Here is a 58117-nt window from a genome sequence, read left to right on the forward strand (position 1 = left end):
TGGTGGCTCACGCCTGTAATCCCAGCACTTTGGGAGGCCGAGGCAGGTGGATCACGAGGTCAGGAGATCGAGACCATCCTGGCTAACACAGTGAAACCCCGTCTCTACGAAAAATACAAAAAAGTAGCCAGGCATGGTAGCGGGCACCTGTAGTCCCAGCTACTCGGGAGGCTGAGGCAGGAGAATGGCGTGAACCCAGGAGGCGGAGCTTGCAGTGAGCCTAGATCCTGCCACTGCACTCCAGCCTGGGCAACACAGCGAGTCTCTGTCTCAAAAAAAAAAAAAAAAAAGAAATAGAGAATTTCTCGAGACCAGCCTGGCCAACATGGTGAAACCCCATCACTACAAAAAACACAAAAATTCGTTGGGCGTCGTGGCAGGCACCTGTAATCCCAGCTACTCAGGAGGCTGAGGCAGGAGAATTGCTTGAACCTTGGAGGTGAAGGTTGCAGTCAGCCAAGACCACGCCATTGCACTCCAGCCTGGACAACAAGAATGAAACTCCGTCTTAAAAAAAAAAAAAAAAAAAAAAAAAAAAAAAAGAAATAGAAAATTCCCAGGCCTTCTGTGGTGGCTAGGGGAATTGGGAGGGAGCATGTCGCTAAGGAAACTGAATATTTAACAAATTCCTCATGTGACTCTGAGATACCTTCAAGTTCATAAACCTCTGAAAATGCTCACTGTAAGTGGTTCTCTACTCTCACTCTACATAAGAACTAGATGAAGCATCAAAAAAAAAAAAAATCCTGGGCCCAATCCCAGTATTCAGTTAATTTGGATGGTGCCAGGCAATTGTATAATTTTGGAAAATGGCTCAAATGGTTCTAATGTGTAGTCAGAGTTAGAAACCCATGGCCATTGTGAACCGTGGTACCAAATGCTATACCTGAAAGGGCAGCCGCCCTGTAATTCCACCCTAGCCTTCTGGCCATGTCCTAGCTTGCAGGCTCTGAGGAAATAGGGCAGGACTCTGAAGAATAGAGAATGAATGAGGAACAAGGTTGCATCCTTTGAGAACTCTAGAGCTTTGATCAGTTACCTCACCCAAAATCAATTCCCCATCCGGGAACCACCTGTGCCCTGACGTTCTCCCTTGACTTATTCCCAAGTCTCTCACACTGTGTTCCCTCTTTTAGGCACTTCAGAACAACATCTCTTTGCTGTGCTGGTATCAAGCAAAGCCTATGAGATGTTTCCAATTTGTGAACATAGTGCATCTTGTAATTGATTTGTTCTTCTCTTTGCTCTATCTACTAGGAAGCTCAGAGCCAAATTTGAGGTGCACCTTTAGCAATCATACAGCACCTTATGGCATACACTTTGCTATACCTTATTTTCCTGTCATAGCTTTTCTTTGATTTGTTTCTGTTTACCTACTTTTTACAGACAAATATCCTTTTTTTAAATTTATTCTCACATACTATAAATGAATTAATTACACTATTTAAAGACTTTTCATCAATACATTTCTCTTTCTCTTGGGTCAGACAGAGAAAAAGAAAAGAGCACGCAAGAAAGATGGAGAGAAGGAGCACATGCACACAGATAATATACAGAAGTGGGAGGAGGTAAGGGAGGGTTCGTGATCATATCAGCTTTACACAGGGTGGTGCTCTCCAAGGGGCAAGAGTCAACCTGCTTATTATAACCATTTCACAAGGATCTTAAAGGAACTTCCTTCTATGGTCAAACCCTTTTGTTCTTACTCAGAATCAGTCTAGCTGTTAAGTCTGTGGTAGCTGGAGCTACAAAACCAAGGCCTGAAAGTTGCAATACTAGGTACTGTGACTGTGAGTCACCTTTCCCCTTCACACACATATACCCCACAAAATTGATTTTAGCACACACAAAAATTGAGAAAACACTATAATACTAAATCTAAGATGATTTGCAAAGGAATATTACTTATCGAATGGCTTGAAGTAGTTTTTTAAAAACTTGGAGAGATTTTGATTTCATAATGAGTCAACAAGTCATTTTTTCTGCCATTAAAAAATCTAATTTCTTAATAAAACACTTAGTTTTCATGACCTTATAAACAAAAGCTCCCATTTCAAAGTAAAATGAAATCTAAGATTATACAGATTTTATGGCATTACTTTTATCTAAGCAACATACATACATGCTCAAGTAAAGTAAAAGGTTAAGTAAATTTCTGCAACAAATAGGCTGTTTTTGAAATGCAAAGAACATTATAAAGAATGCAGAATCTTAAGGGTAATCAAGTAGTCATTACGTTTTTCTTAAGTCTTCACTTTAGATGTTGTTATTTCTGGCACAGGTAAGCAGCGGAGTGTTTTTTTGTTTTGTTTTTGTTTTTGTTTTTGTTTTTTTCAGACAGGGTCTCATTCTGTCATCCAGGCTGGAGTGAAATGGAATGATCAAGGCTCACTGTAGCCTTGACCTCCCCAGGCTCAGGTGATCTTCCTCCTCAGCCTCCCTCATAGCTGGGACTACAGGCGTATGCCACCAGCTAATTTTTGTATTTTTTGTAGAGAAGGTCTTTTTGCCGTGTTGCCCAAGCTGGTCTTCAACTCCTGGGCTCAAGTAATACAGCTGCCTCAGCCTTTGAAAGTGCTGGGATTGCAGGTGTGAACCACTGTACCCCGCCATAGCAGCAGCATTTTTTATGTGCTCAAATACTGGAATCTTTGGTTACTGCCATATCAGCAAAGAAGCCGATCGTTTTAAGAATGTTTTAAGTGAACACCTTGCAAATCCTAAGGATATCTACCTATTTTTTTAACCTTGTTTGTATTTTAATAAGCTGCCTCAAACATGCCTTTTGAAATCAGGAAAGATATAGAAAAATTAATAACAGCAACTGATAGGATTCAATTCACCACACTGAAACATGTTTTTGTAAATGAGATAAAAATCCTTTCCTGACTACAGGGTTATCTCACCTGTTAGTTCTTTTCGCTGCAGGGGAGAAAACAAACAAACAAGCAAAACCCTTTTCCTCTACCCTCTTAGGTTCAGTGTCTGGGGCCTGAGAATTAAACTGGCAAAGGACAGATTAACAGGGGAAAAGGCATCTATTTTATGGATGTTAACATTTTTGCATACATGGGAGCTTCACAGAAAAGAAGAGAAAACCTAAAGAAGCAGTTAGACTTGGGAGCTTATAGATCATTTTAACAAAGGGGGATAAATTGTGGCCAGGTGACTGGACAAAGGAAACGGGTTTGAGCTTCTAAGGGTGAAAAATTATAGGAAAGTGACTAGGAAGTATATAGGGAAAGTAATGGAAAGCAAGAGTTGCTTTAGTAAGGTGTCTTTATGCCAACTCGTCTCAGTGCCAGCTTTCTGTCTCTAGTGATAAGTCACTTTCTTCATTCTGGTACAGGAGAGGGGTGGAAATTTTTGCCACCTTCACAAAGGGAAATTTATGTCCTGCTTCTAGGCAGAAAAGGAAAGGGCAGAGAGCTCTTCTTACAACTGCTATTTCTCCATTGCTTTCAGCCCAAAATAATCATATGCCAAGGTGGCATACTTTGGGGTGGTATAACCTGATCCCCTTCACCATGTCACTTCTCTCTTGCCCTGTGGCTGTGCTCAGAGATGCCCTGGGGTTTCAGTGTTGATCTCCCAGAACAGCCATATGTGTCCTGTTAGGAACTATGATCTGTGGGTTAAGAAACAGCCACCTAGATAAAGTTCAAAGAATTCTGCACTCCAGATTGTGTGTGTTCCTAAATGTGGTTTGGCTTGGAGAAACAAGGACCAGGAAATCATGGAAAGCCAGGCAGATGGGAGTTAGAGAGCCTGGCAAGAGTCCTAAGCAAGTGCTCCGTGCCCACCCTCCCACTTCCCCCTGCCCATCTCTCCAGGAAGTGGTACTCAAACTCGAGCATGTGTGAGAATCACACAGAAGGCTTATGAAAACAGATACCAGGTCTTTGCCCACAGGATTTCAGATTTAGTAGATCTAGAATGCCCAGTCATTTGCAATTCTAACAAGCTTTCTAGATGTAGCCTTGCTTCTGGTCAGGGACACCCTAAGTAGCACTGCCCTAGGGTGGTGAGACTATCTGTCTTCCAGTCAGACTTTGAACTGACAAAATACAGATGAACAGAGGACAAGGCATCCATTTTATGGATGTTAATATTTTTACATAAATGGGGGCTTCACAGAAAAGAAGTGAAGAGCCAAAGAAGCAGTTAGACGTGGAGCTTACATATCATTTTAACAAAGGGGCCAAATTGTGGCCAGGTGATTAGATGAAAGAAAGGGGTTTGGGCTCCCCACTCTTTCTCCAGTGGGGAGAAAGAAGCTGCTGTGGGTGAAGTTTTACTGGGGATCTGGAGGAGGAGAAGGGGCCATGCTCATATCTGAAACTAGGTGCTAGAAAGAGAACAGCTGAGATTTTCTATAAACTGTCAGTACTAGTCAGGATGAATCAGAGTGAATCTTTGGAATAGAAAAAATAAAAAGTAAAGATTTTGCTTTCTCATCATCATAAAGCTCTTCTGTTCACTCTAGGCATAGCTAATGCAACCTTTTGCTCCACCCAACCAGCTTCATTCCCTTTGCCAATTATTTATCATATGCTTGGGTCACTCACGGGAGGAAAACACTGTCAGCATCAAGAGGTAGCAGCATTTTCTTTTTTTTTTTTTGTTTTTTTTTTTTTGAGATGGAGTCTTGCTGTCACCAGTCTTGGAGTGCAGTGGCCGGATTCTCAGCTCACTGCAACTCGCCTCCCAGGTCACGCCATCTCCTGCCTCCGCCTCCCGAGTAGCTGGAGACTACAGGCACCCGCCACCATGCCCCGGCTAGTTTTTTGTATTTTTAGTATTAGACGGGGTTCACCAGTTACCAGGATGTCTTGATCTCCTGACCTCGTGATCCACCCGTCCCAGCCTCCCAACAGTGCTGGGATTACAGCCACCGCGCCCGGCTAGCATTTTCAAAATACATTTTGCTGTCTTGAACAAAAAGCTTAACTATTTATTAGTCAGTAGTTCCATATGGTCTTATACTTTTTGTTGAGTCACAGTCTCACTCTGTCACCCAGGCTGGAGTGCAGTGGTGTGATCTCTGCTCACTGTAACCTTCACCTCCTGGTTTAAGTAATTCTTGTGACTCAGCCTGTAGCTGGGACTACAGGCGTGCATCACCATGCCCAGCTAATCTTTCATATTTTTGGTAGATATGGGGTTTTGCCGTGTTGCCCAGGCTGGTCTATAACTCCTGACCTCAGGTGATCCACCCTCCTCAGCCTCCCAAAGTGCTAAGATTACAGGTGTGAGCCACCGTACCTGGCCTGGTCTTATTACTTCTATACATAAGATAGGATCTTTCAACATTTATGTAGGTGAATATTTCCCATGTTTTTTGAGGATTCCTAAAAGACTTTGGGGGTTGTCAAAAAACGTTTAGGGGTTGAATCTTTTCACAGTAACACAAAAGGGAAGCATCAATCCGTGAGAGTTCAGACCAGCAGTTTAATAACACCCTCAGTTCCCAGTACATGAAGGGATTCAAGGCAATCTTCTTGCTCTCAGTTCTTAGAAAGAAAAATTTGAGAGAGATAAAAGCAGTAATTATCTGTATTATTTAATAAATGTAAAACCTAAGAAAAGCAGATGTTAAAATATATAGTCAAAAAAAAAAAAAAAAAATAGAAGCCAAATCCTTTCCTCCTAGGATGTCTGAAAAAGATAGATTCTATGGAATGTGGATGAAGAAAAAAAGGAGTGATTCCTACTATGAAAGATGAACTGTGGACATAGTCACTTGAAACCACTGAGAGCAATTAGCCAATTTCATTGTCACCAGGAGGGCACATACCAGAGAATCTGGGAGAAAGCCTGGGCTAGAGCCCTTAGCATTCTCAGGCCTACTGGTGCTGTGATTCAACAAGCTTTCAGGGGATGAGGAGAACCAGAGACCACCACCATCACTTGTGAAAAAGGATACTATAGAAACAACACAATTGTCAAAAATCAGCTAGAGCTTAGACTGTATGCTGCTGAAATCTAGCCTGAGTCGCTTTCTTGTGGAGGGATTGAGACATGTGCAGAGATACCTTAAATATGTGCAGGTGGCCCTTCTTTTTAAAGGACATTTCATGAGCTCTTTCTACTCATTAGTTTTCCTAAGAGTTCACTGTTTAAGCTAGAAAGATGCTGCAAGCTATCTCAGCTAGCTTCTCATTGGGACATAGCACCAATACTACATACACAATTGAACAAGTGACCATATCTTCCTGATTCTTCTTTGGACTGAATAGATGTGATCTTGTTAAGAAAAATGTGTAGACATAGGGCCAGATTTTATCAGTCTCCATCCCAGAAAAATGGTGGAGCATGCCTGGGTTCTTGCATAATTAAATGACTGGCTTTGCCACAACCTTGTACTGTCTTATCCTGGCAGCAACGGCTTTGAGTTTATCATCCTCCTACTGGACTAACAGTTCCCCAGAGATGTCATCAATCTCATGTACACCAGGTGGATTGAAGCCCAGGTTACATACCCTAGTGCAAGAAGAGTGAATCCAACGTCGACTGAGACAATCTTTAAGTGTTTCGAATGGAATCTTCAAACTGATCACTAAATCTACTTCATAGATTTTGTCTTCAAATGAGGGCTTTGGTTTGTCCTAACGTCCTCAGAAAACCATCTGGGAGCCAGTGCTGGGCATACCTGTTCTCCAACTCTGACACGATTAGGCATGTGATCACATGGTCTGGAACCGAAAGACCGTTCTCCGTGTATTGTTTTGCCATGTCACTAACTTCGGTGTTGGCCTTGGTGTTCTCCCGCAAGAAATGGCCACTGGAGAGATGCTGGAGGCCAAACTTCTGGGCCAAGAGTAGCGGCCAGAGGATGACCATGTGCAGGAGTTTGGAAGCCATTGCCTTTGGGAGGAGTGGCGTGGCCAAAGGTGCAGCCAAGATGACCGGAGGGAGCACCGAGAATTTTGTTTCTTGGCCCCGACCTCTGGCACCCTCTGCTGGCTCTGGTATTGTGGTTACTCTCCTACTCAGGGAAGGAGAGACTTTTAAGACAACCCCTACCCTCAGCCCTGTGCAGGGATGAACTCAGCCCTGTGCCAGTAGTTACATTTCATAACGTCACTGCAAACACTGAGTTAGCAAAGACTGAACCATTGCTCCTAAAGGAAATACAAGGTTAGGTCTGGCGAGTCTCTGGTCACATTTTCACCAATCAATACATAAACTTGCTCTGTCACCCAAGCTGGAGTGCAGTGGCACAATTATAGCTCACTGCAGCCTTGATTTCCCTGGGCTGAAGTCATCCTCCCATCTCAGACTCCCAAGTAGCCAGGACTACAGACCTGTGCAATCACGCCTGGCTAATTTTTGTATTTTTTGTAGAGATGGGGTTTTGCTGTGTTGCCCAGGCTGGTCTCGAACTCCTAAGCTGAAGGGATCCTCCTGCCTTGGCCTCCCTAAGTGCTGGGATTACAGGCATGAGCCACTGTGCCTGGCCAAAATTTTTGTCAATATGAGAGCTGAAACAAGAAGGCAGAGTCTATGTCACCTTGTTTGCCTCAGCTGGGGACGTGCACATCCAGCGACTCAAAATTTTTAGTGTGTCTGAATGACCAGGAAAGTGCCATGAAAATTGATTTGGGGATTACAAATAGATTATAGTAAGTAGGCAAATTTGCAAATACAGAATCTGCAAATGACGAGGATCTACTATACCTAGACTTCACTCTTCTCCCTACTTATAATCTATTGGTACATCCCATTGACTGAACCCAAGCAGAGGTCAAAATAACCTGTCAATACCATCTTATAAAGGTCAACTTCCTGAGTACCAAACAGGGTAAGCAAGGGTGGACAATGGATCTGCAGGGGATCTAGAAAATATTGAGCACATCGTGCCACGTTATCTGTAGCCTTGACTGGGATCCCTAGGGATCTGCCCATTTTATAAGACATGAATTCACTCATTCTTTTGTTCATCAAGCATTTACTAAGCACCTAGCAATAAGCTATGTTCTGTGAGGTGTCTAGTAGAGGCTTGAAAATATTAGAAGATGTTGACCCCATTCTCTAAGGGCTCACCATCCAGAAAGAAGAGCTGATAGTCAACTGACACATATTTGAGCACCTCCTATATTCCAGACGTTTTTAGGTGCTCAGGATATGGCAGGTCCCAAGACAAATCTTTGCCCTGGCATAACTTACAGACCAGAGCAGAAGAAAGGCAAGTGGTTGAAAGATCTCACTGAAGGAGGGTTAGTGCCCTCATAGGAGCATTCACTCATCAGGGGAACAAGTAGGGCAGTGAGGGTGGCCACAGAATAGTAGGCAAGAGCTTTCTGGAGGCAAGAAAGAGTATGGATTGAAGGGCTCTGAATCAATGCCTGGAACCCAGATTGGGGAAGTATAAATGATGAGAGATGAAAGCATGTCTTTGCAAAAATATGATTATATTATTAGTCCCAGTGCTAAGAAGTGCCAAAGAGAGGGATAGGTTAAAGCACTTGATGTTGAACTGGGAGAGCGTGTGCATTGTTATTGAACATTTCCCTGACCTCAGAACCACCATGAGGGAAATATTCCAGAACTCCTGGCTCACTGTAATAACTTCCTCAAAGACAGGGGTTCCTATCATCCCTCCCCAGCCTCTGTGCTGCACACGGTGCCCACTTGGTGGCATGCATTCTTCTAGTCCATAGCTGCCCTTAATTGCCCAGGGAGGCCCACCTCCTCCTCCGGAACACAAGAGTCAGAGTGGTAAAGAGAAGTTCTCCAAAGAGAGACTCAAAAGCTTAAAGAAGGTAAAATTGTGGGGCAAGTAGGATCCTGGGGTACTGCTCAAATCACATCATGCATGGCTCTCTTTTCCCTCATGGTGGTTCTGAGGTCAGGGAAATGTTCAATAACAATGCACACGCTCTCCCAGTTCAACATCAAGTAGTCATGCTCCATAGAAGTTGGAAGGATGGATGGATGATGGATGGATGGGAACATAGCAAAACCTAATTCTCCATACTGTGTGGGACCAGGCAGGCTTCAAGCAGTGGTTCCTTTCCCTCACTGAAGCTGGGAGTTCACCAAGTCCCTATATGCCTGGCTCTGCACTAGTCCCTCTCGCAGACGTGAACTCATTTTATACTTCCAATAACCTTGAGAGGTGACCATTGTACACTCCATGTTATGCATGGTAGCTTAGTAACCTATTCCAAACATCATGGCTAGCAAGAGGTGAATTTAGACTTGACTCTAATGCCTCTGACTGCAAGTCATGTCCTCTCTGTGTGTTCGTTTTCCATTTGCTTCCTCGTTTCTTTTCGTTTTTCTAATTATTTAGCAGGAAGTCTTTTTGAAATGGGATCTTCTCTGTTCTAAACAGAACTTAATGGAATTCTCTCCTTGGCAAAGACACTTTCATTTCTGTGAATTATGGGAGCTCTTGCTACTCTCTCGAGAGTGTCTTGTTCTTTTAACCTTTCAAAGCACTTCCCCACCCCTCATAACATTTAAACCTCCCAAGAACCATATAGGATAATTAGGTGAAGTTATGATCCGTAGTTTCAGATGAGTAAACACAGGCTCTGAGGAATTTAATAACTAATCTGAAAGTCATGCAGTCTTACCTTGAGACAAAACAAGAAAGACTCTCCAGACTTCCAGTCTCTTCCTCCTGGCCTAGAAATGGCAAGTGGGCAACATCTTTTGCTGAGAGAAGTTCCGAGGTGAAGTTCAGGGAATGAGAAAGACCTGTGATCTGTTGACAATACCTGTCATGGGTGAGAAAAAGGAAAATGGAGGCACATGTGCTTGGTATTTGCTATCCCAACTTACCCATAACTATTTCAAAGCCCTAAGTTGTTTTTCACCTTAATGAGGAATTATGTTAATTCCCTTACAAGTAAGGCCTGGCACATAGTTGATGCTTACTACAGAGACGTACTATAATTTACTGAGTGACTGCTATTCATCAGGCACTGTGCCAGGTTACATAGCTACATTCAAGTTTATCATTACTAAGTATTCAGATTTACTAAATTTAAACACAGCCTTAGATATACTTTGAAAAAACCACACCCCTGTATTACACAGGTCTTAGTACCAGAATTTTTAATATCTTAATAAAGAATTCTTACATGCTAAATAAGCCCAACTTAAGTTTATTAAGGAAAGCATTGGTCAGGGCACAGTGGCTCATGTCTATAACCTTAGCACTTCGAGAGGCTAAGACTGGAAGATTTCTTGAGTCCAGTTTGAGACCAGCCTGGGCAATATAGTGAGACTTGTCTCTACAAAAAAAAAAAAAAATTTTATTTAACCAGGTATGGTAGTGCATGCCCATAGTCCCAGCTACTTGGGAGGCTGAGTCAGGAGGATTGCTGAGTCAGGAGGATTGCTTGAGCCCAGGAAGCAGAGGTTGCAATAAGCTGTAATTATTGTGCCACTGTCTACAGCCAGAGTCTGTCTCCAGAAAAAAAAAAAAGAAGGAAGGAAGCATTTATATTTATATCTGGGATAAATGCACTGTCAGTATTTTAGGGATGAAGTTTACTGCCAGCAGGCACAGTGAGGGCAGGAGCTCTGCTCCATTCATCTTTATGTCTCCAGTGTCTGGCCAGATGTACATTAATATAAAAATGGATGGATAAGTGAATAAATGAATGAAGCTTAGAGCCATTTGCTGATAATGCAACCAGTGACATACTATATGTCCTCTCTCTAGTGGTCATGAAAGTTGCAAGGACAATTTTATCAACTTCGGTCCACAATTTTTTTGTAGAGATGGGGGGGTCTCACTCTCTTGCCCAGGCTGGTCTCGAACTCCTGGCCTCAAGTAATCCTCCTGCCTCAATATCCCAAAGTGCTGGGATTACAGGCATAAGTAACCGTATCTGGCCTCATTAAAAAAAAATTGTAGAGACAGGGTCTCCCTATGTTGCCCAGGCTGGTCTCAAACTCCTGGTCTCAAGTGATCTTCCTGCCTCAGGCTCCTAATAATCATGATAATGGATTATTATGGTGGTGGGTTCCCTATAAAAGGGTCAGTTCACTGCTCCACCTCCACCCTCTCTCACTCTCTCTCCTTCTGTTATGTGATGATGTAGCAAGAAGGCCCTCACCAGATACCAGCATCTTGATATTGGAGTTCCAGCCTCCAGTACTATGAGCCCATAAATTTCTGTTCATTGTAATTTCCCAGTCTGTGGTATTCTGTTATAGCCACACAAAATGGACTGAGACAGGGACCTAGTAAGAAGCTATGCTCTCTGTCAAAATGTTTCTGCATTTCTGAGAGGCAGTGAACCCACAACGGCTTAGCGTGTGTGTGTGTGTGTGTGTGTGTGTGTGTGTGTGTAAAAGCTAAGAAAAAGTAAAGTACTGGAGAGGGAAAAAAAAGTCAGTTAATAACTCAAAGTATTATCCCAGGATGTCATCATTGGCATTAGGCTGTGCTGAATTAGAGTTTAAAAAAAGTAATATTTAGTGAAATATATTCTACACTCTTTCTACTCAAGGTACAGGGTTGAGTTTTCAAAATCATACTTGCTGGGTTTTTTTTTTTTTTTTTTTTTTTTTTTTTTTACTATTTTATTGAGGTATTTAGTACCACATTTAACAAGGAGAAAGCAGGAGCCATGTGTGTCAATCTTCATTAAAGACCTATTTGTCTTCTTTTAGAGATGGCACTAACAGCAGATTCCTTTCTCATTAAGAAGTGGACAGTTAACTGGAGACTCAGATCCACAAGACAGGGCCTCTGGAGACCTGGCAAGAGAAGGAGATGGAAAGTACTAAGCCAATGAGGGACCCTAGGGCTACACTCTCTTCCCAGTGCAGGCAGAGCTCTAGTGTTGACCCCAGAGAAGAGAGGAAGGGTTTTTTTTTTTTTTTTTGGTCTGCCCAGAAGAAGAATAGTCCAAGGTCAAAGGATCTCAGCAAGTGCAACAATAACATCAGGGGAGGGGGACTGCTCATTCTGTTTCTCCAGGCCACCTGGGGAGATGGCTCCAGGCCCCTCTCTTTTCATGAGACCAGTTGAGTGTAGTCCTTCCTGTTACCAAAAGTGGTCAGATAATCAGGGGTTGTCCCTCTAGACACAATCCAGCCACTAGTCCTTTAAAAGTTAGAGTTTTTTAAAAATCACATTTTTTTTTAAAAGTATGTATGTATGTATGTATGTATGTATGTATGTATTTGTTGAGACAGGGTCTCCTTCTATCACCCCAGCTGAAGTACAGTGGCACAATCATGGCTCACTGTAGCCTCTACCTCCTGGGCCCAAGTGATCCTCCCACCTCAGCCTCCCAAGTAGCTGGGACCACAGGTGTGTGCCACCATGCTTGGTTAATTTTTAAATTATTTCTGTAGAGATGGGATCCTCCTATGTTGTCCAGGCTGATCTTGAACTCCTGGCCTCAGGGGATCCTCCTGCCTTAGCCTCTCAAAGTGCTGGGATTACAGACATGAGCCACCATGCCTGGCCTACTTATTTATTTATTTTAGAGATAGGGTCTCACTCTGTTATCCACACTGGAGTGCAGTGGTGCAATCATAGCTTATTGCAGCCTCAAACTCCCGGATTCAAGAGATCCTCTCGTCTCAGCCTCCCAAGTAGCTAGGACTACAAGTGTGTGCCACCATGCCCAGATAATTTTTAAATTTTTTGTACTTTTTATTTTTTGTAGAGATGGAGTCTCTGTGTTGCCATGGCTGGTCTTAAAGCCCTGGCCTCAGGCTATTCTTTTGCCTAAGCCTCTTAACATGCTGGGATTACAGGCATGAGCCACTGTGTCAGGCTGAAAACCACATTTCTTCATTTTATACATAACATTCGGTGCCTAAACCAAAACTCTTCTATTATCATCAAGGGTCATCCTTGATTATCCGGCTTAATCCTTAAGGCCCACAACTGATCACCAAGGTGGGTTTTCATTCCAAAGTAGTGTCTACTTGTTGGGGCCATGGGTTGGTTCTCAGGTCCTATAAATGGACTTGTCCCAGGGGCCCCAACCAAGACTGTGTGACAATCCAATAAAATACAATAAGAAAGCCAGAATCGGTTGGGCGTGGTGGCTCATAAATATTTACCTCATAAATATTTATTATATGGTGTCAACAAATATTTACCTATATCATTTTTAGTGACTGAATAATAGTTCAGTAGAATAGATCTACTGTACTTTATTTGAAATATTTTATTAGGTATTTAGATCATTTCCAATTTTTTACTTCTATAAACATCACCATAGTGGACATCCTTGTAAAATACATTTGTGTTGTCTATGCCCATTTTAAATAAGCTTTTGATAGATATTGCCAAACTGCCCTCCAGAATTGTACATTTTCACTAGTCATGAAGCAGCATGTCAATTTGACTGTTGGAAATTGGTAGCTGAATGTGGTTTTAATTTATGTTTCATTGATCAATGAAGTTGAACATTTTCCTCATAGACTTGTTGCTTGAGGCCATTTTCAAAAGGAAATAGGATCGCTGGGTGAGCAGTGTTCTGTTCCTCTAGTCTCCCTATCAGTGCAAGCCACTGTTTACTCAGTAAGGGAAAGGGTCAACCTAGAGAAACATCATAAAGCAGGCAAGACTCCTCACTAAGAACCCATCCTCCCAGATGAGATTCCAGTATCCCCCCTCACCCTGCAAAACCCACTGTCAAGGAAGAACTGAAAGCTCATTTATACTAGACTAGAAGTAATTAATAGCACTTTTGCTGAGCTATCCTTCCCGGGGTGTGGGGAGGGCGGGCGGGTATTTAACCCTTCTAAAAGCCTCAAGTGAAGGGAACAAAGCTGTCAAAATTACAGGCTTTCCTCAGGGGGTGGTAGAGATGTTTGGGGCAGGTGGAAGAAGCCAGTTTTTCCAGATCCATAAGAATTCTAGCACCCTCCTCACCAGGATGTAGGCAGGCCTCCGAGAAGAAGAGGTTGATCACTGGACAAAAGGCGTATGTTTCAGCATTAACTCCTGTACTCCCTGAGGCTCCATTCTGAACTTTAGTTAGGAGGTGCCTTGCAGAGTTCTTTGCAACTATTGGTGCCTAATGTGTGTGGATGGTGAGTTCCAGTGTGGTGGCATGATATTAAAATATATGAACTAACACCTTTTTCTGCAAGATATCAGGCTGCTTCAGATGTAACATGAGATCCTAACTTGTGACTCAATATTTCTTTGGAGAGTTGTTTCATGGAAAAAGAAATTACTGAAGGAAAAAACCCTGTATTTATGAAGATGTTTGTTGCAACACAAATGGGGTAGTAAATTATAGTACAATTGCTAGATTAAAATTACACAATCATTAAAATAATCATCAGGACATAGGAAAATGTTCCTTTAAATAAAAGTAAATGAAAAAATTACATCTATACATATGTATAAGAAATTATGCCCAATCATACTTTAAAATTTATATGTAGGCCGGGCGCAGATCACGAGGTCAGGAGATCGAGACCATCCTGGCTAACATGGTGAAACCCCGTCTCTACTAAAAATACAAAAAAATTCGCCAGGCGTGGTGGTGGGCACCTATAGTCCCAGCTACTTGGGAGGCTGAGGCAGGGGAATGGTGCTTGCAGTGAGCCGAGATCATGCCACTGTGCTCCCGGCCCGCCTGGACAACAGAGGAAGACTCCGTCTCAAAAAAAATAAAAAATAAAAAATAAATTTACATGCAGGCCGGTGCAGTGGCTCACGCCTGTAATCCCAACATTTTGGGAGGCCAAGGCAAGCGGATCACCTGAGGTCAGGAGTTTGAGACCAGCCTGACCAACATGGTAAAACCTGGTCTCTACTAAAATACAAAAATTAGCTGGGCGTGGTGGCACACGCCTGTAATACCAGCTACTCGGGAGGCTGAGGCATGAGAATCGCTTGAACCTGGGAGGAGGAGGTTGCAGTGAGCCGAGATCGTGCCACTACACTCCAGCCTGGGTGACAGAGTAAGGCTGTGTCTCAAAAAAAAAAAAAAAAGATAATATAAATAAACAAACAAATAAAAAAATAAAAATACATAAAATGAGTTCAGAAGAAAATACAGCTAAAAGCAGGATTTATATCTGGGTTCTGACATTAACAGTAATTAAAATTTTCTTCCTCATTCTTTTGCATTTTCCAAGTTTTGGCAGTATGTGTTACTTTTAAAAATATTTTTTTAATCAAATAATTGTGAACACTTATCATTATGTGATTGTTGTATGGTAGAATATAAATGAATAAAAGCAGATTTTAAACACGTAGGTATGCTATTACACATATTACACTTCTGTTTTGGGGGGGTAAATTGCAGATGAGCCTCTCTCTTATACCAGTTTCCATTGGTGTTGGGATTATATTGTTTATAGAACTGTTACTAGTTACCTCTGTGATTTCTAGATCGAACAGGATATATTGTTTGGATAATATTTCTTCTGTTTTGGGGATCAGAACCAATATTAGCCAAACAATATATCCAAACAATAGGATCCAACAATAGTGGGGAGAGGATAAGTAGGCAGAGGATTGTTGGATCCTATTGTTTGGATATATATAAACAGAGCTGCTCCTCCAAGCAGCCTGGGGGCTGTGTGAGAATGCTATTAATACACAGATTATGACAAACAGCCCAGAATTGGTAGCTCACTTGATGCTTTTGAAATCACTTGTACACAGATTATCTCACCTCTCTCTCAACCATTCCAAAAGACTGATTTAGGTCAAGGACACATGAACTTGTAATTTCACAGAAGTGGAGACATAGGAAACTAAGGTAACCTGTAATCAAAATTGAATAGAAGGTCTTCAAACCCAAAGTACTTGATTTGAATTAATAGTGTTATAAAAGCTTTTTCAAAAATCTGAGTGGCGATGAGAGGGTCAGATGATGACTCAGCTGTGGGAAGAGAGGGTGGGGATGGGCCGAGAGCAAGGTGTATATATTAGTGCTGTGCTTCCTGTTCCTTTTCTAGTTGTGAGCCCTCAGGCAAGTTACACGAGCTCCCTGAGCCTCATTGGCCTCATCTGTAAAATGGGACTGGTAATAGGAATGGGTTGTTTGAGGCCAGGTGCAGTGGCTCATGCTTATAATCCCAGCACTTTGGGAGACTGAGGCAAGAGGATTGCTTGAACCCAGGAGTTTGAGCAACATGGTGAGACCCCATCCCTCACCATGAAAATCTAAAATTTAAAAATTACAAGAAAATTTAAAAATTACCTGAGCCATGGTGGTGCACACCTATAGTCTCAGCTACTTGGCAGGCCGACGCAGGAGGACCACTTGAGCCCAGGAGGTCAAGGCTGCTGTGGGCCATGATTACACACCACTGCACTCCAGCCTGGGCAACAGAGCAAGACCCTGTCTTGGAAAAATGGGGGTAGGGGGGTGTTGTTTGAAAACCAAATGAGTTAATTTGTATGTATAACATGTGCAGAGCATGCCCATTAAGTGATAAGTATTGTATTTCTTATTTTCTGAAAAAACCAGGAAAACAGTACTTACTTCTTTGTCAGAAGATGGGGCCAAGAGGGTGGGGAAGCCCACAGCCATTGTCTTGTCTTAGTAGGTCTAGGAGGCAGTGGGAGGGCCTCTGCCATCCTTGCATGCTTGGGAAGATGGAGAATTATACAGCAGTGACCCCAAAGGTCAACCTTGAGCAGCTGGAGGATAGGGGAGGTAGGCATCACTCACTTTGCAGTTTTGCCAGTGTGTCACTGTGGCTGACTGACCACCTCTGGCCAAGTTTGAAATAAAGACGGGTGAGCTGAAATTCACATCACTGAGAGGCAGTGGAGCAGAGAGGTTCATGGTCTAGATTTAAGAGCCAGTTCAGCTAGATTGGAATCCCTGTCTCTCCACATCCCGGCTGTGTGCACCTGGCCATGTTACTGAGTCCCCCTTTGCCTCAGTTTCCTCATCTGATGAAAAAGGAATGATGATGATGATGATGATGACAGTACCTACCTCTCAGTGTTGTTTTGAAGATTAAAGGAGTCCATCTGTATAAAGTGTTTAGAACTGCATCTGGCATGTGGCAGGAGTTTGCTCTTATTATTAGGCACACTCTATGGAATGAATAGGAGAGACAATTTAGGTCAGAAGAGGTGTCTGAGATTTTGTTTACCTGGATCACAGTTTATACTGGTAGACAGGTGACAGAGAGCTTCAGAAAGGCTTGTTCAAGTTCAGATAGTCAGACGGCAGGAGGGAGGCCGAGAACCTTGGCTCCTCAACCCTTGGTCTCTATGCTCCCTGTGTAGCCACACTTGTGAATCCAGGCAAAGGGGTGTCATGAATATGAGACATCATCAGCTCTCTCATTGCTATGTCACCTCTGTGGGACCCCAGGAATCTATAGGCTCCCCACCTTAGCTGGAATAAAAGCTGGAATAAAGCAGATAACAGGGTCAGCAGAGTGACCCAAGTCGTTTGGGACTGCAGACAAGTTCATGGGAAAGGAAAGTTACTTGTTTGGTACCAAAAGCCACCAGCCAGCTAAAGAAACAACCCTGCCCTGGGGGTTGGAATGGCAGCTCCCACTGAGCCAACTGGCCCAGTATTCCAGGGATTCAGACAACCGAGAGCATGTACTCTGGAGGGAATATCGTGGCAGAAAACAGGTCCTCATGGTTACTGCTGGTCACGTGACCCTCTGGTAAAGGCTGAGCACAAACAGCAGAGAAGGAAATCTGAATTTTCCATAGGAAGATGTGTTCTAATAAGGTTCTGATCTTTTCAATATCATTCATTACTTAATATAAAATATTATGCCAAAACATAATACCAAATAAATACCAAAGTAAACCATGCTAATCATAAACAATTAGAAAATACAGAAAACATAATGAAGAAAGTAGAATTATCATTTTGTGTGGTTCTTTTGGCTGTTTATGTATATATAACTTGATATAATTTAGGTTATAAAGTACATTAAATTGCATATTCTGAATTTGGTATATTATTTCTTTTATTTATTATTTATTTATTCTTGAGACAGGGTCTCACTCTGACACCAAGGCTGGAGTGCAGCGGTACGATCATGGCTCACTGCCTTGACCTCCTGGGCTTAAGCAATCCTCCCACCTCAGCCTCCTGAGTCACAGAGATAACAGGTGTGTGCCATCATTCTTGGCTAATTTTTGAAATTTTTTGTAGAGCTAGGATCTCATTATCTTGTCCAGGCTGATCTTGAACTCCTGGGGGCAAGCACTCCTCCTGCCTTGGCTTCCCAAAGTGCTGGAATTACAAGGGTGAGCCACTGTTCCTGGCTTGCTTTTGGTATGTTATATCATAAGCATTTTTCATGTCATTAAATATTCCTTAAAATATCATTTTAATAGCTGCAAAGCATTCTGTTAGATGGATGGACCATAATTCTTTGAACTACTGTTAGGTTATTTTCAATTGTTTTTACATCTACAGGAATGCAGCCCTAGATCACTGTACTTTAATATGTGTGCACACCTCTGATTATGTCCTGAGGTTAAATTCCTGACATAGACTGGCTACTGAGGTTTTGCTTCTGCCCTTTGGAAGGACTCAAAGCTCCCCTTTCAGGGCCCCTTGGGAATGAGGAGGAGAAGGGGTGAAGACAGTGGAACAGATGCAAAATCATTCTCAGGACATGGTGGTAAAAGGTGAGGGTGTCAGTGATGGTAGGTTGGAAATGCTAGTGTCCACATGGGGGCCTCTCTCTCTAGCTTCCCACTTTCAGGGATCTGTTCTCTAGCCTCCTGACTTGCCATCTTAGAAACCTGTCTCAAATGACTTTAGCAAAAGGGAGAGTCAATTGCAAGAATCCTGAAATATTTTCTGTAATCAAAAGAAGAGCATTTGACCAAACCATGGGAAGGGCAGGGATACAGCTGGCCCTGGACCAACCAAATAACCCCCTAGGAGGGCAGGTTCTCGAAGAATATGAAACTTCCACTTTGACCTCAAGGAGTTGGGGCAGGACAGTGCTCTCAGGAAAAGGAGATACTAGTTCCTGGAGAAAGGGAAGGCTCATGGCCTTTTGGGCGTTGTTTTCTAAGAAGCTGAGGTGGCAAGATGGACCTGGGGCTGCTGCCTCCTTCTAGGGGCACTACCTGCCCATGCGTTGGAAAAGTCTAGGTGTGGGAGCCTTCGTTCTGGTTTTGCTCAAGGCCTTAGGGAGGAACATTCTTTTCTTTTAGGTTGTCTCACTGTTTGTTCCTGCTTTCAGGTTGGTGAGTCCTCTAGGACAAAGAGATTCAAGTATGGATCTTGGGGACAAGAGTGAAGGCAGCCAGTAGAGGGTCTAAGTCTCCACTCAAAGGTATACAATTAGCACTGTGGGCTTCCATAAAGTGCAGCCCAGCTCAACAACCTGAAGGTTTCACACAGAGATGTGGGGCCAAAATGAGTCAATAACAAATGCTGTGCTTTTGCCTAGAGTGTCCCCAGTGCGTATCTTCCTCCTGTACCTGTGGTAGAAGAAGGCTGGGAGTCCTAGCCAAATATCTATCCAACTCTTCATCACTATCCAGAAGGGAAGAACATGTTTAGGGCTTTTGAGACACATTGCCAAATTGCTCTGTTAAAAATGGAATATTTTGGTATCAAGCGAGAAGTCCAAACCAGGGGGCCCCTGCCAGTCCTGGGCACGTCGTCCTCTCAATTAGCTCTAATTAGCATGCCAGCATTCTGCACAGGATAGAGTTCTCCTTAGAATCAGTTGATCAGACATGACAGTCACAATCATACCAATGTTATTTGACAAAATATCGTATTGTTTTCTTCAATATAATGTTCTTATATCATTTTAAAAAACAGGTCCTGCTTTTTGTTAAGTAAAAAAAGTTGCTAGGGGAATGGAGTACTTTCAAATGGTGTCGAATTCAGAAGAGCTTCATTGGGACACTGTTTTGCTGTGCTTTTCGATGCCACTGAAGTTTCCTTCTTGAGCATAGGCATTAGCATTCTGGTTGTAGGCTTTCTGTTTTCTCAGGGGTTGGTATTTTTTTGAAGACTGGCCAAACATGGATGAACACCTCATTGCAAGGACTGCCTACCATGACCTCTCTAAGCAACAACATGCTGTGATTGGCAGTGAACCAGGAGGGCATGTGACAGGCTCACACCAGTAGCCACAGACTGGTATTAGCTGAAACATCAAACCCTGTGTGGATGTTGTATAGTTGCATGATTGAATCAAAGAACGTTAGAGCTGGAAGGACCCTTGGAGACCATAGACTTCAACCCTTTCCAGCAGATCTACCCACCTTACAAATAAAGGAACTAGACCCAGGGAGAGGAAAAGGCTTGTCCATGGTTACACAAGCAGAATAACCAGAATCAAGAATAAGGTGAGGCCAGGCGTGTTGGCTCACGCCTGTAATCCCAGCACTTTGGGAGGCTGAGGCAAGTGGATCATCTGAGGTCAGGAGTTTGAGATCAGCTGATCAACATGGTGAAACCCCATCTCTACTAAAAATACAAAAATCAGCTGGGCATGTTGGCGGGTACCTGTAATCCCAGCTACTCGGGAGACTGAGGCAGGAGAATCACTTGAACCCAGGAGGCAGAGGTTGCAGTGAGCCGAGATAGTGCCATTGCACTCCAGCCTGGGCAACAGAGTGAAACTATGTCTAAAAAAAAAAAAGAATAGGCCAGGTGTGGTGGCTTACACCTGTAATCCCAGCACTTTGGGAGGCCAAGGCAGGTGGATCACCTGAGGTCCGGTGTTCGAGACCAGCCTGGCCAACATAGCAAAACCCCGTCTCTACTAAAAGTACAAAAATTAGCTGGGCATGGTGGCAGCAGCCTATAATCCCAGCTACTCAGGAGGCTGAGGCAGGAGAATTGCTTGAACCCGGGAGGCAGAGGTTGCAGTGAGCTGAGATTGTGCCACTGCACTCCAACCTGGGTGACAAGAGCGAGACTCCGTCTCAAAAAAAAAAAGAATAAGGTGAAATTTTTACAGTGTTAAAAAACAAGAACCATCAGCCTAGGATCCTGTACCGAGTGAAATTATCCTTCTAAAGAGAAGGAGAGGCTTTCAGTTTTCACTCTGGCATGTAAGGGGCATGGAAGTCATCACTTCATCCTGGCAACAAGTAAAAAGCTAAACAAACTGAAAAACTAACTCATCCTCGATCTGTCAAGGAAGTGAGGTCACAGGACAAACTACTGCCCCCAAATTAGAGACAGACAGGCAGATAATGAGAATCCAAACTTACTGGAGCAGAAACCCACAAGCAGAAACCTCTGAGAGCCAGTGTCACTGCAGGAAAAACCTGCTCTATGATTAACGAACGAATGGCTGGAGGCTTGGTAATGACAAGTCTGACAGTTAAGAGCCCCAGGATGTGGAGAAATAGGAACACTTTTACACTGTTGGTGGGGATTGCTAAACCTAGTTCAACCATTATGGAAAACAGTATGGCTCAATTCCTCAAGGATCTAGAACTAGATGCCTACCATATGACCCAGCCATCCCCACTACTGGGTATATACCAAAGATTATAAAGTATCTACTACAAAGACACATGCACACGTATGTTTTATTGCAGCACTATTCACAATAGCAAAGACTTGCGAATCAACCCAAATGTCCCATCTGCCGACAGGACTGGAATTAAGAAAGATGTGGCACATATACCCATGGGAATACTATGCAGCCATAAAAAAGGCATGAGTTTGTGGTCCTTTGGTAGCGACATGGATGCAGACTGGAAACCATTCATTCTTGCAAACTATCACAAGAAGAGAGAACCAAACACCCGCATGCTTCTCACTCATACGGTGGGGAACCTGAAACAATGAGATCACTTGAACACAGGAAGGGTAACATCCACACACCGGGGCCTATCATGGGGATGGGGGGAGGGGGGAGGGATTGCATTGGGGAGTTAATACCATGCATATAAATGATGAATTGATGTGGTTGCTGTCGAGTTGATGGCTGCAGCACACCAACGTGCCCACAAATATCACATATGTAACAAACCTGCCGTTATGCCCAATGTACCCTAGAACTTTAAAGTATGAATAATAATAATAAAAAAAAAAAAAAAAGAGGCCCCAGGGGACCCAGTAAAACACTTTTGTGAGTTTACCTTCTGGAACTCTACCAGGTTCTCAGAGTGAAGATTGAGGGAAAATCCCTTTATGTTCCTGGAGGAGGAAGGGAAAAGGAATCATTTTGAAATATACCAGAGCATTCTGGTCCCACTTAACAAGGCCTACCCCAAGAGAAACTATTTTACCAGGATCTACCCTATTGGGGTTTAATTAGAGCTGACCCAGGGAAGGGAAATACCCAACTCCAGCCTCTTTTCCCATTCTGTCTCATGTCAAGGGGTGGAGGGGAAACGAGGAGCCCTTATAAAGTTCTCAGCCCTGATGCACAGGCTCCCTAAAAGACTGTGACCCAATCATAGGACTATAGAATGCTACCCCCACACCTCACACCACACCACTAAAGGTCTGTCTACCTATTGCATCATGCCTGCCTTTCAATAAAAAATTACAAGGCATAAATTACAAGGCAAAAGTACAAGGCAAAAAGTTACAAGGCAAAAAACACTGTTCAAAGGGACAGGGCAAGCATCAAAACCAGACTCAGATATGGCAAAAATGTTGAAATTATCAGACAACATTATTCCACCAGGAACATTATCAGGCCAGGAATTTAGAACATTGTGAGGTCAGGAATTTAAAACAACTATGACGAATATGCTAAGAGCTCGAATGGAATAAGTAAACAACATGCAAGAGCAGATGGGTGCTGTAAGAAGAGAGATGGAAAATCTAAGAAAGAATAAAAAAATCAATGCTAAAGCTCAAAAACACTGCAACAGAAATGAAGAATGCCTTTGATAGGCTGGGCATGGCTGAAGAAAGAATCTCTGAGCTTGAGGATTATGTCCATAGAAGCACCTAAAACTGAAAAGCAAAGAGAAGAAGGAAGAAAGAAACAAAACAAAAACAAAAACCCTGGACAGAACCGTGGGACAACTGCAAAACATATATTTAATGGGAATACCAGAAGAAAAGGAAAGGAAGAAAGGAATAGAAGAAATATTTAAAACAATAATAACTGAGGCCAGGCATGGTGGCTCACACCTGTAATCCCAGTGCTTTCGGAGGCTGAGGTGGGTAGATCACTTGAGGTCAGGAGTTCAAGACCAGCCTGGCCAGCATGGCGTTTCCCCACTCAGTCTATTCCTGTGAGATCCTACCCTTTTGGTCCAATCACATATCTACATGGTGGCCAATCATGCCTTTCCGAGCTCTACTAAACATACAAAAACAATTAACTGGGCATGGTGACATACGTCTGTAATCCCAGCCACTTGGGTGGCTGAGGCACGAGAGAGAATTGCTTGAACTCAGGAGGCGGAGGTTGTAGTGAGTCGAGATCATGCCATTGCACTCCAGCCTGGGCAACAGAGAAAACCCTGTCTCGAAAACAAAACAAAACAAAACAAACAAACAAAAGATAATAACTGATAATTTCCCTCAAATTAATATCAGACACCAAACCACAGATCCAGGAAGCTCAGAGAACATCCAGCAAGATAAACGCCAAGAAACTCCTGCATTTAGCATATAATATTCAAACTGTAGAAAATAAAATATAAAGAAAAAATCTTGAAAGAAGCCAGAGGAGTAAACAACTTAGTACATGGAGGAGCAAAGATAAGAATTACATCTGACTTCTCTTTAGACACCATGCAATCGGCCAGGTGTGGTGGCTCATGCCTGTATTCCCAGCACTTTGGGAGGCCGAGATGGGAGGATCACTTGAGCCAAGGAGTTTGAGACCAGCCTAGCCAACACAGTGAGATCCCGTCTCTACAAAAAATTTAAAAATTAGCTGGGCTTGGTGGTGCATACCTGTAGACCCAGCTACTCTGGAAGCTGAGGTGGGAGGATTGCTTAAGCCCAAGAGTTCAAGGATGCAGTGAACTATGATGGTTCCCCTGCACTCCAACTTGGGGATGGAGTAAGACCTTGTCTCTAAAAAAGTTAGGAGAAAAAAAAGAAAAGAAACCATGCAGTTAAGAAGAGAATGGCTTGAAACAGTATTGAGTTGAGGGGAGGAAAAAAAAACCCAACACAAACCTAGAAGTCTATAACCTGTGAAATTATCCTTCGAAAGTAAAATGACTTTTCAGACAAACAAAATTCAGGGAATTTGTCACTAGCAGACCTGCCTTGCAAGAAATGTTAAAAGAAGTTCTTCTGAGACAGGAAATGACATGGGTAAATGTGATCATATGATAGATACATATTGGTCTTCGTCCACAGTTCCTGGTGCCTAACTCCCATAGCCCTTGTTACAGTCTTTTGTTATAATATTGGGACACTTTAGGTCTCTGAAGTAGGCCTCAGGAAACAGAATCTCTCTCTCTGACCTTTTCCTGCCCTCCCTTCATCTGCCAGAGAGGGTCCTGTCACCTACCCTGGAGGAAGGAATGCTACACAGATAGACCAAAAAGAATCTGGACAGGCCTTGCTGAGTTTCCCCACTCAGCCTATTTCTATGAGATCCTACTCTTTTGGTCCAATCACATTTCTACATGGTGGTCAATCATGCCTTTCCAGTGACGTCTCCCTAAAAGGCCCAAGATAAGTTGTGTGCTTGGCATGCACCTGTAATCCCAACTACTTGGGAGCTTGGGTGACTGAGGCAGTTGTTCAAGGCCAGCCTGGGTAACATAGCAAGACCCCCTCTCTAAAAAAAAGCAAAACCAAAACCAAAACAAAATGCCCAAGAGGACAAGGTTTGGGGAGCTTCCTGGTAGCTGAAGACCTGGAGATTCCTGGAGGGCAGTGGGTCCAGGGAGGGCATGGAGGGTCCATGCTCCTTTTTCCATACCTCACCCTATACATCTCTTCATCTGTAATATCCTTTATAATCAGCTGGTATCTGGCAGTGCTGGGGGCCAGCCTTGGGGACAGAGCCCTCAACCTGTGGGATCTGATGCTAGATAGTATTGGAGTTGATAGTGTTGGAGTTGAATCGGAGGCCACTCAGTGAGTGTCCACTGCAGACTTGATTGCTTGCTTGGTGGAGAGAAACACTTCTCATATGTGGTCACAGAAGTGTTCTGTGTTACTGACTGCTGTTTTGAGTGAGACAACAGGAAAAGCATGTTGAGGGTTAAACACACACACTCGCTCTCTCTCTCTCTCTCTCTCTCTCTCTCTCTCTCTCTCTCTCTGTCTCTCTCTCTTTCTCTCTCTCTCACACACAGAGTAAGGTATGCAGATCCACATGAAGAAAAGAAGAGCATTAAATGAAAAATTTCCCATCTCTGCGGTAAAATACCCAAACAAAACAAATAAATTCCCAAAACGTCTGCTTCTGGACTGAGTGTATGTAGTTGGAAGAGGGAAAGGAAAGATGACCCAGAGTCTTTGGGGGAAAGATGTTGCCCTGAAGGAAAAGGGAAGGAAGGAGTCCCCAAGGCTAAAGGAAGGGGCTCAGTGACCTGGTCGAGCCTGGACTGGCAGGAGTTACTTCTGCTTGAGAGTGGGGCCTGGAACACCCTACCCCGGGTGGGGAGAGGAGTTAGAGGAGGGCAAAACCTGCTTGGGGAGGTCTGTGATGAGAAAAATCCCATGAAATGGCATCTCATCTAGCCACAAGCCAAGTATGGATCTCAGGGAAGGGCTGGGCATGTGGCTCATGCCTGTGATCCCAACACTTTGAGAGACCAAGACAAGAGGGTTGCTTGAGCCAAAGGAGTTTAAGCCCAGCCTGGACAACATAGGGAGATCCCCTCTCTGTAAAATTTTTAAAAAACAATGGGCCCAGCGTGGTGGTGCATACCTGTAGTCACAGAGACTCAGCAGGCTGAGGCCAGAGGACTGCTTGAGCCCACAAGTTTGAGGTTGCAGTGAGCTATGATCACACCACTGCACTCCAGCCTGGGTGACAGAGTGAGACCGTTTTTCTGGGTGACAGAGTGAGACCTTATCTCTAAAAATTTTTAAATTAAAAAACAGATCTCAGGGAGGGAGTCTCACTCTCAACTGGAGGAAAGGAAAAAGCAAGAGAAGCCATGAGCAAGGGAGCAGTGAGTCTGTGGCAGTGAGCAGTGGCTGCTCAGAGGGACCATGGGGCTGGGGGAGCAGAAGCCCTGGGCGTGGGATCTTTCTCATGGCTTCGCTGGGAAGCTGTGGGTGGGCTCCCTAGTTGGGATTCACTCTTCAGGGACTCCTCTCTATCAGCTTGTACTTCTGTCCAGGTCAGAGACCGCATGGTTTTCAATCTTTAGCTTGTGTTGGAATCACCTGCAGAGCTTGTGAAAATACTGGTGGTTGAGTTTTTGATTCAGTAGGTCCAGGGTGGGGCCTGAGGGTGTGTTTTTCTAACCAGTCCCTAGGGGCCTTAAATGCTTCCCAGCCTTTGAGTGTTAAGGGTTCATGCAGTTCTTTGAGGAGTTATCCTTCTCACCCTTAACCACTAACTCAGTATCCCCCTCCCTAAGCAATCAATATGATTTTTACCGTAGAGGAATTCATATAGGAAAGGGATTGATGCCTAAGGCTGTCCATGTATTATCTGAAGAAGGCCTGCCTTCGAAAACATGTAATCACGTGATGTAGAATATTAGAGGTTCAGAAAGGGAAACAGCAACTCAGTAAGCTTTGGTGACTACTGAATCCAGTCCTTGCATATCATAGGTGCTCAAGAAATTTCATGGACTAGTTGATAGGATCTGGGCAATGCCTCTGTTAGGAATTGTTTATCACCAGGACCAGTTATAAATCGGTGTCTTCATTTATTTACTTATTTTTATTCATTCAGGAAATATCTATTGAGTCCCTACTATGTGCCAGCAACTGATAATGCAAAGGTGAGTGAGTCAGTCCCTACCCCTGAGAACATTAAGGAATAATCAACACGGAGGGTCCCTGGAACCAATGTTGCTAAATAAATAACCGACCCCGGGAAAGAGTAACCACACTTAAAAAGTGCCTTATGCTGGACTGTGTTTAGTTCCTGGGAAGTGTCCCCCTCAGGGAGGCACCATGTGTAAGAATGGGAGGTGTGCCATTTGCCAGTTACTACTTATATAATCCTAAGTTATCTAAACTCATGAGCCTCATTCTCTGTAAAAGCGGCGTAATAATCACACATACCTCACAGCGCTGCTGTGATAATTTGAGAAGAAAATTAAATAATCCATGTTATTAATCACTTTGCTCAGTTTCTGGCACTCAGTAAGAATACAAACATTTAGTAGATATTTATGGGCTGAATTCCTTGTGGAAAAGGATTACATTTTAGTCTCTTTGTTAAATACTTCAAGGAATAGGCCAATAAATCACCCAAGAGGTGGGATCTAAAATGACTCTTTGTAATGATGTGGCCCAAAGAGTGTTTCTTGGAGCACCAAAGCCAACAAGCTCTTTCTTCATAATAAAATAGTTTGAGAAACTCTGCTGGCAATGCAATTGCCTTCTCTTGAAGATTCATAATGTATATCAGTAGATTAAGGATGTTAGAATAGTTTGTAATGAAGAAACCTGTTCAGCTTTATTTAGTTCAGTGTTTTCTAATCTTATTGGACCAATAATATACCCTGGAAAAATCCAAACTCCTGAAGCTTCAACTTGAAAGGAGATTCTGGGCAGAGAGAGATGGTTGATGCCAGAGCTCCTGCCTCTCCTGAGGGTTTCTCCTTCCCCATGGAGTTCTCACTTTACTCTCTGCTGTTGCCATCTATTGACTTCGAGGGTTGTTCAGACGCCTCATTAAAACTCACAGTAGAGCTGATGCTGGCTGAAATACTACAAAGACTTTGCTAAACATCAGAGGGAGTTTAGAAAAGAAACATCAAGAAACACATCAGGCTGGGCGCAATGGCTCACGCCTGTAATCCCAGCACTTTAGGAGGCCAAGGTGGGCAGATCACTTTAGGTCAGGAGTTCAAGACCAGCCTGGCCAACATGGTGAAACCCCATCTCTACTAAAAATACAAAAATTAGCTGGTGTGATGGTGCGCTCCACCCTGGGAAGGGCAACAGAGCAAGACTCTGTCTCAAAAAAAAAAAAAAAAAAAAAAAAAAAAAAAAAGAAAGAAAGAAAAAGAAAAAAGAAAGAAAGAAAAAAGAAAAAAGACAAAAAGAAACACATGAAAGCCTGATGGGAGTTGTGGCCCCTACACAGCCAGCTGCTGGTAGGCATTGTCCCCTTGAGACCCTGCCTCCTTTCCATCCCTAACAGGCTGGTTGACCTGTGATCAACCCAATCCCAATCCCCAATGCCAGCTGCCCCAAAGGAACCCGTCCCTTCGTGACTGCCCACACTGGTCTGGGGGCCACCACTGGCTCTTTAAGATATCACGCTTGGGCCTATGAAGCTTCTCTTAATTAACTGACAAGCAGACACTGGGCTGGACCAATTAAATGAGTTCAGGGATGACTCACTGGAAGGAAATGCAGAGATAAGGAACCAGATAATCTGATTCACGTGGTCAGCCTCTCTAGGTTCTAGCTTATTTACCTGCAGAATGTCAGAGATGATGGATTTATCCAACCTCTGACTATAATTCTAAAATATCCTATAGCTTGGATCGCCCTGTCAGATAATAAGTCAGTTCTACTGGATTATTTTTTAATGTAACAAGATAAAAATTCTATGTAGAACTTACTTCTTTTTGAGACGGAATCTCGCTCTGTCTCCCAAGCTGGAGTGCAGTGGCATGATCTCAGCTCACTGCAACCTCCGCCTCCCGGGTTCCAGGGATTCTCCAACTTCAGCCTCCCAAGTATCTGGGATTACAGGCGCACAACACCATGCCCAGCTAACTTTTTTTATTTTTAGTAGAGACGGGTTTCACCATGTTGGCCAGGCTGGTCTTGCTCCTGACCTCAAGATATCTGTCCACCTTGGCCTCCCAAAGTGCTGGGATTACAGGTGTGAGCCATCACGCCCCACCAGAACTTTCTTTAAAAACAAAACAAAACAAAACAAAAAAACAAGCCTGTAATCCCGGCACTTTGGGAGGATGAGGTAGCATCACAGGGTGAGGAGTTTGCGACCAGCCTGACTAACATGCTGAAACCCCATCTCTATTAAAAACGCAAAAATTAGCCGGGCGTCATGGCATGTGCCGGTAATCCCAGCTACTCAGGAGGCTGAGGCAGGAGATAATTGCTTCAACCTGGGGGAGACGGAGATTGCAGTGAGCCAAGATCCTGCCACTACACTCCAGCCTGGGTAACAGAGCGAGACTGTCTCAAACAAACAAACAAAAAAACACTGGAGTTCTTTAGCTCTTAAAAAGTCTGAATTAGTTTTCCCCACACAGACGTGGTCAGGAAGAAATGAGAAAACATGACTCTGACCTCAGGCAATTTCAGTTTCTACCTGATCCCTTTCCCCTTCCCTTTCCTCCAACATTACTCTTTTTTTTTTTTTCCCCCTGAGATGAAGTCTCGCTCTGTCGCCCAGGCTGGAGTGCAGTGGTGCGATCTCAGCTCACTGCAACCTCCGCTTCCCAGGTTCAAGCAATTCTCCTGCCTAAGCCTCCTGAGTAGCTAGGATGACAGGTGTGCACCACCACGCCCAGCTAATTTTTGTATTTTTAGTAGAGATGGGGTTTCACCATGTTGACCAGGCTGGTCTTGAACCCTTGACCTCATGATCCACTTGCCTCGGCCTCCCAAAGTGCTGGGATTACAGATGTGAATCACCATGCTTGGCCCATTACTCTTAAAATTATAAGATCTCACCCAAGGTGGAGGAAATCACTTAACTCATCCAGGGATAAGAACTCTTGTTAAAGGGTTGGTTTATTCCTTCACACACTTTGCATATACACAATCCTTCCCACCCCCATTCCCCCGCCTTTTCAACTGTTTACGGTCTGGGGCTACTTCCAGGTATTTTTGGGTACCAGCAGGGAGACAGAAATGAGCAGGATGTATGGGAGAGTCAAATGCCCCTCTCCAAACAATTAAAGGCCTTCCTTATAAATGGCCTCTCTCTGTAAATATAAAAACTAACTATAAGAATCTCAAACTATCAGCCCTAAGAAACCAGGTCTTGTAGGATTGTAGAGTTGGCTGCTATGAAGGGAAGACTGGAAAAAGTGCCTCCAGAGACACAGGGGAGGTCCACAGCCTAATAGTTAAAATGCTCATCATTTTCAAGAACTTTCCTAACCCCTTTAGTTCTTTGATGTTAAGCAGGGAAGAGGGAGGCTTGGAGACCAGGGATGTCCTCCCAGGTTGTGGTGGGACCTGGGTAACCCTCAGGGCTGCCCTCAGGAGCCCTCTGCCCCTCAAACACTGTGCTTGGTAGGAGTTATTGAAGGGCTGTGTATACTGAGTAAGCCCTTTCCTATCAATAAACTTCCATCAAGTCTTCAGAGCGATACCTGTCAAGAAGGATATGATACTTAGGGTGATGGTGACTGGGTAGGGAAAGGCTGATTTCTTTCAAATTCAGAAACAGAAAAATATACTGAAATAGACAATTGTTCTTAGTGTTGAAGTATCATCCTGATTTCTCTGATAGTGCTACTTCCTAGGAAGTCACTAGACATGAGATCTGAGTGACGGTTTAGTTCACTGAGGCTCTACCATGTGGCAGCCTCTGTGCCAGGCAGTGGAAATACAGAAAGATGTAATCCCCACCCTCACAGAGCCTAGGAACCAGTGGATGTGTCAGACATGAACAGGTGATGTCACAGTCATGCAGTAAGTGGTAGGATGAGAATATGAACGGAGAGCTCCTGGCAGCCTTCCATAGTCTCCTGCAGGATTTTTAGATGTGCAACCCCATTCCTCCCACAGTGCTTGTTAGGAGACAGCAAAGACTAGGAAGACTTCTCAGGGACAAATCCTAGCTCAATGAACCCAGTATTGTGTAACTGTGACGGTCACCATTTGCCAAATGTTGTAGAGGGCATCTCTGTCTTTGTCTCTGTGGGATCCTTACTTCTTAATTTGGTGACAGCAATCTATATTCTTTCTGAAGAATTACTCCTTCCCTGTTGCCTTAGCCTCGATGGGGTGTTAAATACTACCCCTTACACCCCACCTCCAGCCAGTTTATGCCTGAGCAAGGATTTCTCATGAGACCCAAGCTAGCCAAACAAGTGTGAAAGTAGTCAGAATCAAAATGGAGTCACTAATGTCAAGAAAACCCTGAAAAATTGAACCCTGACAAATGAAAGAGGCTTCTCATGCTTGTATGCCTGATAACAAAAGACTGCAAAACCACAGCCTTGCACAAAGGCCATCACAACCTTACACAAAAAATACTGCAAGGACAACAGCCTAATTACTGCCTGTCCAGTATCACACTGAAGTCACCCTTGTTATTGATCTTTGTAGTCCAAAATAATTATTTCAAGACAAGTATGTAATCCTCTTCACTGTTCCTGTAAAAACCCTCGTCTTCCTTTACTTTCCCACATATGTACATAGTTTGCTATGGCACATTACCATTGCAATGCTTTATTCCTAAATAAACATCTTTTGTTTTAGAGAACCTCTCTGTGTATTATTTAGTTTGATGCAAGATTCTCCAAGGAAACTGAACTTGTACACAGACAAAGATGACCATGAACAAAGCTGATTTCATTCTGATGGCAGCAACCTGGAAGGTCATCCATTAATTCTTGCTACCTGTATCCCACAAAACAACTTTGTCCTATTCCTTCTTCTTCTTTTTGTTGAGACAGGGTCTTGCTCTGTCACACAGGCTGGAGTGTAGTGCTGCAGTCATAGCTCAGTACAACCTCATTCTTGTGGGCTCACGTGATCCTCTCACCTCAGCCTCCTGAGTACCTGTGACCACAGGCATGCACCAACGTGCCCGGCTAGTTTTATTTTCTTGTACAGACAGGTTCTCACTATCTCTCTATGCAGCCCAGGCTGGTCTCGAACTCCTGGACTCAAGCAATCCTCTCACCTCGGCCTCCCAAAGTGCTGGGATTACAGGCATGAGCCATTGCACCCACCCCCTATTCCTTCTTAAGGACAGGCTTGCTCATATTTTTCTGTAGTTTTGGGGACACCTGCATAACCTCCTATTAATTTTCTTAAGTAGCCAGAGTTTCTGTTGCTCACAAGTAAAGAACCTGGACTGACACAAGAGTTTGCTCCAGGCCAGACACACTAGGCCTCACGCTCCCTGAGAGAAAGAATTATTAGGTTTCCATTTTGCAGATAAAGAGACTGATGCTGACAGTCTTACACACCAAAAACACACAGCCAGTCAATGCTGGAGCAAGCATTTAAATCAAAATCAGAACCCAGAATGCAGGCTCTCTCCTTTTTGTCCCTTCATATCACCAATCCAGAGCCCTGCCATTCAGGTATAAGCTGCTGCTTCTAGAACTCACATTGGTATGACTTACAGTTTACACAATATTTTCACACACAATAACACAGGTAATCCTCATGGCCACCTGGGATATCTTCATGACACAGGAAAATAGATATGCTGCAAGTATGGTCAACCCACTTTTTTCCCTGCTTAAAACCCTTCTGTGACCCAACAGACCCTGCAAAATCAGTCCAAAGGCTCAGCGTGGTATTCCAGGTCCTGTGGCACCCAGGACTGGGGCCTCAGGCCTGCCACTCCCTTTCTTGCACTTGGAGCTCCAGCCATATGGAACGACTCACAGTTCCCCAAAGCTCACCAGACCGTTCTGGGGCCCTGAGCCCTAACCCACTGGGATGTCACCTTCCCATCCTCACCCCAAGTTACTGTTGGTGAATGCCTACTTAACCTCCACCAAAATGACCTTCATCTCATGCCTATGAAGGTGACCCCTACTTACCTTCCAGACACAAACACAGCCCATCTTCCTCTCAAGGCTCTTCTGCTCCCAAGTAGAACCAATACCCCCGTTGTACCCTAGACAAGAATCTGGGGTGGCTCTAGCATTACTGGATATTGTAATGAGCCCTGGTGTTGACTCTTCAATATCTTTCCACCCCAAAGGTCATTTTAATCCATTCCTGTAATCTCAAACTTCCTGACTGTGACTAGTCACAAATGGCCATGAGATATACCGTGTTTCTGATTTATTGCTGCTCTTCTCTGCTCACCTGCGTAGCCTTGGGCCATGTTCTCAAGACTTCAGCCAGCTCTGTGCCCCTGTTCACCTGGAACCCTTTCCTAATAGAGCCGGGGAACTGATGGAGCCTCCTCTGCTGCTTCCTGAGAGGGAGCCACACTCAAGGCCAGCCCGAGGCCACCAGGCCACAGCTCTTGCTCTCGGGTGTCTGAGGGAGGAGGGAGCCCCTGTGGTCCTCTAGTTCCCCCACCCTCCTGGCTGCTGGGGTTTCCCTTTTGGCCCCTGCCTAGCCATGCCTCGATTCTGTTCCCTTCTCTACCTCACCACTATCGCCCCACCACCAGAATCTCTCTGTCCTGGGTCTCTTTACGTCACAGACAGTCACTTGTTGGCTAATTAACACTTAGCCATGGCCGTGAGCTCATAGGCTCACCCCAAGGACTGGGCACCCCTCCGCACTATTTGTACATTCACAGGGAATTCCCAGAAGCACTAGCCTTTATCAGTGAACAACTTGTCAGGCACTGTGCTAGATGAGTTGACATATGTTATCCTTTTTTTTTTTTTTTTTTTTCCAGTTTCACTCTGGTTGCCTAGACTAGAGTGCAATGGTGTGATCTCGGCTCATTGCAACCTCCACTTCCCAGGTTCAAGCGATTCTCCTGCCTCAGCCTCCTGAGTAGCTGGGATTACAGGCATGTGCCACCATGCCTGGCTAATTTTTTGTATTTTTAGTAGAGACAGGGTTTCTCCATGTTGGTCAGGCTGGTCTTGAACTCCTGACTTCAGGTGATCTGCCCACCTCGGCCTCCCAAAGTGCTGAGATTACAGGTATGAGCCACCATGCCCAGCCCATATGTTATCTCATTTAATTCTCACAGCAATTCTGTAATTATTCTCTATTCCCATGTTGTAGATGAGGATGGTATTGCTCAGAAAGGTTAAGTAACTTGCTCAGGGTCTCACAGATAATAACCAGAGCTGGGATTCAAGGCACCCATGAAGCATAGGGAGGGAGGACTCGGTAGTAACTGGGACGTGGCCTTGCCTTCTCTGCCTTCTGAAGAGCCAGTTCTGCTTGTTCAGCTCCTCCTATGAAAGGGCAACAGGACTTTCTGGGATTTTCAGGCATAACCCTGAAGTTCAGGTAGAAGATGCTTTCCCCAAATCTATTGAGCCAGGGGCTTGTAGCCTTCCCAAAGGGGAACATAGTGGACGCATGGCTAGCGGGGACCGAAAAGGGAAGCCCAAACAGCCGGATATCAACCCCCATTTATAGCAATACCTCTGTGGGGTATGTGAGAGAGCAAAAGCTCACAATATTATGGGGAGCACTGAAGAGGGCCTAAGCCCCAAGCAGGATGAGTCAAGAGGATTCTGGCTCCTGAGCACTATAAGCAGATGCCAAAGAGGCATCTCTGGCCCCTTCATGAGGTGGGCCTGCGGTGCCAGGAGGCCAAGCCCACTAGGTGGCAGCAGAGAACTAGTCAGTGGCTAGCGAAGTCTAACAGGTACAAATCTTAATCCTGGGGCTGGTGTGGGGGCCGGGGTAGGGGCTGTGTCATCTGAGCTGCCTCACAGTAACAGTTCACACTATTGTTGCTAGGCATATTCTGTGCTGGGTGCTATACCAAGCACTTCCAACAGGATCTCGTTTAACTCTGACCATGAACCTATGAAGCAGATGCTGCTATTACCCCTTTCATTTCAGATGCATGCACTGGGGCTTTCAGAGGTTTGCGAGTTGCCCAAGGTCACACACACTGAAGAGATGAAGTGCAGGTGGTTTGGACTCTAGAGCTCCTGCTGTTAATTTGGGACTATATTGCCAGGGGACAAAAGGAAGCCACTTGAAGTGTTGAAAGTGAAGGCAGGTAGGGCCTGACTTGGGCTGGCTCTGGTGTGGACTCTGAGGCCCGAGGCCAGCTCATGAACAGACACTAAAAGCCTAGTTAAAGGGACCTTCTAGGGGGCTTCCAGGAAACAGGATGTGGTAGGATTTTCAAGTTGAGGTGCCCAGGGAACCCCTATTTGAAGAAGTGATAGCCAGGTTATCCTGTTCACATAACCCTCAAAGGGCTGGGCACCGCAGAACCTGCAAACCACTCAAAGACCCAAAGGGATACCTGTGAAAGAGCTGGTCAGGTCTCCCTCGTTGAGCTCATAAAGCAAACAAGGGCCAGGTGTGGTGGCTCACGCCTGTAATCCCAGCACTTTGGGAGGCAGAGGTGGGCAGACCACTTGAAGTCAGGAGTCTGAGACCAGCCATCCAACATAGCAAAATCCTGTCTCTACTAAAAATACAAAAACTAGCTGGGTGTGGTGGTGCGTACCTGTGGTCCCAGCTAGTTAGGAGGCTGAGGCAGGAGAATCGCTTGAACCCAGGAGGTGGAGATTGCAGTGAGCCGAGATCACACCACTGCACTCCTGCCTGGGCAACAGAAGAGACTGTCCCCCAACCCACCCACCAAAAAACAAACAAAAACCTCAAAGAAGCTCGAGAGCGTGTTCCCAGACTGGTCATTGTGTGCCCAACGTACTGAGTCTGGTCCTGTAGCATCCTCTGGGGGAGGGGATGATGCCAGCTGCCTGTCATCTCCACCCTGGAAGAATGCCAGGGCACACTCAATCCCCGAGTCAGCTCACATCACCAGAGAACTTGAATGAGACCTGGGAACGTCACCTTGCCCTGAGATCCAAGTCAGTACTACCTCCTCTGTGGTCTTGCCACCAGTCATCCATGGGCCAGGCTATTGTAGAACCTAGTGAGTGCAATGGACTTTTCAGCTCAGAACTTCATCCCTCTTTGTAGACTAGTACTCACCACTAGGACTTTCTGGGATTTTTCAGGCATAAATTCCGGTTGAACGTGCTCTCCCCAAATCTATTGACACCAGGGGCTTATATCCTTCCCAATTTTTGTGCAAAATTCCCTGAGACAGCCTCCGCTCTGGGAACCCAGTCTGAGTCATGCTCTATTGTTCTGCCTCAAGATCTCCAACTGGTTGTTCTTTCTTTCTGAAATGCTCTCTCTCCATCTTTTCATGGCTGACTCCTTCTCACCATTTAGGTCTCAGTTTAAATTGTCCCTCCTTTACAGACAGGCTCTCCCTGCCTTGCCTAATAAAGATCAACCCTTCTGTGTTTTCTTTCTCCCTTACCATTTTCAGTGGTGACTATCCAGTATCCAATGGGTTGGTACTGCCCTTACACAGGATATCCTTTGTTCATAGCTCACAATGGAAAACAGAAAAATCATAGGATCTGAAAGGAATGGGTCCTCAGGCATTATGGGGAAGGGGACCTTAGTGGTCATTTAATCTAAGTCTTGAGCTGCTACGACTGTCATATTCAGGTGTTTTTTTTTTTTTCTTCTTTGTTTTGTTTGTTCACAATGGCTGTGGAGAGCCGGTGAGCAAAGGTGGCTGTTGTGTCCCGCTGAAATGCTTCTGGGCTATCCAAGGTAGATCATGATGTTAAGTAGAATCAGCTATGGGATCAACTATTAGGTGAGTGCAAAAGTAACTGTGGTTTTTGCACTGTCGGACTTTGCTATTTGATATTAAATACATTCTCAAATGTGGTTATGTTATATATCATTTTAATGGGAATTTCCTGCTTTATGTATTTTTGCTAATGACTTATTACTTGCTCTTTGTTGTATGTTTATTTTAGGCTACGGAAATGATGTTAGACAAAAAGCAAATTCGAGTGATTTTCTTATTCGAGTTCAAAATGAGTCGGAAAGCAGCAGAGACAACTTGCAACATCGACAACGCATTTGGCCCCGGAACTGCTAACGAATATACAGTGCAGTGGTGGTTCAAGAAGTTTTGGAAAGGAGACGAGAGCCTAGAAGATGAGGAGCATAGTGGCTGGCCATTGGAAGTTGACAACGACCAGCTGAGACCAAGCATCGAAGCTGATCCTCTTTCAACTATACGAGATGTTGCTGAAGAACTCAACGTCAATCATTCTCAGTTGTTCAGCATTTGAAGCAAATTGGAAAGGTGAAAAAGCTCATTTAGTGGGTGCTTCATGAGATGAGGGAAAATTTAAAAAATGGTCTTTTTGAAATGTTGTCTTCTCTTATTCTACAAAACAACAAGGAATATTTTCTCAATCGAATTGTGATGCACAATGAAAAGTGGATTTTATATAACTGGCAATGACCAGCTCAGTGGCTAGTCCGAGAAGAAGCTCCAAAGCACTTCCCAAAGCCAAACTTGCACCGAAAAAAGGTCATGGTCACTGTTTGGTGGTCTACTGCTGGTCTGATCTGCTACAGATTTCTGAATCCTGGTGAAACCATTACATCTGAGAAGTATGCTCCACAAATCAATGAGTTGCACCGAAAAGTGCAACACCTGCAGCCGACTTTCATCAACAGAAAAAGCCCAATTCTCCATGACAACACCTGACTACATGTCACACAGCCAATGCTTCAAAAGTTGAACAAATTGGACTATGAACTTTTGTCTCATCTGCCATATTCACCGGACCTCTCATCAACCGACTACCACTTCTTCAAGCATCTTAACAACTTTTTGCAGTGAAAATGCTTCCACCATCAGGGTGTAGAAAATGTTTTCTAAGAGTTCATCAAATCCTGAAGCATGAATGTGTATGCTACAGGAATAAACAAATTTATTTCTCATTGGCAAAAATGTCTTCATTGTAATGGTTCCATTTTGATTAATAAAGATGTATTTGAGGCTGGGTGCGGTGGCTCACACCTCTAATCCCAGCACTTTGGGAGGCTGCGGCAGGTGGATCATGAGGTCAGGAGATCAAGACCATCCTGCCCAACATGGTGAAACCCCATCTCTACTAAAAATACAAAAACTTGCCAGGCGTGGTAGCATACATCTGTGGTCCCAACTACTCAGGAGGCTGAGGCAGGAGAATTGCTTGAACCTGGGAGGCGGAGGTTGCAGTGAGCCGAGATCCCACCACTGCACTCCAGCCTGGGTGACAGAGCGAGACTCGATCTCAAAAAATAAATAAATAAATAAATAAATAAATAAATAAATGTGTTTGAGCCTAGTTATAATGATTTAAAATTCATGGTCCAAAACCACAATTACTTTTGCACCAACCTAATAGATGTCTAAGTAGGTCATATTCCACCTGCAAAGAGAAAATTCCATCTATCCCTTGCAGATGCATGGAAACCCACTGTCTCCAGTGGACAGTTAACTCTAAGGGCATCACAGAGAACTCATGGAGCTCAGCTGAGGAGGTTTCAGGGATTTTTCCATTTCCTTTTCTTCATCATGAGAGTCTGGTACTAGATGCTCTCTAGACCTGAGCCTAAAGACTCTTCAATCCTTTGAGATGGAGATGAGGGAGGGAATAGGAAACCCAGTTTAGTTTGGATTTCAGATTCTTTTGTGGTTCATACGTGTGATGATTGCGTTTCCATGTTCATGTGTGAGATGTGCCTCCCTCAAACCGTGTTACAATGACATGGGTGCCTTACCTATCTGACATGAAAAAAACAAATGTGGATTTCAGACAAACAAAAAATAATGATTTTAGTTTATGTCCCATAGAATATGTGGACATATTTATCCTAAAAATATTGTATGGGACATAGTTGTATTAAGAAACTGTTCATTGTTTATCTGAAGTTCAAATTTAGCTGGGCATCCTATATTTTATGTGATGTGGCAGTCTTATGGAGGAGGGACCAACATTTAAAATAAATGCCTTCTCTAGGATAGAGCACTGGGACTGGGGAAAACAGAGGCCACAGTCAGCCGTGACTTTTTGAAGGAAGGAATGAAGTTGGTTTCTTTCATGCCAATTAAGCAATTACAGACGACCCTGTCAGAAATCTAAACCCGTGACTATCATGGGACTCAAGACCAGGAAAAAAAATAAGTAAAAAAGATTAAGAGCCAGAGGAGCAGTCTTCACACACGCGGCCAGCCAGCGGACGGAATACTCTCTCATTCAAGAAGGTAAGAGCATTGCCCTCTTGCTATAATCATACAGGATTTGGGAAATTCTGGTGAAGTTCTCTGCCTACCCTCATTGCCCCGCTGATGTGTGACATCAACAGAATTTCTCTGCAACGTTTGTCAGTCTCCAACTTCAGAGGGCTCAAAAAGTCTCCTCGTGAATCCTCTCTCAGTCCTCTAAGACTACCAAGAAGAAAAGCAATTATTCAGGATGGCAGCTTGCTGGGGAGAAGCAGCTTTCCTGAGGTAGATGTGTTCTCCTATCACTTAAAGAACCACTTCCTCTGGTCTGAGTAGTAAGTGGTGCGTTTGCTGTTGCTGCACCATTTGCCAAGGCTCTGAGCTTGAGGTATGGGATGTATGAAAACAATTTAATGAATAATTAAGTTTCCATTCTGTCATTTTGAACACAGGGTTCACCCCTATATTATTCACTTGAGAGGATCGGTGAGTTTGACTTTAATTTCTTTTTTACAACTGGGAAGGGTAAATTACACATAAAATGAGCCAGTGGAAAGGGGTCATGTGGTGAAATCACCACTCTTCTCTCCCACCCCTCCCTGTTGTTTTAAACTGGAGCTCATTAATATAATTCTATGGGGATCAGACCTTTGAAATTCCTGAGAACAGTAAGCGAGCAGAAAAATACACAATAACAAGGAAAGGAGCTTCCATTATTGGTTTTTAATGAGCATACTTGAATTACGGCCACTGCAGTTTATGGATGGTTTTTATTGTTGTTCATTTGTATATGTTATAGTTAAAAAAAAAAATGCTAGCCAAGGGACTTGAATCAGAGAGAAGCAGAAATTGACTTAAGTAGGAAGGGAAACACATTGTTAGATAAAGTCAGGTCCTGGGCTTCCTCAGCTTGTTTTGGGTGGAGTGCCTGGGGACAAGCTGAAGCCCCTGTGTGGGGTGGTTTCCTTTGCTGAAAAGCTGGGCTGGAAGATGCTGTGCTCAGCGCTCAACGTCATGCACCCTCGCAAGGCACAGGCAACAGGTGCTCTGGGAAACACACATTATGTATCATAGCCTCTGTCTGTCTGTGGACTGATATCCAATAATAACTTTGGAGAAAAATAACTCCTCTTATTAGCCATAGCCCTGGGCCAGGGAAGGTGGAGAATCAGTAAAAACGCATTTTGTTTGTTTCTCTAGAAGTTTATGGTGCAGAGTCAAACTGAAGGCACATGAGGAACATTTTTTCACCAAATAATTTGAGTCTTTTTGCTTTCGTTTGTAGTTTCTTCTTTGAACTTTAATTAGTAGGAGGGGTTAGAAACCTGAGCTATTGTCAAAGCCCTTGATATCAATGAAAGAAGCAGGTGCAAATCTCCTCACAGAGAGAAATCAAAGGGTCCTGACTGTGGATATTGGTCATCTAGTGAGGATGCTGTTGTGGGTCTTTATGAGACAATGAACAGGGTGGCTTTGGATGCATTAACGATGCCCACATGCTTCTTCTGTTAGGTGTCCTGTGCCCTGACCCTACAAGATGCCAAGAGAAGATGCTCACTTCATCTATGGTTACCCCAAGAAGGGGCACGGCCACTCTTACATCACAGCTGAAGAGTAAGTTCAAAACCAGACCCAGCAGGGCTTCCAGTTTGCCATTTGCTGACACAGCCCGCTGACTTCCACCAGCACATGCCTGCTCGTAAATCTCCCTAGTGTTTATCTCCCCAGACAGTAACATCCCTGGCAACAAGGGGAGGAGATTCTGTGCTTCTACAAGGGGCTCAGTCAAGCTTCTCTGAGGCCAAACAGGCAGGAAGATGGGAATGGTATAAAGTTGGATCTTGCCATTTTTGGGTGCACTTTGACTATTGGGCCTTATCTGTAGGTTCCCAAATGGAAAAACATCTGTTCAGAATCACAATGCCTCTTTCCTCAATCCTTGTTCTGCCTCCTCCACTCAAGCTCCTGAAGGTGGTGTGCAGACAAAATAAAAGTGAGTTGCCAAGGAGCCAGTGAGGATGATGGGCAGGTGTATGTGACTCAGCCCACAGCCAGACTCGAGACGAAGACTGAAGTCACAGCCTTTGCAGCATAACTTTATCCTAAGGAAAGGCGTTGGGTATTATGAGTGAATTAAAAAAAAGTATTTATATGATTAAACATTTCTAAATGCTAAGCATTGTATACTGGCCTGAGATACTGTTTTTATCTTTGAAAACACTCACAACCTAGTGGGAGAGTTAGGCATGAGATTAATTTCAGCAAATGTAAGTGTGGTGATGAAAACCCAGAGACTGCAGGGACATACTCTGTACGTGCTGGGAGTGGGAAAGGGACATACTCTGTACGTGCTGGGCGGCAGGGGCAGGGGAGGCCCCACCCTCTGCGTGGGACTCCAGCAGGAAACACCCTCTTATGTGGTCTGTCCAGAACTCCCTGCGAACCTGCTCTTTCTTTGGAAAGAGCTGTTGAACCATCTTTAACAGTCAACCGCAGAGACCAGCAAGATGTAAGGCCCAACAAAGGTACTGAGGAAGAATTCAGCATTTCCTGAGGAAGGAAACAGCATTTCCTCAGAAGACCCTGGTATAGGATCCTCTAATATCCCTGGCCAGTTGGAGTTGAGGGCAGTGGTATCTTTTCAGAAAATGTCCTGAGAGCAAAAACATACTCTTTGAGGGAGGGGAGCCCATTGGTCGTGGTATTAGGGTATCATTTCAGCTTCCGTATAATCACTCAACAGACTCTTCTTTAAAATATAGTTTTATGTCTCGTGTAAAAATTCAAGAGTAAAGAGTTCAAGGCCTGTTCCTTTTCTTCTTGCTGGTTACTCCCCTGGGATGTCACTTTTGTCCCCATGGCTGAAGATGTTGTGCCATCACCTCCACATCTTGCTAACAGAAAGCAGGAGGTGAAGGACAGGCTAGGACCATTCCTTTCAAGGGACACATGTCACTTCTGCTTATTGCTCCACCCACCCCCCCACCCCCTGCCCTGTGGCACCTGTGGGTATCATTCTTGCTGTGTTGTAAATGAAGAAAGGTTTAGAGGAATTAGAAAATGTGTGGCCAGACATGGTGGCGCTGGGATTTAAATCCAGGTCTGTTTGCCCCCAGAGTCCATGCTCTTAAGTGTTATGCTGCAGGCCAGCAGAGGCAAATATTTGCACAATCCCATCCAACGAGAGGCTAGGGCAGAGGTCAGTATCTCTCAGTGTGAAGCTGGAGGCCAATGCTTGTCAGCTCAATAGGCTGAAAGCGGAGTTGTCCTTTGCCATGTAGGGCCATCACGCCCAGCTGGGGAACCTCATAGCCAGGTGTACTCACAACCTGAGCAAGGTAACTTTCAGGGTCTAGTTAGGAAGAAACCAACTAGGTGGTTCAACATAGAGACTTTAATATAAGAAGATGGTTAAATAGGCATGGGACTGAGACTGAGGAGGCAAAGAAGGCACAGGGGTAACCAAGGCTGTACCCACAGAATGCTGCTTCTACCCCTGTGTCTAGGGGAACAAAGGGAAGGGTGAGGCCATCAGGACCTAGAATTGGGAGGAGTGAACCCACAGAAATGGGACCCAGATCTCTAAGGAGAGATTTGTGTTTGGCTAGTTCTGGTGTCTCCGGAGCTTAGAAGTGAGGGACATGAATCAAATACTCAGGCCTCTGAGGTGGGAGCACTGGTCAGCCAGTTCTCTGCTGGGGAGGGGCATAATGAAGCTGGCTCTGAGAATGCCAGAAAACGAGCTGGTGCTTGGTATGTACAGACAATGTGAGCACTGCTGGGGTGATGATGACAGGAGCAGGAAGCACACTGGAAGGAGCTGCTCCTTCCTGACCTCCTAGGTTTGCAGGCCCTCTCTAGAGTACTCCAATGGGAGCCAGTGGGCAAAGGAGAAGTGGCATTTGCAGAGTCCAGTCCCAGCATCAGAGAGCAGAGCATAGAAAGGTGGGTTTGGAGTTGAGGGACAATGTCTTAATAAAGGGCAAAGGGGGTTATGACCATTATCATGTGAAGGAATCCCTTGACTGAAGGCACAAGCTTTCTGTGTCTTGCAACTCGAATGACGTGCATAAGCAGGGTCAGGTGGGTTATCTGACATTTTCCTTGAGAACAGGAGGGAACCTCTGGATTCCAGCACAAAAGAAAAATACCCACTCAACCCATATGTGTGGGAGCCATCCCTCTATAAAGAGAGAAAGTAATTCCTTTTGACATTTTGATGTCTGTGGAAGGGTCAGATAGCCAAAGCTTCCAGCACACTGAAACACTTAACTTCAGACTGTGAGTAAAGGAACCCCTGAATACATGGAACATCATGATCTTGTGCAGGTACTGAAGGAGATCCATCCAGAAAATAAGTAACTGCACACGGCACCAATGTCAAAACTCATTCGTCTCATGAAAAGTCCCTGCCCCCGTTGCTGTTTGTTTAAATAGGTGGGATGGAGGTAGGGGAATGGGGCTATCTTCTTTTTTTTTTTAATTCTTTTGCATAAAATCCAGATCCTGCATAACGGGGCCATCTTCATTAAAGCAATGCATCCCTAAGATCCGAGACTATTTATCCTTCTCACATTTGTGCCAGCAGGTGGAATGAGGAAGAATGATGCAAATTAAGTTCCCACATCCAGCCAGGAAGGACTACATACCTGCTTTGAGTATTATGTATCTCTTTGAAACCTCAGTGGAGAGCAGTTCTCACAGTTGAGTGGACACAAGTCATCCATGGAACTTGTTAAAATGCAGATTCCTAGGTGCTGCCACCTAAGAGGCTGATTGGGTAGGCCAGGGGTGGAGTCCTATGGTCTGCACCTCAGCGTGCATCTCAGGTGGTTCTGCTGCAGGTGATATTTGGAAGATACTCTGAGGAGCCCTGCCAAACTGGGCAGTGGGTTCTTCCAACGTGTCTGGCATACGCTGGTGCTTTTCACTGTCAGTCACTTGGGCATGTTGTGAGCACCATGTGATGATGCATAAAGTGCTGGAACAGAGCTCTGTCTGTGTCAAGATGTTCAAGAGGATGCCACAGGGTGAAATGAGAGCACAGGCATGTTGGGAGTTGAATCAGCTGCCTTCAGTCATGAGAACACACTTGTGACAGCTTCAGTTCAGGAAAGAATGACTCTGCAGGAAAAGCACTGGCCTGGGAGACCTGGATTTGGCCCAAATTCTGGTGCTCACTTGCTAGGCTTCCAGTGCCAGTTGATGTGAATGTTGGTTCTGCCACTTACTGGTTGTGCAGCCCTGGGCATTTGACCAGCATAACATCAGTTGTAAAATGAACATCATTCCTACCTCAGAGGACTGTGGTTAGGATGAAATAAAAGCATGTATGTGGGGCTGTCTAGCCCAGTGCCTGGCACAAATTGGTGCTCAATGAATGGTAGTCACTATGGTGATGGTAATGTTGATGAATCTTCATAGGTCTCAGCTTCCTGATCTATAAAGTGGGTGGACTGACCTACATAAGTCAGAGTTTCCATCTAGCACTGTCATCCCATGGTTCTCTCCATCCCGTTTGCAGACGGACAGGATAAGCTTGATGTCTCCTCAGCCTTGAGACAGAAGTTGTCCAGTAGATGATACTGAGCAAAAGTCTCTCCAGGAGAAGCTTTAAACTTTGCTTCTCCTGTAGCTGCTCAGTCTCTTATAAGTCACTCAGCGCGGCAGAAACTGTCTTAGCGAGTTGACAACCACAGATAACAGAGTCAGTTCTGTTGATTTTGATCATGCTGTGATCAGGTAGATGTTAGCTAACTGAAGATGCTTGCCAGGAGTGAACAGCTCCAGGCCCTGTTTTCAGGGTCTCTGTGGTAACTGTAATGCTTCCCAGGGGTCACTGAACACAGGGCCCAAGAGGCTGGTGTAGACCCCCAGATTGGCACCCTGCTGCTTAGACACGATCCTTCTCAATAAGTAATGCTACAGCTTTGCTGTAGGTTCAGCCCAGACACTTCTCCCTAGGGCTGCAAGGAGCAAAGCGGGGAGTTTAGGGAAGGGAGGGCACAAACATAATTGAGACGGATTCAGGTTCAAATCCAAGCTCTGTTTTTTGTTAGCTCTGTATGATCACCAGTGAGTCATGTATCCTCGGCCTTTTATTTCCTCATCTGTGAAAATAGGGGATGATAAATGGTGTCTATCCTCCAGTGTTGATGTGAGAATTGAATAAGCTAATGAATGTTTAGTACAGCACCTGGCTTTTAGTAGATGAGTCAGTGTTAATTTCTATTTTCTTTTTGTGGGCTGAATTGAGAAAATGTTCTAAAACAGCCTGAGGAGAAGAAAAGATAATTTAGTTCCAATAAATACACTGTCCACATAAAGACCAGTTACTATGGCACTTCTTGTACCTGGAACTTGGTGTCTGGGCCATGTCAATTAGCAGTGCTCCTGTGGGCACACACTTGAGAGGCTCCTAGATAAAGACCTGCGCTAGATCCAGGTGCTGGAGGCCTGATGGGGTGCCCAGTGTGGGAGGTGGGAAACTACCTGGACACCGGGAGATGCTGCTCTGGGCAGTCAAAGCCCACATGAAGAGAAAGATTGATTTATGCTTCATCATAATGTAGAACAATGTTTCAATGACAAAGCGGATTTGTCTATGTCTTGGGCCAGGGCCGCTGGGATTGGCATCCTGACAGTGATCCTGGGAATCTTACTGCTCATCGGCTGTTGGTATTGTAGAAGACGAAACGGATACAGAGCTTTGATGGTTGGTATAGTTCCCACAGCTGAAATCCCTCCAGGTCCAGGGCCCTCTTTCCAGTTCTTTCCTCTGAGTCTCTGCAGAGTCAGATAATTGCCTTATTACAACCTCTAGCTCTGATTCCGGCTTCTGATGCCTCTTTTGCTACATTGTACTTTGGCAACTCTTCCTTTGCTTCTGCTCAGGCATGAACCCCAACCAGGAACTTGCCCTGTGTCTTAGTCTGTGACTATAATAGAATACCAGAGACTAATTTATAACTAAATGACATTCATTTGGTTTACAGTTGTGGAGGCTGGGAACTCCAAGATCTAGGGGCCACACCTGGTGAGGCCTTCCTGCTGTGTCATATCATAGTGGAAGGCATCACATGGGCAAGAGAGTGAGAGCAAGAGGGAGCTGAACTCATGTTTTTTTTTTTTTGAAACAGGAAATCCTGGGATGGAACACAGTGGTGATCATGAGTCACTGTAGCCTTGACCTCCTGGGCTCAAGCCATCCTCCTGTCTCAGCCTCCAGAGCAGCTGGGACCACAGGCGTGTGCCACCACACCCGGCTAATTAAAACAACTTTTTTTTTTTTTTTGTAGAGACGAGGTCCCAGTATGTTGCCCAGGCTGGTCTCAAACTCCTGGGCTAAAGGGATCTTCCTGCCTTGGCCTCCCAAAATGTTGGGACTACAAGTGTGAAACACTCCACACACGGCCCAAACTCACTTTTATAACAAACCTACTCTTGCAATAACAAACACACTCCTGCAATAACATTAATCCATTCATGAGGACAGAGCCCCCGTGACTTAATCACCTCTTAAAAGTCCTACCTCTCACCATTGTTGCATTGGGTATTAAATTTCCAATACATGAATTTTGGGGGACACATTCAAACTATAGTACCTGTCTTTTTGGTTCTACTCACAGCAAACTTGGGTACCTGGATGTTGTGTATAGCTAAGCACTGACGGTTAATAGGGCACAGGGGAAGGGGGTTGAGGTTCCCTTATAGCAAACAGGAGTATTCTTAGACACCTAAGGTTTTACCACTTCTGAGAATTCTTGCTGGTTCTGTTACTCCACTTTGTGACCTGGTCATCCTACCTTGCTTCTTTACCCCTTTGCTCACTGGTTACCTGTGAATTCCAAATTCTTCTGACTCTACACTAAGCATCCCAGGATATCATCAGTGCAATGAGGAAACCATCCTCTCTGCATCAGCACAAAAGGTCACTGTGTGTTTTTTAACAGGCTGCATCCTTCTTAGATGGCCAAAGGTTTTAATAGTATTTTCTTTCTTTTTTACCCAAATATACAGGAAGCTAACACAATTACACAATCCAGTCTTCTGGTACCAGTATCCTCCATGAATGGGAAACATCAACTGAGTTTATAAGCTATAAAAACTACAGGTTTCAGCAATCTTGCTTCAAAGCTAGGTAGCACTTTAGCACTTCAACACCCAAAGGCATTCTCCATAGATCTCGATCTCTCTCTCTCTCGTTATTACAGATCTGAGAGCTTTTCAGGTTGATGCAAAATGGAAAAAAAATATCTTTACAAAAGATGTTGGAAAGTCCCATTCCTCATTCAGCAAGCACTTCATTTAGAGGAAAAGGTCCTGTGAAAGAGAGGAGGGTTGGTGTGGGGTGGGGATTGAAGCTTGGCAAGCTGATGAGAAGGAGAAGGTGAGAGATGCAACTCTGGATTCCTTCCCTTTTTGCCAAGAAACTTGGGCAGTCTCATGTCTCCTGTTCCCCAATGTCTGTCTTTCCAGTGCATAAATACAAATACAAACCATAAAAGGCAGGGCAAGTTTGGGGGCTGACACACCCACCGAGCATAGCCCTCTAGTGTGCTGACATTTAGTGGGAAGGAGGAGGAGTTGATGAATCTGAACAAGACTCCAATATTGGAGGAAATACTTGAGGAAAGCCTTGGGTTAGAAAGTTAGGGATAGAATTCCTGCTCATATGGCTGTCTACAACAGGTTAGTATGGGAGGACTTTAATCTCTGCCATAGAATTCCATTTGTAACTCTAGCATGGGGTTATGACACTGCCTTGTAATTAGCTATTTACTTTTTGCCTCTTCCACCCTTCCGCTTTCCCCATGTATGAACCAGAACAGAGAATATTTCTTACTCATCTTCATATCTCCAATGCCCAGCACAGTGCCTGGTAGTCACTTAATTGTGTGGCATTAGGACTTGGTCCCATTGTCTGCCATTGAGTTGCTTGGAGACTAGAATGCAACTTCTCCAAGACTCACAAGCTCTATCGTACACCCATACACGTTGGAAATCTGTGATGTAACACAATGTATATCCATTTTTATTTAATACATATTTTCTTCTATATTTTGATTTCATTATATATTTGTATATCAAAAACATAATGTTTAGTCTTCCAAGAACTAAAGCTATACAAACTCAATATATTGGTACTCATTTCCTAACTAACTATAATTATTAGCTTGATCCTACTGAACACAAATGCAATAATTTTTCTTTTCTGCTTCAATGCTCTCATCTTAAATTCATTCAATTGAAAAGTAACAGAGAGTCTTAATGTCATGTGCTCAGACACTGTGAACATTTTGCTTGGTAAGTTTCAAATTCAAACTCTATGCCTCCATTCCTCTAGGATTAGATCAGTGGTTTGTAGTTTCTGAGACTTTTTATCGAGAGGGAAATGTGTTTAAATTTCTTGGTTTATTTAATTTCCATATTTATTTTTTAAATTAATATTAAAATCTTATTTTGAGATTTTCATATACCTAGAAAAGCCAGTTTGGCGATCAGAAATCTAAGTTTACTCAAAATTATGTAAAATAGTGTATTAAGTATTGCATTTAATTACATAATTACCTCCCTTTCTGTCTTCAGTGATTCTATTTTCATTTTAAAGTAAAGGGATATAAATGACATTAAATATAAGCTTTGGGCATGTGAATTACTTCATCTTTAACAATCTTCATTAAGCTTGAAATGTCTACTTTTCAATTTCCATTTGACCACAGAATAGTAGAGAGGCTGGTTGGAATTTAGATCTCTTAAAATTTCTCCCTTGGCTAACAATTCCCCTGAGCCCTGGAAAACATCTTTTGAAAGGAAAGGCTGCTTTTTGTAGCAACCTGTTTCTGCAAGAGGAAGTGGGAAATGATTTGTAATAAACTGGACAGTGGTTTTTATATTAACCAGTTTTACATCTTCACTTGGAAGTTCAAGACAAAATACTTTTGATTCTTGGAGAATTTCATAGCCCTTGCTCTCAGCTCAGTTTACACTCATGTGTCAAGGCACTGTGTTTCTTAATGCATGGTCAGTGGTCACCTGCACTGGAGTACTTTGGGGTTCTTGCTAAAAGGCAGATTCTGGGATCATCTCTGGTGGTGGGATTCGGGAATCCGTATTTTAAAATGTACACCCAGTTTTAATGTAAATACAGAGAACTGGCAGTGAACTGGTAGAGTGGATCATACTCTTATCCTATGGTTAGTGAGAGGCTTTAAAAAAAAGAAAAAGAAAAATTGATAAGGGCAGTTTTATTTTTTTCTTCCCAACCAGTACACCTTTTAAATCCTTTTCCAGTTTATTGCATTAGTTGGGACTTCCAATATGATGTTGAAAAGGTGTGATGAGACAGGACATCTTTGCCTTGTTGCTGATCTTAGCAGAAAACCTTCAAGTATGATGTTAACTGTTGATTTTTTGTACCTAGATATTCTTCAGCAAACTTGGGTAAGTTTCCCTCTATCCCTAGTTTATTGAGAGTTTTAAATGATGAATGGGTGTTTTTCAAATGCTTTTTCTACATCGATTGATACAATCTTGCGAATTTCTTCTTTAGTCTATTGATGTATCAGAATAATTCATTTCTCTCTTTTTTTTTTCTTTTCTTTTCTTTTTTTGACATGGGGTCTCATTCTGTCACCTAGGCTGGAGTGCAGTGGTGTAATCTCAGCTTACTGCAACCTTCACCTTCCAGGCTCAGGTGATCCTCCCATCCAAACCTTCCAAGTAGCCGGGACCACAGGTGCAAGCCACTACGCCTGGCTAAATGTTTTTGTATTTTCTGTAGAGATGGGGTTTCACCATATTGCCCAGGCTGGTCTCGAACTTCTGAGCACAAGCGATCCACCTGCCTCGGCCTCCCAAAGTGCTGGGATTACAGGTGTGAGCCACCACGCCTGGCCTGATTTCTCAATATTGAACCAGGTTTACATACCTGGGATAAATCCCACTTTGTCATGGTGTGTAATTCCTTTTATACATTGTTAGTTTGACTTGATAATATTTTGTTGAGATTTTTTGCATCTATATTCATGAGAGATATTGAGCTATAGTTTTCTCATTTTGCAATATCTGTCTGGTATTAGGGTAATGCTGGCCTCATAGCAATGAGTTACATATTATTCCCTTTGCTTCAATCTGTGAAAGAGGTTATAGAGGGTTGGTGTAATTTCTTTCTTAAATGTTTGGTGGAACTCACCACTGAACTCATCTGGGTCTGGTGCTTTCTGTTTTAGACAGTTATTATTGATCAGTTTTTATAATAGATATAAATATCTTCAGATGGTCTAGTTCTTGTGTGGATTTTGACAGATTGTGTCTTTCAAAGAATTGTTACATTCACCTACGTTTTCAAATTTGTGAGCATAGTTGTTCATAGTATTTCTTGCTTATCCTTTTAATGTCCATTACTATTTCTGATAATAGCAGTTTGTGCCTTCTTTTTTTTTCTTAGCGTGGCTAAAGGCTTATCAATTTTATTGATCTTTTCCCAGATGGCATTTGGTTTCATTGATTTACTCTACTGACTTTTCTTTCTTTTTTTTCTAGAGACAGGGTCTCATTCTGTCACCCAGACTGGAGTGCAGTGGCACAGTCATAGCTCACCGTTACCTTGAACTCCTGGGCTCACGCAATCCTCGTGGGTCAGCCTCCTGAGTAGCTAGGACTACAGCTAGCTACTGTAGTAGCTAGGACTATAGCATGTGCCACCACATCTGACTAATTTTCTTTTTTTTTTTAATTTGTAGAGATAGAGTCTCACTATGTTGCTCTGGTTGGTCTCAAACTCCTGGCTTCAAGCAGTCCTCCTGCCTTTGCCCTCCCAAAGTGCTGGCATTATAGGCATGAGGCATTGTGCTCTGCTGATTTCTTGTTTCCAATTTCATTGATTTCTGCTCTAATTTTTATTTTTCTGCTTACTTTGGATTTAATTTGCTGTTCTCTTTATTTTCCTAAGGTGAAAGCTTAGATTGATTTTGGATCTTTCTTATTCTCTAATATACACATTCAATGTTATACATTTCCCTCTAAATACTGCTTGCACTGCTAAGCAGTATCCCACAAATTCTGACATCATATTTTAATTTCATTTAATTCAAAATATATTTAAATTTCTCCTGAGATTTCTCCTTTGACCCATGTGTTATATAGAAGTGTGTTGTTTAATCTCCAAGTGTTTGGGAATTTTTCAGTTATCTTTCTGTATTGATTTCTACTTTAATTCTATTATAGTCTAAGTGCAAACATTCTATAATTTCTATTCTTTTAAATTTGTTAAGATGTGTTATGTGGCCCAGAATTTGGTTTATCCTGGTGAATGTTCTGAGCTTGAGAAGAAAGTGTATTCTGTTGTCATTGGATGAAGTAGCCTACAGATGTCTATTATATCTAATCAAAGATTTTGTTGAGTTCCACTTTTATACATTATTAGATTTGATTTGCTAATATTTTGTTCAGATTTTTTTGCATCTATATTTATGAGAGATAATGAATTGTAGTTTTCTTTTCTTGTAATATCTTTGTTTTCGATATTAGGGTAATGCTAGCCTCACAAAATGAGTTAGTCCTTACTGATTTTTTACCTGCTGGCTTTGTCTATTTCTGATAGAGAGATGTTGAAGCCTCCAACTATGACTCCAACTTCATAGTGGGTGCAAGTACTTTTTCTTGCAGTTCTATCAGTTTTTATCTCATGTATTTTGATGCTGTGTTCTTAGGTACATGCATGTTAAGTGTTGTTATGTCTTCTTGGAGAATGAACACCTTTATCATTAGGTAATATCCCTCTTTATTCCTGATAACTTTCCTTGAAATCTTCTCCTTCTGAAACTAATATAGGCACTTCTACTTTCTTTTCATTAGTGTTAGCATGGCATATCTTTCTCTATGCACTTACTTTTTTGTTTTTTTTTTGAGACAGAGTCTTGCTCTGTCACCTAGACTGGAATGCAGTGGCGTGATCTCGGCTCACTGCAACCTCCGCTTCCTGGGTTCAAGTGATTCTCCTGCCTCAGCCTCCCAAGTAGCTGGGATTACAGGTGTGTGCCACCATGCCTGGCTAATTTTTGTATTTTTCGTAGAGATGGGGTTTCACCATGTTGGCCAGGCTGGTCTCAAACTCCTGAGCTCAGGCCATCTGCCTGCCTCAGCCTCCCAAAGTGCTTGGGATTACAGGCGTGAGCCACCATGCCCAGTCCAGTTATACTTCTTTTGGTTTTTTTTTGAGACAGAGTCTCGCTCTGTTGCCCAGGCTGGAGTGCAGTGGCGCAATCTTGGCTCACTGCAAGCTCCATCTCCTGGGTTCATGCCATTCTCCTGACTCAGCCTCCTGAGTAACTGGGACTACAGGTACCTGCCATCACGCCTGGCTAATTATTTGTATTTTTAATAGAGACGGAGTTTCACTGTGTTAGCCAGGATGGTCTCAATCTCCTGACCTCGTGATCCACCCGCCTCAGCCTCCCAAAGTGCTGGGATTACAGGCATGAGCCACCATGCCCGGCCTTACACTTCTTTTTTACTTTTTTTCAGTGGTTTCCCTAGAGTTTGCAACATACATTTACAACTAATTCAAGCCGACTTTCAAATAACACTGTACCATTTCATAGGCATTATGAGCATCTTAAAATAAAATAATCCTAATTCCTTCCTCCTGTAAACTAAAACAAAACCTACATCCTCCAACCAACTGAATGGACCCCCTCTTGGCCAAGGGGACTCCAGGGAAACCTGAAAAACTGAGTCTTGGCCATGATGGGAAGGGAGATGAGAGATGCCTCATTATACACCCTCCCTTTTAGAGTTTTAGGTACAACTGACCAGCATTAATTTTAAAATAGAGATTATAGGACTGACAGAATTAACTCTTTGTGGCAATATCAAATTAGGAACAAGACAATGCAAGGAAAGTGTTAAATCATGCCCATAAATTTATGGTTAAACCATAAAATGTTGTTTTTTAAAAAATTAACCCTGTATAATGTGGTTTACTTTCCAAATTGACTCTGGTATAGCATCACGTGACAGATTGCAGACTCCCTTATCTTAAGCATTCCTTTATACTGACTTCAAGTCTTAAAACAGAGCTGAACTCTTTCAACCAACTGCCAACTAAAGAATCCCTAAAACCCACCTGCGACTTGTAAGCCTCTGCTTTGAGATGTCCTGGCTCTTCAGGCTGACCCAAAATATACCTTCTGTGTATTGATTTATGATTTTTACCTACAATTCCTGCCTTCCTGAAATGCATAAAACCAAATCATAACCCAACTACCTCAGGCACACTTTCTCAGGACCTCTTGAGACTGTTCTCCTGGCCATGGTCATTCATATTGGCACAGAATAAACCTCTTTAAAATATTTTGCAGTTTTTTCTTTCTGTTAACATTCCTTTCCCTTGTATCATTGCTGTTATTCATTTCAAGTGTATATAAGCATACACAATTAAATACACTGTAGCTATTATTCATTTTTGAACAAACTATTATCTGTTAAATCAACTAAGAATAAGATAAATATGTTGGGTACAGTGGTGCATGCCTGTAGTCTCAGCTACTCAGAGGCTTAGGCAGGAGGATTGCTTGAGTTCAGGAGTTTAAAACCAGCCTGGGCAGCTTAGCAAGATCATGTCTCCTAAAAAAAAAAAAAAGAGAAAGAAAGAAAAAGGAAGTTTTGGGAGGCTGAGGCAGGAGAATTGCTTGAACCCAGGAGGCAGAGGTTGCAGTGAGCTGAGATCGTGCCATTACACTCCAGCCTGGGCAACAGAGTGAGACTCTGTCCCCTCCCCCCCCCCAAAAAAGTTTTTATTTTACCTTCACTTATTCCTTCTTGGATGTTCTTCCTTTATGTAGATACAAGGTTCTGACCTATGTTATTTTCTTTTTCTCTAAAGAACTTCAAGGCCGGGTGCAGTGGCTCACGCCTGTAATCCCAGCACTTTGGGAGGCAGAGGCGGGCAGATCACCTGAGGTCAGGAGATTGAGAGACCATCCTGGCTAACACGGTGAAACCCCGTCTCTACTAAAAATACAAAAAATTAGCCGGGCGTGGTGGCGGGCGCCTGTAGTCCCAGCTACTCTGGAGGCTGAGGCAGGAGAATGGCGTGAACCCGGGAGGCGGAGCTTGCAGTGAGCCAAGATTGCGCCACTGCACTCCAGCCTGGGCGACAGAGCGAGACTCCGTCTCAAAAAAAAAAGAAAACAAAGAACTTCAAATGTTTCCTGCAAGGCAGGTCTACTGGCAACGAATTCCCTCAATTTTTGTTCCACAAAGTCTTTATTTCTGCTTCACTACTGATGGATAATTTCACAAGGGTGTTCCTTTTGTAGATTCAGTCTTCTTATCCTTTCCTTCAGAAATATTCTTTGCCCACCTATTGGGTCCCAGGCACTGCACTAGAGCTTTACTTCTAGTTAATTCCCACAACAATTCTGAGAGGTAGGTGGGTATTATCTTCCTAGATGCAAACTCAGAATTCAGAAAGGCAAAGTGATGAGACTGAAGGCACACAGCAAATAAGTGGCAGAACCTAGATTAAAACTCATTCTTAAAACTTTGGCTTCCCTTCTCTTTTCTAAAATGGATTCAGTTACTTCTTCTTCCCACTCACCTTTATCAATTTACATTTCAGGATAAAAGTCTTCATGTTGGCACTCAATGCGCCTTAACAAGAAGATGCCCACAAGAAGGGTTAGATCATCAGGACAGCAAACTGTCTCTTCAAGAGAAAAATTGTGAACCTGTGGTAGGTTGAGATCCTTCATCAGGGTATTTTCATGAACGGCTGTTTTTAACTCAAGTGAATACAATGATTTCCATTGAAAAGCAAGAACAATGTGAATGTACTCATTGCCACTGAACTATATATACCTAAAATGGTTAAAATGGCAACATTTTGTGTATTTTATGAGAATAAAAAATAAATAATAATAAAAACAAAAAACAAGGGAAGTACAGGGATTTTCTTAACTTGTGTTGTCACATACCCAGAGTTTCCAGGGTCAATAATGAGAGCCCTACATGTAAGATCCAAAGGAAGAACTTAGTCCTGGATACAATATTCTTTTATGTTTTTAGTCATATTTGCCTTTTTAATGGATGTAGATATATACAGAGGGGAGGGATACAGTACCTATTATTTATTGTATAGAGCTGTGCTGTCTGATGGCGTAGCCACTAGTCACGTGGTGCAACTGAACACTTATAGGAGTTTAAAATAAGATGTATTATAATACATGCCATATTTCAAAGATATTAGTATGTGGAAAAGAAGATAAATGGTTCATTAATTATTTTTATATTGATTCATTTTGAAATAAATATTCTCATAGTATTAGGTTAAATAAAACATTTTAAGATTAATTTTACATGTTTCTTTTTTTAAATGTAGCTACTAGAAATTTTAAAATTACATATGGCGGGACATGGTGGCTCACACCTGTAATCCCAGCACTTTGGGAGGCCGAGGTGGGTGAATCATCTGATCTCAGGAGTTCAAGACCAGCCTGGCAAACATGGTGAAATCCTGTCTCTACTAAAAATACAAAAATCAGCCAAGCATGGTGGTGCACACCTGTAATCCTAACTACTCTGGAGGCTGAGGCAGGAGAATCACTTGAACTCAGGAGGTGGAGGTTGCAGTGAACCGAGATAGTGCTACTGCACTACAGCCTGGACAACAAGAGTGAAACTCCATCTCAAAAATAAATTAATAAAATAAAATAAAATTACGTAAGTGGCTTGTACCATATTTCTATTGGACAGCACTAATACATATACAACACAGTATAATGGTTGAGAGCACTGACTCTGGAGCCAGATTACTGTGTTTGACTCTTACCTCAACAACTTACTAGTTGTGTGACCATGGGCAAGCGAGTTAACCTCTCTGTGCTCTGGTTTCCCATTCTGTAACATGAAAACAATAAAAACACTCCCAGAATTGTTGTGAGCATTAAATGAAGCCCTGACACATTTATTCTGGATACAATATCCTCTTGTTTTATATTTGGTAGTGTCAATGTGCCTTTAGACACAATTACAAGGATCTCTGTGCTAAAGATGCAATGTATATAGTGTCGGTAAATAGCATTCAATGATTTGTTAGTTAGGGCTTGAGATTTTTACTGTCATGGAAAATCCAGGTATAGCTAAGCTTTTGAGATTTTTGGGAACCCCTTAACCCTATTTTTCTCTACTCTTGCCCCCAACAATTAGCATATAAACTTGTGAAATTTAACAATTACTTCATTGGGCAGAAATTATATGTGAACACTTAGAAATTTCAGTCCACAGGGAAACTATAAATGTTAACTATTTTAACTTAATCCTTTCCTAGAAACATATACACTGTTGCCAAGACCATATTCTCCCTTTCTTGTTCTCACAGGTTCCCAATGCTCCACCTGCTTATGAGAAACTCTCTGCAGAACAGTCACCACCACCTTATTCACCTTAAGAGCCAGCAAGACACCTGAGACATGCTGAAATTATTTCTCTCACACTTTTGCTTGAATTTAATACAGACATCTAATGTTCTCCTTTGGAATGGTGTAGGAAAAATGCATGCCATCTCTAATGATAAGTCAGTGTTAAATTTTTTAGTAGGTCAGCTAGCAGTACTAATCATGTGAGGAAACGATGAGAAATATTAAATTGGGAAAACGCCATCAATAAATGTTGCAATGCATGATACTATCTGTGCCAGAGGTAATGTTAGTAAATCCATGGTGTTATTTTCTGAGAGAGAATTCAAGTGGGTATTCCTGGGCCATCCCATTTCTCTTTACTTGAAATTTGGCTAACAACAAACTAGTCAGGTTTTGAAACCTTGACCAACATGAACTGTACACAGAATTGTTCCAGGTGAGTCTGTACTATGGAGTGCTCACAAAGGATACTTCTACAGGTTCAAGACAGAGAGCTGACTGGCCTATTTATCTGATCAAGAACATGTCAGCAATGTCTCTTTGTGCTCTAAAATTCTATTACACTACAATAATATATTGTAAAGATCCTATAGTTTTCTTTTCTTTTTTTTTTTTTTTTTTTTTGCGTAGTGTGAGGGAGTTTTGCTCTTGTTGCCCAGGCTGGAGTGCAATGGCGTGATCTTGGCTCACCGTAACCTCCGCCTCCCAGGTTCAAGCAATTCTCCTGTCTTAGCCTCCCGAGTAGCTGGGATTACAGGCATGCACCACCATGCCCGGCTAATTTTGTATTTTAAGTAGAGATGGGGTTTCTGCATGTTGGTCAGCCTGGTCTCAAACTCCTGACCTCAGGTGATCCGCCCACCTCAGCCTCCCAAAGTGCAGGGATTACAGGCATAAGCCACCACACCTGGCCAGACCCTATATCATAGGTAAGACATATAATGCAGTTTAATTACATTTCACTTCAAGGCTCAATGCTATCCTAACTAATGACAAGTATTTTCTATTAAACCAGAAATTGGTAGAAGGATTTAAATAAGTAAAAGCTACTATGTACTGCCTTAAATGTACCTATGGCAATTTAGCTCTCTTGGGTTCCCAAATCCCTCTCACAAGAATGTGCAGAAGAAATCATAAAGGATCAGATATTCTAGAATGGTGTCATTATTTGCATAGCAACATTGCAATTTGTTTTCCTTTGGTCACATCAACATATCACCTACACTATTATTTATCTAATATTTATCTTTCAGGCAGCTCGTTTAAACTTTTTTTTGGCTTTAATTTCTATTGCCATCCTAAGTGGAAAACCAGTATCATTTTCCATAGTAGAGGATAACTATAAAAATGAAGATAATAAAAGTAATTTTTTAAAAAATTATACTTTAAGTTCTAGGGTACATGTGCACAACGTGCAGGTTTGTTACATATGTATACATGTGCCATGTCGGTGTGCTGCACCCATTAACTCGTCATTTACATTAGGTGTATCTCCTAATACTATCCCTCCCCCCAACTCCCCACAATTGGACCCAGTGTGTGATGTTCCCCTTCCTGTGTTCAAGTTATCTCATTGTTCAATTCCCACCTATGAGTGAGAACATGCGGTATTTGGTTTCCTGTTCTTGCTATAGTTTGCTGAGAATGATGGTTTCCAGCTGCATCCATGTCCCTACAAAGGACACAAACTCATCCTTTTTTATGGCTGCATAGTATTCCATGGTGTATATGTGCCACATTTTCTTAATCCAGTCTGTCACTGATGGACATTTGGGTTGATTCCAAGTCTTTGCTATTGTGAATAGTGC

At 43.3% G+C, this 58117-nt stretch overlaps 2 protein-coding genes and 1 pseudogene across 2 annotated transcripts; 2 read left to right on the forward strand and 1 right to left on the reverse strand.

Annotated features, from left to right (window-relative positions):
* Window positions 1-6159: 6159 nt before the first annotated feature.
* LOC108533074 (adenylate kinase 4, mitochondrial-like) lies at window positions 6160-33009 on the reverse strand (annotated as a pseudogene).
* Window positions 33010-36399: 3390 nt separating this feature from the next.
* LOC108533067 (histone-lysine N-methyltransferase SETMAR) lies at window positions 36400-37561 on the forward strand. The gene is made up of 2 exons (XM_017877444.1): window positions 36400-36468; window positions 36635-37561. Exon 2 carries the CDS (start codon window positions 36644-36646, stop codon window positions 36953-36955), a length of 312 nt encoding a protein of 103 aa, XP_017732933.1. The 5' UTR covers window positions 36400-36468; window positions 36635-36643; the 3' UTR covers window positions 36956-37561.
* A 1307-nt stretch (window positions 37562-38868) lies between these two features.
* On the forward strand, window positions 38869-57460 carry MLANA (melan-A). The gene is made up of 5 exons (XM_017877445.1): window positions 38869-38925; window positions 40399-40500; window positions 45505-45601; window positions 54512-54625; window positions 56270-57460. Exons 2-5 carry the CDS (start codon window positions 40424-40426, stop codon window positions 56336-56338), a joined length of 357 nt encoding a protein of 118 aa, XP_017732934.1. The 5' UTR covers window positions 38869-38925; window positions 40399-40423; the 3' UTR covers window positions 56339-57460.
* The last annotated feature ends 657 nt before the right edge of the window (window positions 57461-58117 follow it).

The sequence above is a fragment of the Rhinopithecus bieti genome, unplaced genomic scaffold, assembly GCF_001698545.2.
Source record: "Rhinopithecus bieti isolate Rb0 unplaced genomic scaffold, ASM169854v2 scaffold_10657, whole genome shotgun sequence".
Classification (NCBI taxonomy): domain Eukaryota; kingdom Metazoa; phylum Chordata; class Mammalia; order Primates; family Cercopithecidae; genus Rhinopithecus; species Rhinopithecus bieti.

Excerpts from the sequence above, each read along its gene's own strand:
- LOC108533067 (XM_017877444.1), top strand. The coding sequence starts at position 36,644 with ATGATGTTAGACAAAAAGCAAATTCGAGTGATTTTCTTATTCGAGTTC.
- MLANA (XM_017877445.1), top strand. The coding sequence starts at position 40,424 with ATGCCAAGAGAAGATGCTCACTTCATCTATGGTTACCCCAAGAAGGGG. Across the intron at positions 45,602-54,511 it reads ACGGATACAGAGCTTTGATG|GATAAAAGTCTTCATGTTGG; the intron begins GTTGGTATAGTT and ends TTTACATTTCAG. Across the intron at positions 54,626-56,269 it reads AGAAAAATTGTGAACCTGTG|GTTCCCAATGCTCCACCTGC; the intron begins GTAGGTTGAGAT and ends TTGTTCTCACAG.